General features: G+C 43.1%; 3 protein-coding genes across 5 annotated transcripts; 1 reads left to right on the forward strand and 2 right to left on the reverse strand.

The window, feature by feature from the left end:
• Positions 1–4,200: 4,200 nt before the first annotated feature.
• On the reverse strand, positions 4,201–12,008 carry LOC137224107 (uncharacterized). Of its 3 annotated transcripts, XR_010943251.1 has the most exons (4): positions 11,878–12,008; positions 9,922–10,164; positions 7,141–8,466; positions 4,201–5,883 (listed from the first exon to the last, which is right to left on the reverse strand). XR_010943251.1 is itself a non-coding variant. In XM_067737103.1 (3 exons), the coding sequence occupies exons 2-3, from the start codon at positions 10,086–10,088 to the stop codon at positions 8,876–8,878; spliced, it is 894 nt and encodes a 297-aa protein (XP_067593204.1). In that variant the 5' UTR covers positions 10,089–10,164; positions 11,878–12,002; the 3' UTR covers positions 8,486–8,875. The 3 variants fall into 3 exon arrangements, 1 of the variants encoding a protein (XP_067593204.1); XR_010943250.1 differs by lacking the exon at positions 4,201–5,883 and having other exon boundaries at positions 7,043–8,466; XM_067737103.1 differs by lacking the exons at positions 4,201–5,883; positions 7,141–8,466 and adding an exon at positions 8,486–9,602 and having other exon boundaries at positions 11,878–12,002.
• On the forward strand, positions 11,901–32,658 carry CTSO (cathepsin O). Its single transcript, XM_067737102.1, has 8 exons — positions 11,901–12,029; positions 18,481–18,589; positions 19,159–19,298; positions 22,361–22,528; positions 23,845–23,966; positions 28,320–28,483; positions 29,051–29,143; positions 31,242–32,658. Exons 1-8 carry the CDS (start codon positions 11,922–11,924, stop codon positions 31,274–31,276), a joined length of 939 nt encoding a protein of 312 aa, XP_067593203.1. The 5' UTR covers positions 11,901–11,921; the 3' UTR covers positions 31,277–32,658.
• A 2,571-nt stretch (positions 32,659–35,229) lies between these two features.
• TDO2 (tryptophan 2,3-dioxygenase) lies at positions 35,230–55,516 on the reverse strand. Its single transcript, XM_067737101.1, has 12 exons — positions 55,404–55,516; positions 55,072–55,177; positions 53,641–53,731; positions 51,621–51,691; positions 50,486–50,613; positions 48,796–48,982; positions 47,459–47,566; positions 40,330–40,441; positions 39,664–39,721; positions 38,205–38,284; positions 37,542–37,632; positions 35,230–35,810 (listed from the first exon to the last, which is right to left on the reverse strand). The coding sequence occupies exons 1-12, from the start codon at positions 55,436–55,438 to the stop codon at positions 35,657–35,659; spliced, it is 1,221 nt and encodes a 406-aa protein (XP_067593202.1). The 5' UTR covers positions 55,439–55,516; the 3' UTR covers positions 35,230–35,656.
• Positions 55,517–71,367: the final 15,851 nt, after the last annotated feature.

Genomic DNA, 71,367 nt, shown 5'->3' on the forward strand with positions numbered 1-71,367 from the left:
AATCTCCTGGAACTAGTAAGTGATCATAGCAAGGTTGCAAGATATAAGGTTAATATAGTAAAATCAGTCTCTTTTCTATATAGCAGCAATGAACAAGTGGAACATGAAATTGAAAACATAATATCATTTACATTAGTACCCCCCAAAGTAAAATACTTAGGAACAAATTCAATGAAATATGTACAAAATTTGTATGAGGAAAACTACAAAACTCTGATGAAAGATATCAAAAAAGAACTAAATAAATGGGAAGATATTCCATGTTCATGGATGGAAAGACCTAATATTGTCACGATGTCAGTTCTTCCCAATTTGATCTGTGAATTCAACAGAACCCCAATCAAAGTCCCAGCAAGTTATTTTGTGTATATTGACAAAGTGATTCTAAAGTTTATATGGAGAAGCAAAAGACTCAGAAGAGCCACCTTGATTATTAAAGGAGAAAAGTCAGAAGACCAACACTACCCAACTTCAAGGCTTAATATAAAGTTACAGTAATCAAGACATTGGGGTTTAATGGAACAAAATAGAAACCTCAGAAATAGATCCATATAAATACAGCCAACTGATCTCTGATGAATAAGCAAAGGCAATACAATGGAGCAAAGACCATCTCTGCAACCAATGGTGCTGGAACAGCTGGACGGCCACATAAAATAACGAATCTAGACACAGTCCTTATACCTTTCACAAAATAGATAGACACCTGAATGTAAAAAACAAACTATAAAATTCCTAAAATATACTCAACAATAAGCGTATAAACAACCCAGATAGAAAATGGGCCAAAGGTCTTAACAGACCCCTCACCAAAGAAGATATATAGATGGCAAGTAACATAAAAAATGGCCGAAATCCCAAACACTGACATCAGTAAATGCTGTCAAGGATGTAGAGCAACAGAAACTCTTATACACTAATGGTGGGAATGCACAATGGTACAGACACTTTGAAAGACAGTTTGACAATTTCTTATGAAACTAAATATGCTCTTACCATAGGATATAGCAATGGCCCTTTCTAGTATTTATTCAAATGAAATTGAAAACTTATGTTCACAAAAAACCTGCACATGGATGTTTATAGAAGCTTTAGAGACAATTGCCAAAACTTGGAAGCAGCCAAGAAGTCCTTCAGTAGGTGAATAGACTGTGGTATACCCAACCAATGGAATATTATTTAGCACTAAAAAGAAATGAGCTATTAGGCCATGAAAGGATATGGAGGAAATGTAAATGCATATTACGAAGAGAAATTTAAGCCAATTTGAAAAGGCTACATACTGTATGGTTCCAACTATATGACATTCTGGAAAAGGTAAAACTATGGAGAACGTGAAATGATTGGTGATTGCCAGGGGTCAGCTGTCTGGAGGGATGAATAGGAGCACAGAGGATGTTTAGGGCAGTAAAACTACGCTGTATGGGGCTTCCCTGGTGGCGCAGTGGTTGAGAGTCCACCTGCCGTTGCAGGGGACACGGGTTCGTGCCCCGGTCTGGGAAGATCTCACATGCCACGGAGTGGCTGGGCCCGTGAGCCACGGCCACTGAGCCTGCGCGTCCGGAGCCTGTGCTCCGCGACGGGAGAGGTCACAACAGTGAGAGGCCCGCGTATCGCAAAAAAACAAACAAACAAAAAACTACTCTGTATGATTCTATAATGGTGGATATATATAATTATACATTCATCAAAACCCATAGAATATTCAATACCAAGAGTGAACCCCAGTGGAGAAGAGTGATGAGCTAATGTAGGCCATTGATTGTGACAGATGTACCATCTGGTGGGGACGTTGATGGTGGGAGAGGTCGTACACGTGTAGGGACAAGATGTATACGGAAATTCACTGTTCTCGTTGTTCAATCTTGCTGCAAACCTAAAATTGCTCTAAAAGTCAAGTTTATTAATTTGTAAAAATGAGTGATCAATAAAAATCATTTAAACCAAGTAATCCTTCAAAACAATGAAACTGAATCTTTCTGCAGCTAACTGCCCCTGTAGTTCAGCTGTGAGTAGTTTTCTTTTTTGTATGCTTCCTGGGTTATAGATTTCTTTTGCGATTGTTGAGTGTAAGGCTAGATTATAGTCAGGATGAGTCAGCCTCATTTATGCAAAATCCACCTGAAGACTGTTTTGTGTGTGTATGTGTGTGTGTGTGTGTGTGTGTGTCCCTCCCTGTGAGTCTTGCTTTTCTTACATCTCCTGTTTGGGATAATGTGATTTTTGCATAGACAATAGAAGTTAAAAGGCATGTAATCATTTCAGGCTCCATCTAACTCCAGGAAATGGAGAGGTATTAAAAAGGTTGTACATTAGTACTAATGACGTCCTGAGAATAAAGGATACTAGAATTATTTTCTTAGACCATGCAAAGGACACAGTTCTGCTATTTAAAATGATTGCGTGAGAGAGAAAGGGAGTTTTAGGGTCCTGCAAAATATTATTGTCTTGTGAAATGTATTGTTTATACCTACAAGTCCCAGATATTTCTGAAATACTTAAGACCATGGAATAATCTAAGTCTATGAGGAGACAACTGCTACTGTTTTGCTACAAGCAGTTAATAATGGTTCTAAGGTAAACCCATTAGCTGTCACCACAGCGCATGCCGTGCAGCAGAGCTAGTGCTATCCTCTGCTCGCATTCATTCAAATGTCGGCAGAATAGAAATGGATTGAGGTTTCTATGGAAACCACTCATGGTTTCAGGCATTTCTTGGGGCATTTTGTTCCATTAATTGTTTGGAGAAGGGAGGTATACATCAGGGCTTTTCATTAATGACATTTTCCCTCACGGTTAGAAGCTGGTGGGTGGAGTTACCACCTTGCCTTTTGTTTTACCGCAGTCTTAGCAGCTCCTGTGGCAGCTTCCCCTCCGGCTGAGAAAATGGAATGAGCTACTTCTAAAGCTTAACAAATCCTGCCCATCAGCAGTGGCTGTTCAGACAGCATTTCTTCTCTTCGGCCTTAAAGGAAATTTGAAATTCTCATACCTAGAAATTTATGTAACTTATTTTCTCACTCAGGATTTATGTAGCTCCTATGAAATGTAAACAATGCAAAAAGTCAAGACAACTTCAATGCCTTTGTGAACCCAATTAGCAATAACAATAACAGAAGGGAATGCTTGTGGGGAGGGGGGATTTGGGGGCATTCATGAAAATTTCAGTGTGAAATCCAAGACCAAAGAAAATAAAATATTTCAGTCCAGACACTAGTTAATTAATTGCCTGGAGGAATAAGATCCCTCCCATAATATAGAGAGAAAAATTAAAAAGAAAAAAACCAGCTCTTCAACGACTCAAGTGCATAATGAGTGTCACGCTTTCCTGTAATCATACCAGAACACGAGAAGCTCGTAGTGGACTAAAGAAGGTATTATTAATAAAGAAAAGCCAACACTAAATAAATAAGAAGAAGAAACAACCACAGAGGTTCCTTGGAGTAACTGAGGGCGGTCCGACAGCTCAATTTACATCTCATCGCAACCACTGACTACTTAGGATCTTAACTAATTTCCTTAGTCACCATACAAGCCAGTGACCTCATTTCTGGAGTGAAGGTGAGAATTCCTACCTTGCGGAGGTATTGTGAGGATCAGAGGTCATGGATAAGGTTCCTTCTCATATCAGTATAGTCATTATCTGAGACCCTGCAGTCATGAGGTTGTATAGGGATGCAAAATTCCACATATCATGCAAAACATCACTAAACTACTCTCTTATAAAATTAATATCCATTCAAATATTATCCCTAGTTTAACATGAGCAGTTTCCTCGGCTTATGTTTCCGATTATTTGACTATCATTAGCTGATTAAAGTTTACAATGTCTCTTGCAATTATAGTGTTCCTTGATAAGGAGTTAATAATGCATCTCTTAAGAAGATGCAGAATTTCATAAAGCATATAAAGATGGGGATGAAGAAGTGAAGAGGCTGCAGGGCAGAGACTAGAGCCGGGCGCCCCCGACTCAGATGGGCCAGTTATCAGATACACAACATTGAGCAAGTACCTCTACTTTTCTGTGTCTCAGGTTCCCACGTGCACAATGGAAAAATTACAACCCCGTCTCCTACAAGGATTTGTTATGAGGATTGAATAAAGGTAATATTTGCAAAGTACTTAGAACAATGCTTAGAAAATCTTAAGCACGGGTGTTCATTAAAGTAAAAATAAAAACAAACAAAATAACTCCATAGCAAAGTCATTTTATTTATTTTTTTAATTGGAGTTTAGCTGATTTACAATGTGGGGTTCATTTCTACTGTACAGAAAGTGACTCAGTTATACAAGTATATACGTTCTTTTTAATATTTCTTTTTTATCAAGATAAATATTTTTTTTCTTTTCCATGACGGTTGATTACAGGATATTGAATATAGTTCCCTGTGCTCTACAGTAGGAACTTGTTATTTATCCATCCTATATACAATAGTTTGTATCTGTTAATCCCAAACTCCCAATCCATCCCTCCCTCACCCCCTCCCCCTTGGCAACCACAAGTCTGTTTTCAATATTTGTGAGCCTGTTTCTCTTTTGTAGATAAATTCATTTGTGTCATATTTTAGATTCCACATGTAAGTGATATCATGTGGTATTTGTCTTTCTCTGTCCGACTTACTTCACTTAGTATGACAATCTCTAGGTCCATCTGTGTTGCTGCAAATGGCATTATTTCATTCCTTTTTATGGCTGAGTAATATTCTATTGTATATATGTACCACATCTTGTTTATCCATTCATCTGTCGATGGACACTTAGGTTGCTTCTGTGTCTTGGCTATTATGAATAATGCTGCGTTAGCAAAGTCATTTTAAAATAAAGTAAAATGATTATAAACTGAAGAAAACCCAGAAGCTTTATGACAAGATAGAAACAATAACAAATAATGATCTGAATACCACAGAGGTTGAGAAGCATTTGTGAAAACAGTGGAAACGCTGGATTGTTCTCACGCACACACAAATGACCGCGTGCGCTGCTAGTGTTGACGTGAGGCTGTGGGATCTTGTTTCCCAGACGCACCAATGGGTCCAGCTCCTGGTGTTCACAGCCTGTGTCATCCCCTCCACCCACCCTAGACCAGGCTTGGTCTGTGTAACTCAGGGCAGAAGGGTGCTGTGCAACTTCAAGGTTAGGTCATGGGAGACACTGTGGCCTCACCCCGGTCCTTCCCTGGCCTGTTCTCCCCACCCCTGGAATGGCTCACTCTTGAGGAAGACAGCTTGCAGGCCCCGTGGAGCCCTTGGGGGGCCCCAGGGGGTAGGGACCGGAGGCCTTCATCCAGAAGCCTGAGGACCTCTGAGGACCCCTGCCAACAGCCATGTGAGCTTGAAATCGAATCCCCCGACCCCGTGAGACCTCCAGATGACCACAGCTGCTTTCAACAGCTTGTCTGTGTCAGCTGAACAAAAGGCACAAACTAAACGTTGAGAATTATTGTTACTTGGCACACATTCTGAGGACCTAAGCCCGGGACGCAGCCTCTCAGATGGCTCGGAGGGACTGTTTCAAAGAGGCAAGGGGGGAGCCAGGATATAGAGGAGTTTTTGCTACAAAGACCAGGTAGTCGGAACATCAAAAGATTACTGTTAAGTAAAGAAAACCAGACATCTCAAGTTAAGGAAGTTAGAGCTTTTCGGTGTGTGGAAAGATGCAAAATCTGGGCTCACTGAAATTGTTCCTTTGATGCCCACCTCAGCTCTCTGGGGCAAGTCTCCCCATCACTGCAAGGTGGCTGCGGTGGCTGAGGGCTAGATGGCGGGCATCCTGTTTCCATCCTGAGTCCCTCAGGGCTCACCATCCAGGCGGCTGGAACGTGAGGGCTCGACGGCTGCAACATCCTTTGTTTACTGATATGGCGGCAACCGCTTTCACTGACACCTGCAACCCCACGAGAGAGCCTGAGTCAGAATCACCCAGCTAGTTCGCTCCTAGACGCCTGCCCCACAGACACTGTGTGAGATCATAAAGGTTAGTACTTTAAGCTACTCAGTTTGGGGGTTATTGTTATGTAGCAACAGACAGCCAACACAGAAGCAAAGGAAGCCCAGTGTGCTATTCTGCCAATTTAATGAGAAGAATTACACCTCCCACATAGATGAAATTGATGGTGTTTATTCTAAAAATTAGCAGGAACGTGCAACCTTCAATTTTCAAGATAAAAGCTTTTTCAAATCCCTTTCTAATAAGTACTTAATAAGTAATTTTGATTCCCCTTTAACCTGCAGAGAAGTACACAGTCTGAGCGCTGCTTCTGCACTCCCCGCGTTCTCTCCTCTCCACCGCACGGACGTCTTCGATGCTTCTGGACCGTGCCAGGCACACTCCCACCTCAAGGCCTCGGCACTATTCTTTCCATCTTAGTTTCTTTCTCCCAGACACTTGAGCATCTCACTTCACCTTCTTCAGGTCTGCTCAGATGTCTCTTCCCCAGAGAGTTTCCCCCCAAGCACCTTACTGAAAATCACAGCCCCACCACTCACTCCTGACCCTCTGTATCCTGTTTTATTGCCTTGTAACACTTATACTAACTTGTGTGTATCCTTCCTCCCTGGAGGCCAGCTCCACGAGGGTGGGGATTTTTGCCTCTTCAGTCACTTACTTACTGACAGATCCTCATTAACCAGAATGTCTGGCACTTAATAGGTGCTCAATACACAATTGTTGACGTGCGCTTAGGAAATAAATTTAGTTTAAATGGTTTTTTTACTGAACCAGTTTTCCTGGGGTAAGGTGGCTGCCTGTATTTAAATGTTCTGACTCAGTAGGTTGTCAATAAACAGTAGCTATGATCTGAATGCAAACTTCTGCTAAAATATATATATATATATATTTTAGCAGAAGTTTGCATTGCAAACATATATATATATGTTTGCTATATATATATTGCAATCATATATATGAGCTTGAGTGACTTACAGGAGAGGGCTGGTTGCAGAAGAACAGCCGGAGTTGATATGAACATTGACCTGTGAGCTCGCTGTTTAAATTAAACCTTTACCCCCTACATTCCGAGAGCAATCGTCTCATCATACGTGCATAGAAAAAACTTTCATGTCTTTATTCCTAATACCCAGAACAGGTGTACATTATCTTTATTATCAATTTTCCATCAGAGAATAGGACGACTCACCGTACCTAGGCAAAAACGAAAGACGTACGCCAGATGGTGGTTCTAAAAAGTCTAAGAGGGCTGACCTTGACATCAATTCCGAAGACTCCTGGAAGCCTTGTTTAGAAAAGGTTAGAGTAGAAAGGCCTAGTAAGCCGCCTGTGTGGGCATGTGGCATGGGGAACCACACAGGACCCTGTGCTCAGAGAGACTCAGCCCTTGTCGCCATCCTGAAATTCTTAATAACGTGTGAATAGGGGGCCTCCATTCTCAGTTTACACGGGAAGATGCAAATCACATAGCTGCCCTGAGGCCAGAGAGGACAATATTACTCACTGATACTCACTGTCCGAGGAAATGAGCAGAGATGCAATGACCAGAAAGGAATATGAATTTTCTCTGAGGGAGACACCTCAGTCCTTTTTCATTTCCCTGCTGAGTGAGGGGAGTGCAGAAACAGCAGCAGGCTTGGTGTACTGCTTGCCATTCTAAGTGTGGCCCCTGCTACCAGCAGCAACAGCCCTGGGAGATGGTTAGAAAAGCATAATCAGAACCCACTCCAGAACTACTGCACAGGAATTTGCACTCACTGTGCACTTTAAATTGGAGAAACAAATCTGTGTTCTTCTGAAAGACAATGGACATTAGAAGTGGCCTGGTCTCCTTGTTACCAAACTCGGGTTCAGTTGCTCACCACTCAAAAGCCAATAATTTGAGAGGCAAGTGTGAATAGAAAGGAAAGGTGCTTCAATCAGAAAGGGCGGCAATCTGGGGAGAAGGTGGACTCATGTCCTAACATCAATGCCCAAGATTCTGCTCAGCCAGGACAGTGTTTAAAGGGGAAAATGGGGGGAAGAATCTCAGTGAATCATGGAGGCAGGAGAGCGTGCAGGCTGGCTGACTCCTTCTTCAGATGTTATCTCCTCTGCCTAATCTGCCTGCAGGATTGTTAAGGGGCCTTGGGGGTAGAGAGATAGCCATTCTTTACTTGCTGAATTCTTCATTCTTCCTTTTTTTTTTTTTTTTTGAAGGTGTTGGGGGTAGAAGTTTAGTACTTTATTTATTTATTTTTGCTGTGTTGGGTCTTCGTTTCTGTGCGGGGGCTTTCTCTAGTTGTGGCAAGTGGGGGCCAGTCTTCATTGCGTTGCGCGGGCCTCTCACTATCGCGGCCTCTCTTGTTGCGGAGCACAGGCTCCAGACGCGCAGGCTCAGTAGTTGTGGCTCACGGGCCTAGTTGCTCCGCGGCATGTGGGATCCTCCCAGACCAGGGCTCGAACCCGTGTCCCCTGCATTAGCAGGCAGATTCTCAACCACTGCGCCACCAGGGAAGCCCCATTCTTCCTTCTTTTTATCTAGGAAACAAATCAACAGGTTAGCAAGGCATGGTGTGCATTCAGGAGCCCGTAAGCCAGAAGTTAGGTTAAACTGCCTAGTGGTCTCATTCCTACAATTATTCTTTTAAGGTTAGAGGGGGACAGAAGTGTATAAATAGGAAAAAGGGGCAAAAGAGCTGCTTTCATCCTTAAAGTGGCCCCCCCTTCACCAGAAAATCCTTAACCTGAGATGCTGCTGGAATGGGATGTTAACTTATTTGAACACTACTTCTGCTCCTTTGGTCCATTCTCTAGGATTAGGTTAATATGAAGTGAAATGATCTGAAAAAATTAAAAACAAGGAGAAGAAAACACGAAGAACTGGGTGACTATGAACTAAGCTGAGCAGGTGGAAAGCAGTGCAACGATAACCAAAGGAGGGGAAAAGCTACTTAAAAGTAAAATAAATAGCTAATACTGAGTGCTTAAGACATGCCAGACACGTACAAAGTGACTTTGTGCGATGATATACTTTATTTAAACCTGGCCACACGGCCGGATGTGAGGCTCCTGGGCACAGGGCCTGCCCCGAGCTCAGCCCCGGCCAGCCTAGGGTCTCCCGGGTGCCACCAGCCCTGGAGGACAGAGCCATTGCTGAGCCTGCCAGGAGCCCAGCCTCGGGGTTAGCGGCTGGGCCCAGACCCTGGCCCTGGCGATGGTGAGGCTCAGCATGCCGAGCAGGCGGCCGGAGCGCGGCTCCCTGTGCCCAGGCCACCCGGGGCCAGGACTGTGCCTTGGCCTGGGGCCCGGCGTAGGGGGGCCGAGGGCAGGAGAGCTCGTCTGTCTGACTCTGCCCTGGAGCTTGGTCACCAGGGTCCTGGTTCAGAGCTCCCTTCACCTGGCTGCCTGAGGGCCCCAGCTCCCGGCCCCAGAGGTGGACAGACGCCTTGGGGGAGAGGCGCCGGTCCCGACGAGCCACATCGGGCAGCGCGATCTTTATCAGTGCCTGGCCGTGTAGACGGGCGGGGGCTGCTGGCCGGTGGAGGGGCAGCAGGGTTCCGTGCCCACTGCCGGTAGTTCTGGGTGGTGTAGCGCGGGCGCTGGGCGCTGACAGGTATAGCACGTAGTCAGACGTGCGCCACAGCGGCTCCTCTCCGAATGGTGCCTGTGGATCGCTGCGGGGCCAGGACCTGGGTCACCGGCTGGCCCCGCCTCTTGGCCCCGGGCGGTCTCACCCCAGCCCCTGGGTCGCGTGCCCTGGCCCAGGATCACCGTACTCCTTGTCCCATGGGTCTGTCTTCCCACAGCACGCTCCCTACCGCGCGCGGGGGCCCCTGTACTGCGCGGGGATGATGCCGTCTACCAGGCAGTCGTCTCCCGGAGCCGCTGGGTGTAGGCTGCGGGGTAGGGGTCAGGGGTCATCTCTGCACCTCTGGGCCTCACCCTCCCCTCGAGGAGGGCCTGGTGTCGGGGCGGGCGGGGCCGGGCACTCACCCGAGGGCATGCTGTGCACTCCCGGGGAGTGTGGCATCCGCGCTTGTGGACATAAGCCTCGAGGTATGGGCTGTCCAGAGCGCCTGAGGGAGCGTGTTCCAGGCTTCTCGGGGGTCCAAGCTGGTCAGGCCCGTGTACCACTGTGGACCGGCAGCATCGCGTCCCATGGGTGTGTACTTCCAGCGCAGCGCCTGCTTTATGGCCGGCGTCCGGCGGGGCCCCTCCTGGGACAGGTAGTCATTGCTGAGGGCGGGGGTGGAAGAAGAGAGACTGAGTTTTCAGCCCCCCTGCCCTCCCCGGGCCTCTTCATCCCCTTCGCCAGCGCTGAGGGTGCAGAAGCCTGGCCCGAGGTGCGGGGGGCCTCGTCTGTCCTTCAGTACTGGACACCCTCCCACCCAGGCTGGCAGAGGGTGGGAGGCTGACCCCTTGTAGCCCCTCCTCTCTGCCACATCCTCTCCAACCCCCAGGACCTCCTAAACATTTCATCTTTTCTTGCCTCTACTAAGTCCTTTGCCCAGCCTCCCAGGTCTGCAGGCCCTTTCCTCCAGGAAGCCCCCCTGGCCTGGAGATGCACCAGGAGGACGTGGTCTCAGCTGTGGCTGAGTGAATGGCACAGGTTTCACCGTCATTGGTCTGGCCTGGGAGCCGTGGGCTGGGGACACAGGGAAAGTGTGTGGGGAGCCCAGGTTCCCAGGGAGACCTTCAGGGAGCTCTTGCACCATCACCACCTGCCCAGTCATCGGGGCCAGCTGGGAGTGAAGACAAGCTCACATTTAAAGGAGAAACTATGCAGCTACACAGGAGTGCCTGTTCCGGGGGCCTCTGTTGCCAGAGGCCGTCCCAGGATGAGAGCATCAGGAGGGCTTCCCCAAGGAGGAGGTGGCAGTGATGTGAAGAGGGACCCGCTTGTGCAAAGGCCCTGGGGCATCAGGGATGGTGTAAGGAACAGAGTCTGACAGAGCAAAGAGGGAAATGGAAATAAATATGCTAATGATGGCAAAAATCTAACCTCAACCAGGTACCATTAAAACTAAAGCTATCCTTCCGGAACACCCTCGCAGCACCACTGCCCAAGAGACAGACATGGGCACATGCTGTGCTTTGACTTGGTGAGCTCCCTCCGGGGAGATGCCCTAGGGAATGAGGACGTGGCCCCAAGATGGTCCTAGCAGGGATGCTGATAAAACGTTCTCCCCTGGTGGGCTCAACCCTGGTGGTTCCGGGACACAGGTTTCAGGAAGTGGCCGCAGGCTGGGTTTGCCGCTTGCAGGGAGGGGAGTTTGGGGACCATCTGGGGAGCCCCACTCTTCTGAACTACAAAATGAGCCGAAACCACAAAATGCACCTAGCTTGTAAAAAGGAATTAAAAGTCTAAAATAAGACACACACACACACACACACAATTTGACCACAAACTTAAGAATTAAACGCTACGTTTCTTTCTGTGCAAATGAAGAAACTGGCTTCCAAAGTTTGAAACGGCCATAATGTAATAAACCGAAACATTGTGTACTATTTTCACAACTGTACGTTTTGATATGTATTTAATAAACATCTGCTGAATGAATGTCTCCGTGCAAATTCGCAGACATTATTTCGGAATCAGGTTCCCAATGTCAGAGCCCACCACAGAAGAAACAGGATGAAGGTGAAATTAAACTCCGCGGCTGCCTGCATCTTTCCATCCGAGACAGAAGGAGGAGGCAGAAGGGGCTTGAGGCAGCAAGTGCGGTCACGCGACAGCGCGTACTGTCACTCCCGTGCGAAGCCCACCCTCAGGCTCTCTTCTAGCAGGCGCGGGGCGACACCGGAACACGGGGTCCCGGGCGGGCGCTCCGCCGAGCACAGCGCGAAGCCGCGCTTCGCGGCCGCCGGACGCCCACTTCCGGGCGGCGGGGAAGAAGGGGCGTAACCGTCTCAGCCCCGCGCCCCGCCCGCGGCCCCCAATCCCCGTACCTGCCGGCTGCGGGAGCCCGCGACCGGAAGAGGGAGCGCGCGCGATGGAGCTGCGGCGCCTCTGGCTGCTTTGCTGCTGCTGCTGCTGCGGCTGCTGTCCCGGTGCCGCCCCGGCCCCGCCGAGCGGCCGCAACCCGCCCGCCGCCTTCCGGGTACCGCGCTCCCCGGGGGCCCTTCCCGCCTGCCTGTCCCGGAAGGGGGAGGGGGACCTGAGCTCACCCCCGGGTCCCCTGGGCTTCCTGTCCCGGGGACGGGGGAGGAGGCCCTGAGCTCACCCCCGGGGTCCCCTGGGCTTCCTGTCCCGGGGATGGGGGAGGGGGACCTGAGCGCACCCCCGGGTCCCCTGGGCTTCCTGTCCCGGGGAGGGGGAGGGGACCTGAGCTCACCCCCGGGGTCCCCTGGGCTTCCTGTCCCGGGGACGGGGGAGGGGGACCTGAGCGCACCCCCGGGTCCCCTGGGCTTCCTGTCCCGGGGACGGGGGAGGGGGACTTGAGCGCACCCCTGCGTTCCCCTGGGCTTCCTGTCCCGGGACAGTGGGGCCACCGGAGCGCCACCCCCGGGGTCGCCTGCGCGCAGTTCGGTGACGCGCCTGCGTTCCAGAGCTGGCGTGACGCGCGCGAGCCGTGCTGACCCACAGAGGGGTCCTCCAAGAAAGATGTGCAGCTGCGGGTGACCACTGGCTACGTCCAAGGTGGTCCTGATTGGAAGGCGCACCCCCTTTTGGAGCCCCCGGGCGTCCTCGCCGCCTTCCCAAACTGCATTTCAAGGATGGGAACCAGAAGTAGGCGGAGAAACCTGCCCATCTTCCGGAGGGGGCGCTGGCCACCTCCTTCTGAAGTCGGAATTTTATCCGCACAGAGCCAACCTTCAGCAAGCTCAGGGAATCCTGCCGGTTTATGATTTAACTGAACGCGGGCCCCTTGGACTAGCGCACACCCTGCAAGTTCCGCTGACTTGGTGGAGACCGATTTAGAGAAGTGGGAAGCATTTCATTTCCTTTTCAGATTATTCTGAAAAGGCTTGGTAATCTCAGATGCACGCCAGCATTAAAACTCAGGAACACACCAGTTAGCTCCGTATAAATAAGGTTTTTCCTGAAACCAAGCTGCAAGAGGTAATGATTTAGAGTTGTCCTCACTGTGTTCTATTCAATATGTATCTAGTGCTGGGAGCCGTGGGCTGGGGACACAGGGAAAGTGTGTGGGGTCATGAGAGGTCATTATCATTTTTTAAGTTATCAAAGAAAATTCCTTCTTAAGCAAAAGCAAGTATGAAATCAGTAATCCTGCTGCTTAGTGGAATTGCATTTCTTATTTTCCTGGTATTTTCTTGAGCTTTCCATGGGATTCTGTAGCTGCTCTCTGCTCCTTCTCCTCGTCTCCCTGGACCTCCAGTGTTTAGGAAGTACCAGCCTTGCCTGATTCTGCGCATTCTTGTTTTTTGCCCAGACCAAGATGTGTATTTTTATCACCAATTTATTTCTCTAGCTTTCAAAACCAGAAGCACCGGTATAATCGCTTAAGATCAAAGTTTTTGTCCTATATTCCATTCCTGCCCTGAGCTTGGAGGCATATGGTGGTGAACTAACACCTTAGGGGAAAAAAACCAATCCCACCCATACCGCTAATGTATTCATTGACTGAAGAAATAAAAGCACTGCCATACTTCTCAAAAATAAAAAAAATTGAGGATTGAAGTCACAAGGAGGCCAGAGTAATGAATATGTATTTTAAACCTATGTTATTTATATAATTTATAAATATATATGTATTCACTCATACTGTATAGTTACTCATACTAGAAACCATACCCAGGAGATGATGTCTAGAAAATACAGCTCCTCTCGGGTTCTGCAAGGGTGCATGCCAGGAGATAGACAGTTGTAAGCAGACAAGGGCAGAGTGAGGAAGATTCTCAGTAAGTTTAAAAACCTTGAGCTGAGAAAGCCTGAAAGATGTTCAAAGCAATTGCTCCCAGTGGGAGTTTAGTTCTTGAGATAGGGGCCCGGAAGGGAGAGCAACGAGGGCTTCTGTCCACACTTGCTGGAAACTGTGTTTGAACCTAAACAGCTGTTTGGACCTTGGGCAGAGCTGGACGTGAGCAGATAGAAAGGGCCTTGCTTGCTGGGTACCCACAAGCATTGGGAAGCACCCCTCTGGCCCGGCAAGATGGATTAAAATGTGTTGTAACTGACACTCAGTATAACTCTGCAAAGCTTTATCTCTTTAAAATTATGTCAGGGCTTCCCTGGTGGCGCAGTGGTTGAGAGTCCGCCTGCCGATGCAGGGCACACGGGTTCGTGCCCCGGTCCGGGAAGATCCCACATGCCGCGGAGCAGCTGGGCCCGTGAGCCATGGCCGCTGAGCCTGCGCGTCCGGAGCCTGTGCTCCGCAACGGGAGAGGCCACAGCAGTGAGAGGCCCGCGCACCGCAAAAAAATAAAAGTTAAAAATAAAATAAAATTATGTCTCATTAGGAATTGGTTGAGATTCTCTGTTTACCCATCGGGGTAAATTATGTACAAATTCTAGAAAATTCCCTGGCTCCATAATCTTAAAACGAAAAAAAAAGTTTAAAAATTAAAATAGAGTTATAAAGTGCTCTGTGTCGTGCTAGAGAGAATGGAGAGGTTTTAGGGTGAAAAGTGGACAAATGTTGAACCAGCAGCTGTAGTCTTTGGATCTTGGTATCTTAGTTAGGGAGAGCAAAGAGGTGTCCTCTTGTTTGCAAATGCATTGATGACTGGCTAGTGGCTGCCCAAAACCCAGTGGAAAGGTGTTCAGGGAACTGCTGACGCAGCTAGAGAAAGGATCTGATTGATTAGTAATGTTTTCACCATCATGGGTTCATGGTGAAAGGTTTTGTCATCCCTGCCTTACGGGGTTTCCTAAGTTCCCCGGGAATATTCCTTGAGCGGAAGTCAGGTGGCACCTGTGATACTTGTACACAAACCGACACCTGTTATTGTTGGGTGAAGACCAGGCTCCTCCTGGGATGATTATGGGATGCCTCACAGGATAAGTGACTGGAGAAGGGGGGGACAGCAGCTGCCCCTCTGCCCTTTCACTCCTTAGAAGCTTCTGGTGTTCAGGAAGCCCCTGCCGTTGGGTTCAGCCTGTTCTTTGTGCTACAGCCCAGGTGTGGACTGACATTTGCTGAGGCTCCCTGTCTGACCACAGAACAGCTGGTCTTCTGACCCCCGTGGGAGACCACAGACCCAATAAGGGAACCAATAAAAGTTGTATGTTCTCACCTCAGAAGAGTATTTGTATGCCAATGCACATGTGATTTTGCTTAAAATTTCAGAAACTCCACCTTAAAAATTCTTGCCTCGATGATTACATGCTCTGTTTTTAAAAAATAAAATTGTGTGTACTTTGAGGCATGTTTGTTTATGTATAAATAGAAGGTCATTTTACAATGAATGATCCTAATGAATGAACCACAGATGTTTGCTGTAAACAGCCCCTGAAGATCTGGATTATTTCCTCCAAATAAACTTTATCCAGAATGCTTTAAACCACAATTTCTGTCTAACAGAAACGTTAAGAGGTGAAATTGATGTAAGACACTGTGGTTCGGGTGGCAATTTCCAATGGCTCTAGCTTCACGCATACACTGCCAAAATGAAAATGTACCAGAAACTGGAGATCTTGGGTCAGAATTGATTCAGTCTTTCGTTCATCTGTCCATCCGTTTATCCAGTACTTTAACATCTACCATGTATAACAAGATAGTCTAGGTTTTCTGACTAATTCAGTAGGAATAAGACACAAATGGATTCTGTTCGAAGTTGGCCTCTGATTGAAATAGGCGCTTCATAGATTCTTTCCATCAGGTTGAAGAAGTTTCTTTTCATTCACTGCTGAGAGTTTCTATCGTGAAAGGATTATGAATTGTTAAGTGCTTTTTCTGCGTCTATTGAAAATACCATATAGTTTTCCTTCCTCTTTCATTCCATTAATATGGTGTATTATGTTGATTGATTTTCAGATGTTAAACCAACATAGTCTTTTTTAATGGCCCTCACTTGGTCATGATGTATTGTCTTTCTTATAAATTGTTGAATTTGATTTGCTAATATTTTCTTAAGGATTTTACATCTGTAGTCATGAGGGCTATTGGTGTGTATTTCTCTTTCTTTGAGATGTTTTTGTCTGGTTTTGGGATCAGGGTTATACTGGCCTTATAAAATCAGTTGCAAAGAGTTCCCCTCGCCTTTGTTTTCTCAAAGAATGTGCGTACAGTTGGTATTGGTATTTCTTTTTTAATTACATAGAATTCACCAATGAAGCCATCTTGGCCTGGAGTTTTCTTTGTGGAGTCATTTTCAGTTAGGAATTTAATGCCTTTACTTGATAAAAAGCTGTTCAAGTTTTCTGTTTCTCTTGTATCCAGATTTAGTAATGTGTGTCTTCCAAAGAGTTTGTCCGTTTCATGTAGGTTGTCAAACTTATTGGCCTCAAGTGGTCAGAATATGATTCTTCTAGTGCCTGAAGCGTCTGTAGCGGCCCTTGTTTCATTCCTGATATTGGTGATTTGTGTGTCTTCTCTTTCTTTTCTCTATCCCAGGAGTCAGGACTGAGAGAGGAAGTCGGGGAGGGTCAGGGAGAGTGTCTGCAGCATCTCTGAGCTGAGAGAAGGGGTGAGGGCAGGGTACCCTAGACGCCCCGCAGGCCAGGGGAGGGTAGGAGGCCATGGGGACACACAAATCCCAAACCAGTCTTCAGTGGAGGCCCTTCCCCAGTAGGCCGGCCGAGTGCTGAGTCATGGCCTGGGTGCAGCCTGTGAGCACCAGGGCCTCCCTCCCTGCAGTCCTGGCAGTTCAGATTCAGGGGGTAAGCTCCCTGTGGATGGTCTGTGAGGCCCATCCTCCTGGCTGCAGCGGGCTTTCCTGTACATCCGTAAAGGTCCTACCTTCTCAGGCCTTCGCTCATCCCTCCAGCTCGCAACAGTGGCCAGTAGATGCTTACAGGACGAGGAAGCCGCTGGACTCCGCGGCAGTTTGCAGTCGCTGGCTTAGATTTGTCACGCGGCCTCTACTCACTTGCTTTGCATTTCTGTTCTGTTGATGGATTTTTACGTCTCCTTCCCAAATTATATTCGGAGGCTTGCTTCATCGAGATTATCTTTAAATATCTAAACCTCAGTAACTGTTGATTGATTAACAGTCCCTCCAGGCATATGCTCCATAAGGAAAAAATAAGATTACGATGAGTCCCAGGAATAATTTGCTTGAAAACAAACAGCTTATGCCATTTGCAGCAACATGGATGGGCCTAGAGATGATCATACTAGGTGAAGTAAGTCAGAGAGAGAAAGACAAATACCGTGTGATATCGCTTGTATGTGGAATCTAAAAAACTGATGCAAATGAACTTACTTACAAAACAGAAACAGGCCCACAGACAAAACAAACTATGGTCACCAAAGGGGAAAGGGGCGCAAGGGATAAATTAGGAGTTTGGGATAAACATATACACACTACTGTGTATAAAATAGATAACCAACAAGGACCTACTGTATAGCACAGAGAACTATACTCAATATCTTTTAATAACCTATAATGGGAAAGAATCTGAAAACGAATACATATGTAAAAAAAAAAAAAGCAGCTTAGCACTATCAAGGGCATGACGTATATAAAATGTAGTTATGCATATATTCAACAACAAATATTAATTAAGCATCTGTTGTGTGCCAGGTGTGTGCTCAGTGAGGGGAACCCAGTAGCGAATAAGACAGACCAGCCTGGCCCTCATTTTGCTTATAGGTTTATGGGACAGACACGCAATAAACACGTAAGTGCACAAGCAAGTACAGAATAGCTAGAGCTGGAAACTTACCAAATGGTGGGGTCTCCTGAAGTTCTATTTATCCCACACAGCTGGTTAGAAGTAGGAAATGGAGGCGTGCTCATACAAAAGACAAGCCTAAGATTATTATCACAAAACTCAAAGCTGAGGAATCTGTAACAATGGTCCGATTTTCCCTTTGGAAAGACAAGCCAGGCGATCTTCCTGGGACAGTTCCAGGCTTGCATCTCTTTCCCAAAGCCTTTTACCCAAAATGAAACAGAGACCTCTATAAAGCTCAAGGAGAATCGGATTTATAGATTCATTAGTTACTTACTCCTTTTTTCGTGCTTCATTAGTTGTGCTGGGAAATACGGAGATAAAGAAGACAGTGTTCCCAGATCCATAGCTGTTGGATCAAATGAATGCTCTTTGGCGACAACTCCCACTAGTGTCTAGTGTTTATTTGCAATTTATTTTATGTTTTCCACTATGTTAAATAAACATCTATTTAGTGCTTTCAACACGCTTAGTAAAGAGGAATTATAAATGGTTACCCATTTATATGAATTCCTGGGACATTCCTTTCCCAGCTTCAAAAATTACTCCTGAAATCAGATAATATTTTTAATACAAAACATTTATAAAAGTAATCTGATTATCTTAGATGACCTTCCATCGTGATCTGCAGGAAATAAATCAAGCTTTAACTTTTGCATCTGAAAGCTATCTCCAAGTAAGTTATACGCAGCGTGCTCTGGAAAGTTAACATGGGTGATATAAATGAGTGTGTTTTTTTTTCCTTTTAGGAAAGTCTTAATAGACATCGATACTTGAATTCTGTATTTCCTGGTGAAAACTCCACTGCCGTCTATGGAATAAATCAGTTTTCTTATTTGTTCCCTGAAGAGTTTAAAGGTACGGTGCGATGGGGCTACTAGTTGATTAGTTTCCCGACTTTAACTTGTTTCCTTAACTTTTGAGAATTGTTCAATTGTGAAGCTAGTAAATTGAGTAATACTTAATATTCATTAAATGCTTAATAAATGTCAAGCACGTACCTGGTGCTGACAGTTAGAAAAGTAAATTCATGTTCACTCTCTTCTAGTTATTGCTTAAGAACTAAATACCGTAAATACAGACATTTCCACGTGGCTCTGAGGGCTAATACCTCATCTCTCCTCCAGTTTTCTGTGCTCTTTCTATTCAAGACACCCATGGTTCCATGGCTTGTGATCAAACAAATGATGTCAATTATACTCATCTTTTTTTGACCTGCTTCTATCAAACACGTCATTTTATGTGAAAGCCCCGGCCCTATTGGAGGGATTCTCATCTTTGTAGTTTTCGGCTAATCCATTTCATGTATGGAAAAGCACAAAAGGCAGACTTTATCAGAAACTCCACTGTTGCTGTTGAAACGTCCCTCCAAAAGGAATCCCTATAATATAATGTTGGTTGCCTTTTCTTTTCATGTGTATCCTCAGCTATTTATTTACGAAGCAGACCTTCCAGTTTTCCCCGGTTTTTGGCGGACGCGCACACATCCATCTCCAACGTGTCTTTGCCATTAAGATTTGACTGGAGGGACAAGCACGTCGTCACCCCAGTGAGGAACCAGCAGACAGTACGTTTGTTTTCTTTTCCTTTTTGATCAGTGTCTGAGTCACTCTTGAGGTCAAGTTCGATCACGCTTGTAAAGGAGCCGTCACTGCTGTAGGTGGAAGGACACCCCAATCATCAAAAAATGGAGAACCCCTGGTGGGGGAGACGGATGTCAGGCCGGGCTCTCACTCTGGCAGTGAGCTCTGTGGGCGCCCCTCCCTGGCTGCCTAGCCCCCTTATCACGGTCCCCAGGCCTGTGCAGAACAGCGGGTGGAAGGCTGGAGGAGGTGAACTTGACCACTGACGCTTGAGCCGTTCAAAAGGGAAACGACGTGGGCTTCCCTGGTGGTGCAGTGGTTGAGAGTCCGCCTGCCAATGCAGGGAACATGGGTTCGTGCCCCGGTCCGGGAAGATCCCACATGCCGCGGAGCAGCTGGGTCCGTGAGCCATGGCCGCTGAGCCTGCGCGTCCGGAGCCTGTGCTCCGCAACGGGAGAGGCCACAACAGTGAGAGGCCTGCGTACCGCAAAAAAAAGGGAAATGACGTGACATCAGGCACTGGCCCCCCTCCGTGTGCCCTGGCCTCTTGGGTTCATCCCCTGAACTCCCTCAGAAACCCTACCTCCATCCCCACCCCTACGGGATCGCACACTTTGTACCTGTGATCCTTAAAAGTGCAGTCAGTTCTGCTGGAATGTGACATAAACGTTCCTAGAAATCACCAACTGTGTAAAATCAGGCAGTGAAAATGAGAAGGAGTATAGAGGAAATGAGGTTAGGACTCAGCGCTAAAAACTTCGTGACACACTAAAAAAAGGCAGGGAAGCAGTAAAAGTGGCAGTGCCGTTTTACATGTGTTAAATGATAAAGAAGTGTGTAAGTCCTGCAGTAAATGCAACCATTTACCACCCTGTGATATCACTTACATGTGGAATCTAAAATATGACACAAATGAGCTTATCTATGAAACAGAAACAGACTCACAGACATAGAGAGCAGACTGGTGGCTGCCAAGGGGGAGGGGGTGGGGGAGGGATGGAGTGGGAGTTTGGGGTCAGCAGATGCAGACTAGTATATATATAGAATGGATAAACAACAAGATCCTACTGTACAGCACAGGGAACTATATTCAATGTCCTGTGATAAACCATCACTGAAAAGAAAATGAAAAAGTATACATATGTATAACTGAGTCATTTGCTGCACAGCAGAAATTAACACACCATTGTAAATCAACTGTACTCAATAAAAACAAGTTTAAAAAATGCAGCCATTTACCTTGCAGAAGTCCTGAGTGTGCCTGTGAAGATCACCTGGAATCAGAGGGAAAGCGGGACCCCAGGTGTGGGTAGGCACGCTCATTCACGAGGCGAGCCATCTCCCCGGCAGACGTTGGAGGGCAGATGCGCTTGCCCCGCACCCCCGCTGGGCACAGGGATGCCCACTGACCTGGGAAAGTTGGTCCCTAACCCCAGGGATGCCCCAGTTTGTCTGCAGTAGAAACCTCAATGGGTCACTGAGTCTCCTCTCCTAAGACCACCGCTTTGGACCCAGCAGTTCCCCGGTCACCATCTAGTTAGGATGATCCTTTCTGCTTTCTCAGATTCTGTATTTATTGTTCTGTAATCATCTGCTTTATTTTTGGATTCGTAATGAAGGGTGATGTAGTCTGAAACCCAGTCCATCCAGGGTGTGCTTACGTTGTATTCAAGGCAAACTTTTAATTAGGAATCTTCTTACTAAAGGAAAGATGTTTTGGAGCAGGGACTGTCCCCCTGGGGCAGTGGTAGGTGGGTAACCTCAGGTGACCTGCGTTTACAGTTCTCAAGGGGTGGGCACCCTGCTGGAATGTCCCCTAGTGAATGCGGTACCCTGCTCCAGGCACTGAAGCTGGAGGTGTAAATAAGGCCACTTTGAGGCCATTAGATCGCTCAGAGCTTCCCTCCACGAACACCACCAGCTGTGCGTCCTTTCTTCGCCTGCAGTACCTGGTCCCGGGATTAAGACAGTTCCGCCCAGTTTCAAATCCCACTCTCTGCCTTTCCTGCAGTTCTTCCTTGTATGAAATTCTTGATCCTTTCCTTCCACCTCCTCCCTTTCTTGTAGGACCAGCCCTTTAATTCTTTTGCTCTAGTTTGTCCAGTGAGGGGAAGTTAAGAGTCCCACACTCAGGAAGATCGTCGGCCAGTATCTCAAGGAGGAACGAGCAGTAGAGGTCTCCATCATTGGGACATTTCCTGTGTTCATAACTGTGATGGGCTGAAGAGTCATTCAGCCAGTTCCTGAGTCCGTCCGTGAAAGGGACCAACGTAGGCATCCTCACCCCTGCTCACCTCATCCCTGCCTTCTAGCCGGAGCGGGGGTGGTGGATGGCCAAGCAGAGGGATGGAAGAACGGGCTGGGCATCGGTACACACCTTAGATGCAAGCCACCTGTTCAGTGAACTGGCTCGATTTTTTTTTTAATGTATTTTACTGAAGTATAGTTCATTTACAATGTTGTGTTAATTTCTGCTGTACAGCAAAGTAACTTACATATATATATATATATATATATATATATATATATATTCTTTTTCATATGCTTTTCCATGATGGTTTATCACAGCATGTTGAATATAGTTCCCTGTGCTGTACAGGAGGACCTTGTTGTTTATCCATCCTATACATACTAGTTTGCGTCTGCTAATCCCAAACTCCCACTCCATCCCTCCCCCATCCCCTCCCCCTTGGCAGCCACAAGTCTGCTCTCTCTGTCTGTGCAGACTCATTTTTTTAAAAAGACCATCAGTTCAAGTGTGTTCCCAGTCTCTAAAATTCACTTGTATTCTGCATCGTCTAACCTGCAATAGTGATACTACCAATTTACCTTTAATGAATAACTAGATTTTGATGCTTCCAAGAGAATTTTGGGTTTCGTTTCCTTTTTTCAACTAGAAAGTCGACGGGATTGGCGTTTATATCCCGTGGGCCTGGGCCTCCAGACTGCTCACTTGATTTGATCATCTGAGATATCAGAGATGTTGGCAGACTTGATTTGCACGTTATTTGATAGTAAGTACTGTTCCTGTTTCTGTCCCTGGCAGTGCGGCGGATGCTGGGCCTTCACCGTGGTAGGAGCAGTGGAGTCCGCGTGCGCCATAAAAGGGCAGCCTCTGGAGGCACTGAGTGTCCAGCAGGTCATAGACTGTTCATACAGCAACTACGGCTGCAACGGAGGGTCCCCGCTCAACGCTTTGAACTGGCTCAATAAGGTGACTAGGTCCACAGCCTTTTAAGCTGCTTGTTTAATGCACATTCAGAATTCACAGACAGTCTACTCTCATTTACTAAATAATGTTTTCAGGGTCGGCAATGTAGCTAACCAGAGCTTGAATTAATCAGAAGACTTCCCAGTGTGACCATATCCGGAAACAGAGTCTTCAGGAGGCTCTGGAGGTTAAATGAGGCCATAAGGTTGGACCCTGACCCGATCGGACTGTGACCTTGGACTTCCAGTGTCCAGAACCGTGTGAAAATCAATTTCAGTTTTTTAAGCCAAAAAAGAAAAAAAGAATTGCTTCTGGGCAGGTCAGCCATCAATAGTGAAACCAAAGTATGAAAAACCTTACCTGCAGTCGGTGTTCAGAAAAATATTTATGTTTATTTCCTCACATTACTTAACAGATGCTTTTTTTTTTGCAGATGTGTGTCACATGACTCAAAGCTGAGTGCGTATTCATTTCCGTAGAATTTCCGAGTGTTCAGGTTTACAGGGGATGAGCGGTCAGCTGATTGGGTGCTCTCTGTAGGCGCAGGGCTGAGCCCACGTTGCGCGTCAGTAGCTGGCATGGGGCTGCGCCCTGTCTCTCCCCCTCCAGAGGCTTCCCCAGCACTAAACACCCTCTGACGCTGTCCTAGGTCCAGCAGCAGTGGCGTGAAGCCAGCGATGAGGTGTTGTGAAAGCTTGTCACGACAGCGCTCCCCAAGCTCCAGGGCCCCCCTCTTACTCATTTGCTGTGTTTTGAGTCACCGCACACTGGACACTGATGCTCTGTACATGTTATGGGCAGCAGTGGGTAGAGCGTGTGCCTGTGCTCGCATAAGCCCCGCTCTCCGAAAGGGAGGGTTCGGTCCCGAAAACTGTACGGGTGTGTGGCATTTGCCAAGTGAATGGCAGCAAGAGAAGTGGATGGAAGGATGCTTGTGAGCACAACGCAGGACCACTGCCCTGCCTGAGCCTCAAAGGCTTGGCCACCCAGAGCCAGAGCCGTGGAAGGAGAGCGGTTTACACGCCTGTACCCTCGGGAGAAGGAGAGCCAGACTTTATCATCAGATCACCGGAGGTCCCGGGAAACGGAACACAGGAAACACAGGAGCCAAAGACAAAGAAAGACACTGAGTTTAAGTACCTAGGGTGTCCTTATAAAACACCTAAAGCGTTCATTTAAGATTTTCATAACTCAAAGAATACCCACACGATGAAGGTGTGGCCCAGGCTAATCTTATGTTGACACATGGTAATAAGTTCTGTTTGATTTCTGACACAACCCCGTGACAGAGATAACTTTGGGCGTGCATTTTCTTTTAGATGCAAGTGAAGCTGGTGAGAGATTCAGAATACCCGTTTAAAGCCCAGAACGGTCTGTGCCGTTACTTTTCTGACTCACATTCTGGATTTTCAATCAAAGGTTATTCTGCCTATGACTTCCGGTAAGTGTCTCCCTCTGTTGTGGTTCCCTCTGTATCTCTTAATTTATTATCTATTGATTATTTGGAATGAATAAGTTGATTGACAGCATCACTGCCTACTCTTGTTTTACAATGGCCTTTTTACTGAAAATTGGTAATCAACGTGGAGGTCTATGTACGTTGTTTCTTAAATACAATCTGCTTTCTCCCACGTCATTACAAATAGAAACAACACACTTAAATTAACACGTTTCAATCCAGTTTAAAGTATAATTGACACTCACCACCTCTTACCAAGTGTAAGTGCCACGCTTCCCTTTAACGTATTTCAGTCTTACTCATGGATCAATGCAAGATTGCTCGGTGTAGACTCCAGCTAACGTCAAGCCGTCTACTTACCAAGAAGCATTTTTGAACGCACTCTGTGTTCCTTGCGTTTCTCAAGTGATCAGCTGTAAGAAAAACATGAAGTGCGGTTTTCATGTGAGAGGCAAGAAGGCAGAGCACGTGAAGAGCAGGTGACGTAGCACATCTGTAGGCGCGATGGGGAGGCCGGAGAAGAGGACTTGTGTTGGGACTGGAAGGGTACAGTGACTTTGGACAGATTCAGGAGAAAATAATCATTTAAAAATTCTTTAAAAACTCAGAGCCGGCTAGAGAACCATTATGACCATTTGATTTCGTGCAAAACAGGTGCTTAGGGATGAGGAGAGCCACGCAGCTCCTGGCTTCATTTTTTAAAAATATGAAGGGAGCTTGTCACAGTGTTTCGAAACAGAGAAAACAGAAGGATTAAAATCAGTTCAGCGAAGGTGACAGATTGCCCTACTACTTAGTAAATATAAAAGGATCTCTGGGTGCACGTGGAGTCTCCCCATGGGATCTCAAAGAAATCACGGGCGAATCTGGATCCTTGAGCAAAATGGAACCCTACGACGCCAGCATCCTTGCATCCGAGGATGGCCAACCATCCCCGGCTCCCGTCTGCGGGAGGGGCTCTCACCAGGCGGCCTCAGGGCCCGAGGGAGGATGCACAGAACCCACGATAAACGGGCAGGGTCGCTGAGCACATCGGCCCCCACCTCCCTTGAGGGTGAAGCTCACGCACTTTCTAAACAAGCAAGTGCGTCTCTAAGCTGTCAGCTCCTGGAGAGTCTAAGGGAAGTGTCTGCACATGAAGGAACTGCATCTTCAACGTGTCATTAGAAAGGACTCAGGGCATCCCTTGTCACGAGTAGCAGACTGAAAAAGTTAGGAAGAAACAAAAGAATAATAGGCACTAGTCTGAGTCAGAGAGAGAGGGAGAGGGAGAGAATGCAAAGGTGACTGCTTGGGGTCCGAAGCAGGATTCCTCCAGCCCTTGGATTAGAAGGCAGAGGACCTTGTGAAATCCCTCACGTTACAGCGAACGGTTAACTCTGAGAACACAGCGCCAAGCTCACTGCGTTAGACTCTGCAAGAAGAGCTTCCTTTGATTTATCCATTTATTCAAGTATTTACTGAACCCTGTTTTAGGTTCTGGGGATTTGGCAGTGAACAAAACAGACAAAAATTCTGTCCTCAGGACTATATTTTAGTGATAGAGACAAGAAATAAATGAAAGAAATAAACATATGCCTGGTCTGTTAGATGAAATAGCTTTAAAGAGAACAAAGCAGCCATGGGGTGAAGAGGAGACACGGGAGGGGTGCACAGTCTCGGGACGGGAGCCCAGGGAGAGGGTCCCTGAGGAGGTGGCCTTTGAGTGAAGACGTAACCCTGCAGATACCTGGGGAAACAGTGCTCCCAGCAGAAGGAACTGTACATGCAAAGGCCCTGAGGCAGACAAGGGTCTGGCATAGTTAAAGAGCAGTAAGGACGCCAGTGTGACCGCCACGGAGAGAAGAGCAAGATGGGCAAGTGATGAGGTGACAGGTCGTCAGTGATAACCTGAGCAGTGTTACGAGAATGGCCTTAGACCTGGTGGAGACTAAAGCCCCACAGGGTATACGGAGGGATGTTTCTGAGTTTGTACAGAAGAGCATCACAGGGGACTCCGGGATTTTTGCCCTGAAAGACTGAAAGGATGGAGTTGCCATGAATAGAGCTGGGAGAGTCTACGACAGAACAGAGAACATCAGATTTGTAGGAAGTGACCCCAGGAAGCGCCGGGAGGGGACTAGGGCATGAGACAGAGTGGGGAGAGCCGTGTGTCCTTGGGACGCAAATTAGGTCTGAGGGTAACTCGGCCCTCAGTCTTACTGGGGGCCTCTGGGATGCAGGGCAGGATGTGTGTGTCAGGGACGATGTCCCGCCGCAGTTGGCGCACATCACCTCCCAGGATTCAGTAGCTGAGGGCTCAGCGGAGGTAGCAGTGGGACATGGGCTTGCTTTCCAGGATCTTGAGGGGAGAAGGGCTTCAGGCAAGAGCTGCAGGGTCTCCTAGTGGGACCCTGGCTGCCTGGCCACACCGCAGGGTAAGGGCCGGAGGGTGTGGGAAGGTCCCCAGGCATCTGCTGTGACCCGGCGCTGGGCAAGCCCCTGCCCTGGAATGTTACCGCTTCCATAGGAGGACCTGAGCCGCAGGGCCCGGTTAGGGCTCATGTCAGGCCAACTCTGAAGCTCATGCTTTTTCCCCGACCTCTATTTGTACAGTCATGCTCTCTTAGTTTTTGAGTAGTCTCAGACAACATCAGCCCAGGGCACAGCTACCAGCCAAACACTTCATAAAATCTTGTGGTGACTCTAAAAAGATCTAAAAGAAAAAACCACACTGAGTCATAAAAGCAAAATGATCGTTCGTACTCAGGCTGCGTTCTGCATTTTTGCTCGTCACACCTCAGGAGAAGCATCTCAGGAGTCAAACTAGGATATGAGCATCACTATTTAAATAAACGGAAGGGACAAACATCACATGATATCACTTAGATGTGGGTTCTAATAAAGCATACAAAGGAACTTATTTACAAAACAGGAACACTCACAGACACAGAAAACAAATTCATGGTTACCAGGGGACAGGTGGCAGGGGGATAAATTAGGAGTTTGGGATTAACATGCACACAATACTGTATATAAAATAGATAACCAACAATGACCTACTGTAGAGCACAGGGAACTCTACTCAGTATTCTGTAATAACCTAAAAGGGAAAAGAATCTGAAAAAGAGTGGATACTTGTATAGGTATAACTGAACCACTTTGCTGTACACCTGAAACTAACACAACGTGTATCAACTACGCTCCAATATAAAATAAAAATTTTTTTAATAAAATTAAATATTTATGGGTGAAACAAACAAAAAGGGAAAGAACCTACTACATATAACAAGAGACTGAAACACTAGGAAGCAGTATACCACACTGAATTCTAGGGAGGTTGAGGTGCAAACCTACACACTCACCCAGGGTCTGCAACAGGTAAGACTCGCCTTAATCACCAAATCTGGATGACAGTAAAGATTAGGAGAATTCTCTGAAGACTGCGAGATTTGTATCTTACTGATGTGTAAAATTGTTAGTAAGCTCATGCAACAAGGTTTGATAATTTGATAGTCGTTCCATATTGGGCTAAAAATGGAAATAAAGATACTGTTCGGAGCATATTTTCACTTGTTTCCAGCCCACACTGCTCTGAAAGACAAGTGACCGCAGTTCTGGGGCTAAATGGAGCCTTTCCCTGCTGGTCTAGACCGTGGCGTGCACGCCTATTTCCTATTTTCCAACAGCTGTGAAACCTCCCTCGTCCTGCCTCGAGCAGAGATGATAACTAAATCGTTTCCATCAGCCCACAGGGCTCATTGCCCTCCACGTTCTGGACAGCTTCTGTCCCCCCCGCCCTTCTCCTTTCCTCACACCATCCCTGTAAGGTGTCGTTGATGTTCTGTATTTACTGTATAGCTTTTGTTACCTTTAAAAGGTGGCGGGACTCCCCTGGCGGTCCAGTGGTTAGGACTCCGCTTCCACTGCAGGGGGCACGGGTTCAATCCCTGGTCCAGGAAGATCCCGTGGGCCGCACGGTGCAGCAAAATAAATAAATAAATAAAATGGAAAAAATAAAAGGTGGAGGCGGACTTCCCTGGTGGCGCAGTGGTTGAGAGTCCGCCTGCCGATGCAGGGGACACGGGTTCGTGCCCTGGTCCGGGAGGATCCCACATGCCGCGGAGCGGCTGGGCCCGTGAGCCATGGCCGCTGAGCCTGCGCGTCCGGGGCCTGGTGTCCCACAGCCCTCCTGGACGGCCAGTCTTCCAGACTTCTTTTAGCTTCCATCGATTAGGGCTTGATAATTGCAACCAAACCTACTCCTACCCATATACAGATTAAATAGATCACTTTTATAAAGTATTTGTACCTGAAAAACTAAACTTCTTAACCAAACATCTCCTCTCTTGGTAGTGACCAAGAAGACGAAATGGCAAAAGCACTGTTTACCTTGGGCCCTCTGATAGTGGTAGTAGATGCCGTGAGCTGGCAAGATTACCTGGGAGGCATCATACAGCATCATTGCTCTAGCGGAGAAGCAAATCACGCCGTTCTGGTAACCGGCTTTGATAAAACAGGTGAGTGCTGGTGAGATGCGACCAATTGCTTTGCAGCTTGAACTCCAGCTTGACAAGTGATTGCCATCCTTTAAGACGCTGAAACCTAGTCCTATTACGTCTAAGTCCTCATGAGCTTTACAACTTTTCACTAAACTTCCAGGTATACACGCCCTGCGGGTCCCACTGTCAATCTGGTAGATGCCTCGTTGAAATGACACTAAATTCCTGATCTAAATAATGGGCATTCTCCATCTGGAATGTTTAGGGTAACTGCTGGGAAAGAGAAGTACTTATACTTATCTAAGGATCCTTTTTTTTCTTTCTTTTCCTTTTTCTAAGTCTCTGGAAAACGATGTGTGTTTTCATTTTCTGCAGAAACTGCATTAAGTGAAATGAATTCAAACACATTTTCCATTGATGGGCGTGTGACACTAGTACTGATCAAGTTTACTTGGCTGGTTTGTTAGCAGTTCATTACATTTTTTATCTTTTTCTTAGAACCACTGTACTTTTCAATAACTGAACTTTAAATAAACATTCTTTCACCACAAATATGTTCTCCAGGGTTTGTTTCATGTTTTTTAGGAAGTACCCCGTACTGGATCGTGAGGAACTCCTGGGGAACTTCCTGGGGCATAGACGGCTGTGTCCACATAAAAATGGGAGGAAACATTTGTGGTGAGTCGTGAGTTGATATTCAAAACTCCAGGCTAAATGTCAAGGGAGAGACTGTGAATAGATTAAAATTATAGCCCATCCAGTCCATAGTGTGCGTCCAGGATACTTAGATCACTTTTACAGTAAGAATTGTCATCCTTTAACTAATTGATAAAAATACAACAGTGTTTTTTAAAAAAGACACTACTGTACACATTCATGTTTTTAAAAGGAAGAGGGACTATAGTAAAAACCAGTGTAATGAGCAAAACATTGTAAGACATGGTGAAAATTTACCAAAGTTAACTACTTCCAAAACCAGAAAAAACTCCACTTAGGAGGCTGAGCTTTTCCAGAAATGTCTCCAATTCCAAATTTACTTTTTATAATTGTATTACTTTCCATTATTTTATGTATTATAATACCTTCTCTAGGATCATCAAGAATCACTTTTTCTTTGTATCAAAATGGGTGAAAATCTGAATATTAGGGTTGTTTCTGATTTAATATGCCCCTTGTCACTTAGAAAATTCTAGCAAAAAATTCTACTCACTGGAATTGAGAGGCTTAAAAGAATGCCAAACATGCCCTTTTGTTGAATAACACTTTTTATTAATTAACAACAAACCAAATTAAGATAGCTATTTAAGTATGTTAAACGTATTCTAAAATCCATATTCAAATTCTGTTCTAAAATTTTTGATCTAGAAAATCAGCATATTTTCTGAATCAAGTTGGACCCAAACTATGCTGTGTGTACAACTTTTTAAAAATTGTAGAACACCCCAGGTTGTGATATTTATGATAAAAGAGAGTTATGGATGGGCTTCCCTGGTGGCACAGTGGTTGAGAGTCCGCCTGCCGATGCAGGGCACACGGGTTCATGCCCCGGTCCGGGAGGATCCCCCATGCCGCGGAGCGGCTGGGCCCGTGAGCCATGGCCGCTGAGCCTGCGCGTCCGGAGCCTGTGCTCCGCAACGGGAGAGGCCACAACAGTGAGAGGCCTGTGTACCGAAAAAAAAAAAGAGAGAGTTATGGAAAACTTTGAGAGCTTATATTTTGATTCAGTCTAGCGACGACAGCTCAGTCGTTCCACAGAGCCGCATCCGTGTACTTTAGTAAATGCCCTGTTCAGTCACCCCAGTAAACAATTTTTCATAAATTATTTATTAACGAGAGTCAGCCTCACAGAAGCTTTTCATCCAGAGCGCGAGCACCCCGCCAGGCCTCTGCGTTCAGCTTCACTGGGGCTCTGCAGATATAGGGCCGCTGCCACTCCTGGAAGCCCTGCTGCCCCCACAGTTCATCCCCAGCTGCGGAGTGAGGGGCCTGCATCTGGGCCGAGGGGCGGCTGCTTTCACAGCGCTGGCAGGGTTGCTGCCAGGACGTGATCCGGATGCTGGTTCAGCATCACTGCATCCCCACCTTTTCCCAGCCCCCAGCTACAAAGGGTGAGTCGGGATCAGCTTTGCCCTGTACCCGTTTCCCAGTTTGTCTCCAAGGCCTGCCTTGTTCGTCATTATACAGGAATCCAGATCCTTTCTGAAAGGGAGTATTTCCTAAAAGTTACATCCCTGGGATGGTCACATTACTCTCACGACCAGCTGCGGAAGGCGGGTAGCATTCCGTGGCCCCAAGAGATTTCAAAGGCGCAGCTAATCACAGAGGAATCCAGTCTTCAAATAGGATGTTTGATCACTTCCACCACGACATTCTGATCTGCGTCCGCAGAGCACGCTGGTGATTTATTGAAATGTTGTTGAAGTTCAAGTCTTAGAATTTAAATTTTCAAATTGTGTTTAAAATAATCCTATAAATTTTCGTATTGCCTCTAAGCAATATGTATGAGTGCCATACAGATTTCAGATACATTCACCTGTTTAGTTCATAAATCGTTTGGGGATTTTTAACAGTTTCTTGAAATAAAAATATTAGGTATCTCTTCTAATATCTGCGTGTGAGGTTGCCGTGTCGCTATGGACAGGTAGCTATCACCAGTGAGTGATTTTCTTAGTAGATATTAACTCTTTCCGAACCCAAATGAAAATTGTTTTAATTTGCTATTTAAAAGGCATATAAGGAGGAAATAGAGTAGTACTGATCGTTTCCTTTTTCTCAGGTATCGCAGAATCTGTTTCTGCTGTATTCGTGTGATACGTTCGCCAGATCAAGGGACAGATACAAAACCGAAGGCTCGTGATGAGATGTGATACTTCATTCTTGGCATTTTCATCTTTAGGCTTTTGCAACTACCCACAAAAGACAGGCTCTAGGGCCTGGTCCTGCTGAAACTATTGATAAGTTGTAGAATATTCTCTTCTTAGAGAGAGATGGACAAGGTCAGAAGGAAGAAAACCAGCACCATGGCCTGGGAGGAAGTCTGTGGGACAGTTTCCTACTGGGAGGACGGTCAGATTAGGAGGTATTTTAGGTCTCTTCACTCTGAAAAGGCTATTGTCTGGTTTGTTTGATCATTGTTTCTGTTTGCCGTTTCTTTATTTTTAATGACGTATTTCCAATCGGATTAAAGAGGTGATAAGAATCCCTTTTCCTTTATGGGATAAAATCACCAGCCCAAGCTGTCCTGCGTACAGGAATAGCCAGCCTAGAACTAGGTGTGCCCCTCCCAGCTGTATTCCCAGCCCTCCAGGATGGAATTTCAAAGGAATGTTGAAGGGCCAGTTGCTCTTCCCCAGCACATGGTGCCGACCCGTGACCTGCGCAGATCACGTAGAAAGAAGCAAAGAGACAAAGTTACTTTTTAAGGCAGACAGTTAGCCTGATTGAAACTAAATGACCAATATGGCAACCAAGTGATAGGAAAATCTCAAGTAGCCTTGCCTGGAAGACAAATTATTTGGGGGTTTCACGGCCCGGAGGGTTCCAGTACGTTTTATTTCCTCCTTTGTTCTTGCGGATTGAGGAGCGGTGTGTCTTCTCACATTTTCTCACTCTTTCCCTCACTCTTGGCCGTGAAACTTCTAAATCCTCCTGGTGGTGCGGCTTCCCTGGCGAAAGAAGTCTCGTTGTTTACTTTCCGTTTCAATTTAGGGCCGTTTATTTGGCTCCAGTTGTCTCTAAGCCTTGATCAGCATCAGGACCTCACCTGTCTGTCCGCCCATCATTCGGACGCACCACCTCTTTCAAAGTTCAAGCTCATTAATCTGGGGTATCAGCCAAAATGTGTTTCCCAGCCTCTGTTGTCCCAGTTTTCTGCTTATTTTTCCCAGACTCCATCCTAACTACTTTTTCGTGCGTCCCTTTGGCTTTCCACGTGGTCCCTGGTCCTCGAGGTCCAACTCCTCTTTCGCAGGGTCATTATTCTTGGTCGTGTAAGAACCTCAGAGCATGAAAGCTGCTCTTCTGATTGAATACAAGTACAATCGTACTGTGTGAGTTAAATGACAAAGTTGTATCAAGTACTACGTATGTAAGTATCTCCTCTCTCAAATTCTCGGTTGCGGTCCAGTGTAGACTATCTTAAAAGCGTAATTGTAGAGGTGGCAATAACCACTGAAAAAAATTGAGACATCCCATTTTTCCTCTCACGGTTGGCCTTTATTTATCACTCTCCTTATTAGAAGAAAATCAAAAACAAGACACTATTTCTTTTCCCTACACCAACAAGAAGCAATTTCAAAAGAGTATGTGTTGACTCAGGTTTAGAAATGACAAGTTGATATTCTGTTTGACTAATATTCTAAATACCCAGCTATGCCACAAAGGACTTGTGTCTTGATTGTTCCAGTTCGCGTTCATGTACTAATTCCTGTAACGTGTGAACGCTTTTCTGATACTCTTTTACAAAGATCAATATCCTTCTGAATTACAAAGTGATGAATACCTCTCGGCTCTTCTGGATTTTGATAACATTTTTAATAAAATGACCTGTATCTGACTCTGGGTTAAGAAGACTCTGTCCATGTGTATGGCTTACATTTTGTGAACACAGTGTTAATGCGGTTCACATTCACACAGGAGTTTTCTCAGCTCCAAACCCATATGTTTAATTTTTGGTTTTCTCCATAGACATCTTAACTTCCATGTCTACAAACTATCTCCTTCCCCCCCTCAAAACAACAAAACAAAACAACAGAACGAAAAACCTAAAAAACAACAACAAACGCCCACACCTCCTGGAGTCTCTGTTTCGGGTGACAGCATTAGTATCATGTAATAACCCAATCAGTAAAATTGAGGGAAATCTTAGATGTTCCATCAGGTCAGCCACACCTGAGGACCAGCACCTAATCACCCACCTGCTCTCCGTTTCCTTCCTCCATCCTTCACTCGCTGCATGTTCTTTAGCATCTCTGACCCCCACTGCTCAGGAGTCGACCCACCAGACCCCTTGTCCCTCAGTCTGGGGCTTCTCGAGTACGGCCCCCAGACCAGGAGCCACCCGAGGACTTGGAAACTGTTTCGTCAGCCCCCCGGGTGTTTGTGATGGACGGATTGATGATGCATCTGCTCTGTGTCCCCGGGGTTTACATTTCTAAAAGACACCATTTTCATGTTATCCCTCTGTTTTAGCCCATTCAGGGGCTCCCGGTGCCTAAAAGATAACATATCAACTTTTCTAAATGAGCTTTTCCCAAAGAGGCCCCTTCCTGCCTTCTCAGCCTCACCATCTGCTGTTCCACTTGGGCGTGCGCTGTGCTCCCACGCTGACCAGCTGCTGGACGTTCGCCCGTGAGGCCGAGAGGAGAGCAATGAAATCTTCACATAATAATTAGGAGTCATAATGAAAAACCAAGATGTTCCTGGATGTGATTTCACTGGGATCTCAGAGTAAATACTAAATTAGCCCTACAGGGATTCATGATTCATTTAAGAATTATTGAAAGTGGGTCGTAGGCACTAGAAGCAAGTTTAAATGGGGCAAGGGTACTAACTGGCATTATGAGTGGTTTCGACATTTACGTAAGAATTAGTGATACATCATTTGAAAAAAACTACACCTATTTAACCTAGTCACACCAAGAAACAGAGATAAAAATAACTAAATCAGATCATTCATTTAGTCTATTAAAAGAATGTGCCTTGACATATAGCATTTATTCCAGGATTCCAAGGCATCTTGATGGACGGAATATCCAGTAACATATTTCTTCATTACTTCCTGAGAAAAAGCCAAGATTATAAGTATTTTATCCCAATACATAGAGAGGAAACTGGGGATTAAACTGGTGGTTTGGACCAAAGTAGGTAATTAATAGATGCATTTGATCTCAAACTTGCTGACTTATTTCAAAGGGAGTGTCATTGGCCTCGCTACTTGTCTCTGGATTTTTCAGCTTAACCACCATCTGGTACCATGTACCTGTCCCTGCACGCGCGGACACACACACACACACACACACACACACACACACACACATACACACACACACGCCATGGAGGCAAGAGCAAGTATATGTAAGTAATGTAGAGACAAACTAGACAATGTGATCCTTATAAGAAAATTGTAATTGAGACCAAAGAATAGTTCACTTCCATCAAGAACCTACTGCTTGCCGCAGATGAGCACCCTCGGTCAAGGTGGCTGCGCATTCCAGAGTTCTTTGATAATATTTTTACTCCCCTCATAACAGGAATTTCACTAGGTATTGACAGACTGAGCTAGAAAAAGAAGAAAGGAACTCCTGTTGATCTAAACTCTTGATCTAACCCATTTTATGCCAAACGAACCGGGTCATTGCTTCCTCTGTTCACCTCTCCTTTCCTCTGGAAAGAACACTCCCCGCTACCTCAATTCTGCGGTGCGCTAGGGTGGGCTCTGGCTGCCAGACACGTGCCTTGGGGCTGGGGGGAGTCCAGAGGTGCAGGAAGAGGGACACAGCCTGAGGATGGAGCCGGTGCCCACAGGGCAGAGCGAGGCCAGCGCCGACAGAGAAGAAGAGGTGAGACAGAGGTCCTCCAAGGTTTGGGGAATGGCGTTCTCCAGGAACTGGATCCATCCCGGTGCCTCCAGGCTCCCCAAGCCTCTCTCACTTCTGGGAGCTACGGGAGAAACTGCCCAATAAACCCCCTGCCGGTAAGTTTCCGATAGATTTCTGTCCTTGGTCACCAAGAGTCCTAACAAATACAATGTTTCCAAAACAGTATATGTCAAAAGACTAAAGTTTATTTACAAAACTTTTTGACTGAACACATCTTTGTACAGAATGACACATTTTATTGCATAAAATATTTGAAATAGCTGAAGTTTACAAGCTTATAAGGTATGAAACTGAGAAAATTATTACATTAAATGGTTACATTAAGGTAAACACAGGGACATTGTCTCTAATACGAAAACACTGGGTACAATGTTATAATGTAACTGAATTTCTTACTGTTGAGTCTGATATCATCACAAACATGAGGTAATAAAATTATTTTTAGGATTGAATCAGTGCTACAGTGCTATATATGCTATATATATGTATAAACATATATTACATTAGGAGTCTGCATAGTCATGAAAATTCATAGACAATAAAGACCACAGACTGAGAAATCAATGTTCTTCATAAATTTCTGCAGATGATTTCAATCTGATTCATCACTGCTGAAGTAAGAGCTGTCACAATATTCAGCTGTATAAAGGAACTTATGGATAACTGGGTTCATCTTCGGTATCCAGTGTCGGGGAACCAGATATGTTGAGAGATTAAATAAATCTACAAACACCTTGTACCTGTCACTGGAGAAGCACATATATACAGATGTTTTAGACTTACTGACATGAAAGATTTTTAAATTTCTCAAATAATGATATTTTGCCGTAAATAATTAGTATTCATTATTATATGTTCCATGTTGTGTATATCAAAGAGTATTAGTATTAAGATTGCTTCCTTTTTATTCCACATCCAAGGTTCATGCCCATAAAACCATATTACGTGTTTCGGTGATCCGGACCAGGCTGGTCCACATTAAAACCTAGAGCTTTATTATTGTCATGCTACCTTCATAAAGATAAGGGTGTGTCCTAGTTTCTGACTTTTAAAGGACAGGATGCAAAATTATAAATTGAAAGCATACAGAATTCCTAGTTGTTCATCAGAAAATATTTCCCACCCATTAAGTTGTTGCCGGATAAGTGACATGAGTGCATTAATAAATTGAAATGCCATCTTAGATTTATAATAAATGTCTATGAGAGTGATTTTCACATTTAAAATTGCCATGTGTTTGTTAGTCAACTATTTTAACTTGCAGTTTTATAGCAGAAGAACATTTGTCTTTGAAGTCAAATTTGGGTTCAAATTTTGCTCTTTCACTTGCAACTCATGTGACCCTGGGCAAGTTGTCTAAAGCTCAGTGTTTTGGTTTCTAACTCTGTAAGATAAAAACTACAATCCCATCCTCTAACCAGGCCTTTGTGAAGATTTAATGAGAAAATGACACACCAGGAAGGCTGTTTTTGTTCACTGTTCCCACCACCCCTGATGGCTGTGCTCGTTTCGTACGATCATTTACAGTTTCATGCTGCTTACAGAATTTACTCCCAGGAAAAGAGAAAATGTGTAATGACTGTGAAAATTCAAACCAATAACTTTTGTGACTCATTCAGCCTAGCGTTTATTCCTGGGGAAACTGAAAATCTCTACAAATGATGAAAATAGAAACACTGTGTTTTATAACTTAGTCCATCAGGTAGTAAGAGTAGGGATGAAAATAGTGAATTATAAAGAATTTTGGAGTCACTTTGCTGTACAGCAGGAATTAACACAACATTGGAAATCAACTATACTGCAATAAAATTTTAAAAAAAGAATTTTGAAGACTAAATCTAATTTATTCTCAATTCTCCTTTCCCACGGGGCTCTGTAAGTTTCCCAGTTTTCAGATGTGTCTGTCTATCTGTATATCCATCTGTCTATAATACTGTGAATACTAAATAAAGTAAGAACATGAATGTCCTAGAAATCTCTCTAGCATGTTTGAAGGGCTCAGTAAATGTTGCTTTCTTTCCTTGTAAACAATGTAAAAAGGCAGCCTCTGGAGCACATGGGAGTAGTTTTTATCCTATACAAGAGAGTCATCTCAGCAAACAAGAACCTATTTTCAGCTGTGTCATTCATCTGGCCAGGAGGACTTTGGCAGAATCAATGATACCCATTTTAGTCTAGCCCAGACCTGAGCCAGAATAAGTTGAAAACGCTTCTTGGGTTACCTGGTTCCTGCCCTCCCAGGTCATGCAGACATCGGTACCCGCCCCCTCGCACCCCAGGATGCAATGATGAATTTCCAGAACTAAGGATGTTTTCAGTGACCTCCAAAGGCGGAGGAGTCCCTTAATCTAAGGATACATGGGTTGCCGGCAGTCCAGACAGGAGGGAGTATAAGTGACTTTTCCTGGATAAGGCGCATCTCCGTGGGGAAAAAGGCGCTGGTGGGTCCCCGAGATGAGGAGGGATGCCCGGCTTACCTCACTGTGGAGCGCAGGTACTGGTACCCCGAGGACCCGCCGGTGCCCGCCTTGCTGCCCAGCATCCTGTGCACCACGCACACATGGTTGTCTAGACAGACAGAGGCGTTAGCTCCACGTGCGCCAAGGACAAGGGGTCGGTAACGATTATCACCTCCCCTTATCCCTCAGCCGTGTGGAAGGCTCAGGTGTGAGCAGATGAGGGTGCGGGGCGGTTGCCCGGCGCCCTGCCTGGTCCAGGCTGCGCGGGGCGTCCGTCCATCCTTACGCACGCTCAGCCCTCGGACGCCGTGGGCGGAGGCCCTGCGACTTACATGAGCCCTCGCTACTCGTGTCCTCATGGGGCCCTTCCTCCATGAACTTGAACTATTGAAATTATATTTTCAAGTTGTACTGACGCCAAGAGGAGTGCATTGCTATTACAAGCGAAATCTGCTTCGACCCTAAGCCAGCTTGTTTCTTCTGTTTATCAAACACAGCGTCTTCCTGGGCCCACAGAGGAGCCGTGAGCACTGGGCACTGCACCTGCCGCGCCCTGGATGGGTCGGCCCTGAGAGCCGCTGCTCGGCTGCTTTTACGACGGAGCCCCACCCCGACCCACAGCTATGGGGAAGGGGAGGGTGCCAGGGAGGGAGCAGCTCTGGGGGGTCCGGGGGGACTTACATCTCCACTTGGTCATGAGCGAGTCCATGTCCATGAGGGAGGTCAGCAGCTGGAAAGGGACCTGGAACCTGGGCTCTTCCCTGGGGCAGAAAAAGAATAATAATAATAATAGTAAATAATAGTAATAATAATAATAAAAAGTGTTCGGGCAAGTCCAGTGTGTCAGGAAGAACACACGTTCTACCATCTGTTGGGCCTGAAACAAACATCCCCTTTGCCTCTTAGGAGCTGTGACAGCTCTGATCTCTCTCCCAGGCTTAGTTTCCTCATCTCATAAAAGGGCTTAACACCACTCATGTTTCAGAATGTGTGTAAGAGTCTAGAACATTCCTCGATAGACGTGAAGTGACCCGCCAGAGTCGCACCTCACACCCCTTCTCATTAAAGGCAGACACGGACACCATCTCGGATTTTCTAGCCAATAACAGTCAGAAACTTCTTCCAGGCAAAGATGTTAAAACGTGAAAACAAAGACTGCTTGTTACAGCTCCCTCTGATGTATTTGTTTCCTTTTTCATCTAATCCCCCAGCTCTCTCAGTGCATTTTCTGCCGAGGATACATAAGCCTGAATAGCATATGCTTACTAACATTTGAGGAAAACAGAAGGGTTTTTTATGCTGCCATTCTGAAAAATAGATGGGACAGGATTAAAAAATAAACCCAAGTAAGTAAGACATGCAGTAAACACAGATTTTTTAATTTTTTTTTTTTTTTTTTTTTTGCTTTTTACTAGTGTGCTATCTATTGCTCTGACACATTTAATCTATGAAACACAAAGATGGGCCGTTCACCCACGTGGCTAGGAGGACAGGACGTGGATGCCCCAGACACTGTGGATGGTGGAGACAGACTTGAAATTGCTGAACAAGCAGAACAACAGTTTATAAGGTGTTTTCACTTCATTTTTTTCATCTTACAAAACAGGAATAACAACATCATTAAGTGACAGAACCCATCTCATGGCTGAGTTTCTAAGACAGATTAAACTTTGGGTCCCTAGGACACTTAATGTACCTACACTCTGCAGAATTTAATGAAAAGGATATCGATTAATTTGTGTGTGTTTTATGTTGTTTTACCCACCACAGGTATAAAATTGGACTCTTACTATTTAAAATAAAGAAAAACCTCATGAAACTTCACGATTATTTTCTAAGCTTCCCCCCCGCCAAATCTAAATGATTTTTTTAAAACTATGATTGCAATGTATAAGCTTTATACTGGATTTATTATCTGTATCCACTCCTCCATTTTTACTTCTAATTCACCTCTTTTGAGAATTCCCTGGCGGTCCAGTGGTTAGGACTCAGTGCTTTCACTACCAGGGGTACAGGTTCCATCCCTGGTCGGGGAACTAAGATCCCACAAGCCGTGCGGCACAGCCAAAGAAAACCAAAAATAAATAACTAAAACAATCATGCTGTATGCCTTAATTCTCCTCTTTTAATTTGCTTTTACCTGTAAAAGTATATCATCAAGGCCCCCTGAAGTGCTTTGTATGATAGCCGTCTCTCTCCTGCAAGACACATAGCAAGTTTTAATTTAATAGGTAATTTAAGGCACTCATGTTCACTTGGCAATCATCACCTTAATTGTGTCACATGTTTTTAGAAAAGAATGTGAATGTTCGTTTAAATATTTTATCCCTTAGCTTGAATTTGGAAAACTATCATTTAAAACATTATTTTAATATTAGATTTTAAAAGACAAATTTAAATATATATATATATATATATATATATATATACACACACATATTTTAAATTCTCAAAACCTTTAAATAGGCAGGGTTAGAAATCAAGCAATAAACAGCCACATACAAAAGGACTTGACCTTTTTTCTTTTCCAAAATACTAAGTTCCTGTATCATTTATGAATACCTTATTGGAAATACTTCAAATAAATTATAGAATTATAAAATAAGGTTTATTAAATATATTTTAAGTCACTTAAAAAAAAGAGAAACCTGGTATAGAAAATACTTAACTTCACAACAAATGAAAAATTCCTTGTGCCTATGAGTGGAAATATCAGTGTGCATTTCTTCCCCCCAAGTAAGGTTTGACTTTTTGATCTCATGGTCTTACGTTCCAGAGGAAGGATCCTCGGAATAGAAATGCCTACCTTTACTAAGGAGATGCTCATGGCGTTTCTCATCAAATAAGGATAGTAACACCTCTTTCTGCTTCTGAAATTCAGCCTTTTGTTCCTCCTTTTCCTCTGACTCTTCCTTGGCCTTTGGGGAAAATATTGCATTAATATTCCCAAGAGAGAAGAGATCCTTATTTTAGAAAACTTTGCTTGTGAGAAAAAACTAGCTGGGTGCAGAAAGGGTGTACTTAGGATATGTACTATATCATCTAATACTGCAGCTTGGAAATTATGGCTTATGAGACAGGACCTTCCTCACACCACTGGTTCTATACATTTGTTTAAGTTTAAATGATTTGTTAAATCCAAATACTTTCTTCATAAATATCAAGAAAACTGGACTCAGATGGGCAAAGCTGGAGGTAACTACAAATGGTCAATGATGGTCTAATTTTAGACAGCAATTATTTAATACAGGCAGTAAAGTAATTCCACTTAGGAAAAATTAAGAATTCCTAGTCAGAGATACTACTAATTCTACTGAAATTCTATCTTCAGTGCAGTATTCTAGAAATACAATTCCTTAGATAGTTTCCACTGTTATATATTTTTTTATTTGACATCTATTGATTTGTTTAAGGAAATTCTTATTTTCCTGCTTACAACACATGTGCTACTTACAACTCAATTACTTGGGCTGGAGCAAAAATCCGTTTCCCCAATTGTCTTCAATTCATCAGAACAACCACACCGTGTGGTAAGAATGTGTGTGCACACTATAGCCAATTGATTATTGATTTATTCAGTAAATAAGGCTAATGTGATAGAGATAAAAATCATGAGCAAAATTGAGTCCCTTGATCTCTATCTCATGGGACTGAAACACTGAAAACTTAAGTTAAATTACAACCATAGGCAGTGGTGTTATGGAACAGTGTTGTCCATAATAACTTATAGTAGCAGAGAGGTTGGGTAAGAACAACCCACGGAAGTTGTCCTTGAACGAAGACATTCAAATTGTAGGGGTCCCAGAAGAAGAAGAGAAAAAGAAAGGGACTGAGGAAATATCTGAAGAGATTACAGCTAAAAAACTTCCCTAATACGCCACCAATCAAGTCCAGGAAGCACAGAGAGTCCCATACAGGATAAATCCAAGGAGAAATACGCCAAGACACATATTAATCAAACTATCAAAAATTAAATACAAAAAAATATTTAAAGCAGCAGGGAAAAGCAACAAATAACATACAAGGGAATCTCCGTAATGTTAACAGCTGATCTTTCAACAGACAATCTGCAAGCCAGAAGGGTGTGGCAGGACATCTTTAAAGTGATGAAAGGGAAAAACCTACAACAAAGATTACTCTACCCAGCAAGGATCCCTCATTCAGATTTGATGGAGAAATTAAAACCTTTATAGACAAGCAAAAGCTAAGAAATTCAGCACCACCAAACCAGCTTTACAACAAATGCTAAAGGAATTTCTCTAGGCAGGAACACAAGAGAAGGAAAAGACCTACAAAAACAAACCCAAAACCATTAAGAAAATGGTAATAGGAAAATACATATTGATAATTATCTTAAATGTAAATGGATTAAATGCTTCAACCAAAAGACATAGATTGGCTGAATGGATACAAAAACAAGACCCATATATATGCTGTCTACAAGAAACCCACTCCAGACATAGGGACACATACAGACTGAAAGTGAGGTGATGGAAAATGATATTCTATGCAAATGGAAATCAAAAGAAAGCTGGAGTAGCAATTCTCATATCATACAAAATAGACTTTAAAATAAAGACAATTACAAGAGACAAAGAAGGACACTAAGTAATGATCAAGGGATCAATCCAAGAAGAAGATAGGACAATTGTAAATATTTATGCACCCAACATAGGAGCACCTCAACACATAAGGCAAATGCTAACAGCCATAAAAGGGGAAATCAATAGTAACACAACCATAGTAGGGGACTTTAACACCCCACTTTCACCAATGGACAGATCATCCAAAATGAAAATAAATAAGGAAACACAAGCTTTAAATGACATGTTAAACAACCTGGACTTAATTGGTATTTATAGGACATTCCATCCAAAAACAACAGAATACACTCTCATCTCAAGTGCTCATGGAACATTGTCCAGGATAGATCATATCTTGGGTCACAAATCAAGCCTTGGTAAATTTAAGAAAATTGAAATCATATCAAGTATCTTTTCCGACCACAACGCTATGAGATTAGATATCAAGTACAGGAAAAAAAATACAAACACATGGAGGCTAAACAATACACTACTAAATAACCAAGAGATCACTGAGGAAATCAAAAAATACCTAGAAACAAATGACAATGAAAACACAATGACCCAAAACCTATGGGATGCAGCAAAAGCAGTTCTAATTTTGTTGTGGTCATCCATTTACAGTGCTTGGTGTCAGTTTATTTATCTCTTGTAAAAATAAAATGCAGTGAGTGTGTGTGAAAAAAAAAGTAGTTCTAAGAAGCAAGGTTATAGCAATACAATCCTACCTCAAGAAACAAGAAACATCTCAAGTAAACAACCTAATCTTATCCTAAAGAAATTAGAGAAAGAAGAACAAAACAAACCCAAAGTTAGCAGAAGGAAAGAAATCATAAAGATCAGATCAGAAATAAATGAAAAAGAAATGAAGGAAATGATAGCAAAGATCAATAAAACTAAAAGCTGGCTCTTTGAGAAGATAAACAAAATTGATAAACCATTAGCCAGACTCATCAAGAAAAAAAGGGAGAAGACTCAAATCAATAGAATTAGAAATGTAAAAGGAGAAGTAACAACTGACACTGAAGAAAATACAAAGGATCATCAGAAAAGACACAAGCAAGTATATGCCAATAAAATGGACAATTTCTGGAAGAAATGGACAAATTCTTAGAAAACCACAACCTTTCGAAACTGAACCAGGAACAAATAGAAAATATAAACAGACCAATCACAAGCACTGAAATTGAAACTGTGATTAAAAATCTCCCAACAAGCAAAAGTCCAGGACCAGATGGCTTCACAGGCAAATTCTATCAAATATTTAGAGAAGAGCTAACACCTATCCCTCTCAAACTCTTCCAAAATATAGCAAAGGGAGGAACACTCCCACACTCATTCTACAAGGCCACCATCAACCTGATACCAAAACAAGACAAAGATGTCCCCAAAAAAGAAAACTACAGGTCAATATCACTGATGAACATAGATGCAAAAATCGCCAACAAAATACTAGCAAACAAATCCAACAGCACATAAAAGGATCATACACCATGACCAAGTAGGGTTTATCCCAGGAATGCAAGGATTCTTCAATATACGCAAATTAATCAATGTGATATATATTAACAAATTGAAGGAGAAAAACCATATGATCATCTCAATAGATGCAGAAAAAGCTTTTGACAAAATTCAACACCGATTTATGATAAAAACCCTCCAGAAAGCAGGCATAGAGGGAACTTACCTCCTCATAATAAAGACTATATATGAGAAACCCACAGCCAACATCATTCTCAATGGTGAAAAACTGAAACCATTTCCACTAACATCAGGAACAAGACAAGGTTGCCCACTCCCACCCCTATTATTCAACATAGTTTTGGAAGTTGTAGCCACACCAATCAGAGAAGAAAAAGGAATCCAAATTGGGAAATAAGAAGTAAAACTTCTTCACTGTTCACAGTGACATGATACTATACATAGAGAATCCTAAAGATGCTATCAGAAAACTACCAGAGCTAATCAATGTACTTGGTAAAGTAGCAGGATACAAAATTAACGCACAGAAATCTCTTGCATTCCTATACACTAATGATGAAAAATCTGAAAGAAAAATTAAGAAAATACTCCCATTTACTATTGCAACAAAAAGAATAAAATACCTAGGAATAAACCTACCTAAGGAGACAAAAGACCTGTATGCAGAAAACTATAAGACACTGATGAAGGAAATTAAAGATGATACTGACATATGGCAAGATATACCATGTTCTTGGATTGGAAGAATCAACATTGTGAAAATGACTATACTACCCAAAGCAATCTACAGATTCAATGCAATCCCTATCAAACTACAAATGGTATTTTTCACAGAACTATAACAAAAACTTTCACAATTTGGATGGAAACACACAAGACCCCAAATAGCCAAAGCAATCTTGAGAAAGAAAAATCGAGCTGGAGGAATCAGGCTCCTAGACTTCAGACTTTACTACAAAGCTACAGTCTTCAAGACAGTATGATACTGGCACAAAAACAAAAATATAGATCAATGGATCAGGATAGAAATCCCAGAGATAAACCCACGTACATATGGTCACTTTATCTTTGATAAAGGAGGCAAGAATATACAATGGAGAAAAGACAGCCTCTTCAACAAGTGGTGTTGGGAAAACTGGACAGCTACCTGTAAAAGAATGATATTAGAGCACTCCCTAACACCATACACAAAAATAAACTCCAAATGGATTAGAGACCCAAATGTAAAGCCAGACACTTTAAAACTCTTAGAGGAAAACACAGGCAGAACACTCTATGACATAAATCACAGCAAGATCCTTTTTAACCCACCTCCTAAAGAAATGGAAATAAAAACAAAAATAAACAAATGAGACCTAATGAAACTTAAAAGCTTTTGCACAGCAAAGGAAACCATATACAAGACGAAAAGACAACCCTCAGAATGGGAGAAAATATTTGCAAATGAAGCAATCGGCAAAGGATTAATCTCCAAAATATACAAGCAGCTCATGCAGCTCAATATCAAAAAAATAAAAAAACCAATCCAAAAATGAGCAGAAGACCTAAATAGACATTTCTCCAAAGAAGATATACAGATTGCCAACAAACACATGAAAGGATGCTCAACATCACTAATCATTAGAGAAATGTAAATCAAAACTACAGTGAGGTATCACCTCACATCAGTCAAATGGCCATCATCGAAAATCTACAAACAATAAATGCTGGAGAGGGTGTGGAGAAAAGGGGACCCTCTTGCACTGTTGGTGGGAATGTAAATTGATACAACCACTATGGAGAATAGTATGGAGTTTCCTTAAAAAGCTGAAAATAGAATTACCATATGTCCCAGCAATCCCACTACTGGGCATATACCCTGAAAAAACCATAATTCAAAAAGAGTCATGTACCACAATGTTCACTGCAGCTCTATTTACAATAGCCAGGACATGGAAGCAACCTAAGTGTCCATTGACAGATGAATGGATAAAGATGTGGCACATATGTACAATGGAATATTACTCAGCCATAAAAACAAACGAAATTGAATTATTTGTAGTGAGGTGGATGCACCTAGAGTCTGTCATACAGAGTGAAGTAAGTCAGAAAGAGAAAAAGAAATACCATATGCTAACCCATATACATGGACTCTATGAAAAAAATGGTTCTGAGGAACCTAGGGGCAGGACAGGGATAAAGAGGCAGAGGTAGAGAATGGACTTGAGGACACAGGGAGGGGGAAGGGTAAACTGGGACGAAATGAGAGAGTGGCATGGACATATATACACTACCAAATGTAAAATAGATAGCTAGTGGGAAGCAACTGCGTAGCACAGGGAGACCAGCTCGGTGCTTTGTGACCACCTAGAGTGGTTTGATAGGGAGGGTGGGAGGGAGACACAAGAGGGAGGGGATATGGGGACATATGTATACATATAACTGATTCACTTTGTTATACAGCAGAAACTAACACAACAATGTAAAGCAATTATCCTCCAATAAAGATGTTAAAAAAATAAAAAAGATAAAAAATAAAATAGAATTCGCCTTCCAATGCAGGGCATGTGGGTTCGATTCCTGGTCAGGGAACTAAGATCCCACATGCCGCGGGGCAACAGCCCGTGCACCACAACTACTGACTGAGCCCATGCACTTTGGAGCCCGCAAGCCACAACTAGAGAGAAGCCCGTGCACCTCAAGGAAGAGGCCCCACCCTGCAACAAAAGATCCCGCCCCAACTAAGACCTGAAGCAGCCAAATAAATATTTTTTTAAAAAGCAAGAAAAAAAGAAATTTAAAGAGTTAGCTAAGCTAAACAGTTGAGGATTACTCGTGTCTTAGCAGATGCTGAAGCAGTGGGTATAAACGAGTTCACTGGTGGAAGAGGACAGAGACGGAATGCAAGGGCTCTGAGCCCTTGTGAAAAGGAGAGAGAGAAACAAGGGCCAGCACACTAGATGAAGACACAATGTTAATGCCAAAACCATGGGGGAAAATGTTCAAGAAAGTGTAAGTAGTCATTAGTAGTAAAGCCAGTAGGAAGTGAAGTAAAATGGAGATAAAAGTGGTCATTGGATTTAGGTACCTGTGACCATTTGTGAATGACGGACAGGAAGGCAGACTGAACCGGGGCGAGAATTAGATGGAGAAAAAGAAATAACCATGCTGACTGCTGTTCTAAATACTCTGCGAATATGAACCTCATGTAATGTTCACAGTAATCCTATGAGGTAGATACTCATATTTTCTATTTTGCCAGTGAAGGGAGTGAAGCAAAGAGAGGTTAGGTAGCAGGAGGGGTTCAATGGCACAGGGTCGCCAAGCAGGGACGGGGGACTTGACCCATGACTGTGGCATCAGGTCCCTGCTTTAAACACCTCGTGACACAGCCTCTCAAGGTGTAGAATTGAAACAACTCTTTCAAGAAATTTGGTCATGAAGAAAGGGTATGGGGCCCATAACGTGAGGGAAATTGAGGAATCTACAATATATATTTTTTTAACTGAGAGAAACTTGACATTGTCTGAGAGCCAATAAGAAGAACTCAGCAGACATATCAGAGTGAAGGAAAGTTATATGGCTTAGTGTATTGGATCACTGGTCCTTTGTGAGCCCACTTCTGTCTAGAACTGGTCATAACATGATATTTTCAATATAAATGAGAAAGGTCTATTAGTCTCATCTATTCAAAGTCTTGCTTACAATCAACTTCTTCATTTAATTTTTATTGCACATCAGTAAAATTAAATCAATCATGTCATATATTCCAAGCAGATGCATTTGTAAAAGAATATGAGGAAAATGAAAGATTAATAGAAAATGGTTAAAATGAAATTCCCAGTACTTCTCCTGTAGCAGACTTATGTTTACTTATGGCTTCACAAATACCTGAATTCTTGTGAATTCTTCTTCCAGGCCTTTGACAATGTTGTTTTCAAACTTTCTCCAGAAGTTAAATCCATGTGGCTCTAAACCTGGGGTTCTTTCCAGCCATGCCTGAAATAAATATTTTTCAAGTAAATACATTGTAAAATTTAAAATATGTAAAATGCTTTGTAACAAACATTTATGAACTTGAAATAGAAAATTTTCATGGTTTTGAGAAACATACATCCTAAGTTTTTTTGTGTGTAAATATTTCTCTTTCCCTTCAATTTCTTTATTTATAAAATAGCAATATTTTATTCTCCTAATCTTAAAAGAAATCACATTAAAGATATTTACTTTTTATTAAGAAATATATTATTACAGAAATCCCAATTTTTTTCTATAAATCTATGAACATATCTATACATTCTTTTAATGAGGGCTTCTGGTTTATTCTCAAAATAGTTTATGTCTTAGGGGCTGAAGGAATCATGACATGTATAAGATATGATTTCTTCTAAACGCAGGGACATTGTACACTTAGCAACTTTGAAGTCAACTGACTGCTCAATTATTTTAAGATGTCACAGGATTTTTAATCTAGAAATAAAACCGAATCTGTGCATCTCTGTGGGTTCTCACTTAGCCTATTTTTGGTTTTGAAATTAGCTTTCTGATTCTTTCTCTATCTTTATAAGCCATTAAATAGCATTATCTATAATTTATTAACCTAAATCTACACTTACAATGCCCAGGGGATTAGTGAGCAGAGTATAATTCACTAAAATAAAAATTTAATTTGCAAAGGAAAAGACTTTGTCAAGGAACTCAAGACTATACAATCCTTATTTAATAATTTACTTATGCAAGAACAAATTAATAATTCCTCAAGGTCATTTACAGACCCACAGAGAAGTAAGATATGAAGGGAAAGAATTCTGAAGGATAGAATCTTAGTGACTTAGTTTAATTAAGAAACACAACTTGTGGAACTTCTCAATTATGGAATATTTTAAAGAAATAAAGCTCATTCAATAAATAACCACACCCAATTTAAAAATCAGCTAATCCAATGTTGCTTAGCAGGAATATTTAAAAGGATTGTTATAATAAGATAAGGAGGTTATTAAATATTAACATACCATTGATTATATAAATCTCTCTGAAGTTCTCAAGAGAGCTTTTAATATTTTAATTAGTGGAATTTACCAGCTAAAGTATTTCTATACATTCATTCTTCTCTTATTTACAATGAACGCGACCCAACTTTGATATGAATTTTAAAATCCGGGTGTCGCAGAAGCTCAAGTAACCAGGTGTGCTGAGCTAGGCGTTCCCAGTGGCCTTTGCACACACACCTCCACCAGCTGCAGGAGGGTCCTTTCCTGCTCGGACTTCAGTAGTAGCTCGTTGTCTTCTCCCCTGAAGTTATCACGGTAGTGTCTTCTGTTGTAAGGGACCCTCAAGCTCTGAAGAACCCCTATCTTGTTTTCTAACAGTCGGAACTGCAGACTCTGGAAGCCTGATGCCGGGGATAAGTACTCTCTGTGAGAACAGGTGGGGGAGGGCAGAAGAGGAGGAAGGAGATTGTTGTCATGGCCAATCGCCGCAAGGGTCTCTTCTGTTGGGAAAGGTGGTCAGCGTGACTCTCCCAGGCATCACCACACACAGACACACAACTGCCTAGCGTTGGACCCAGGACTTGGACTTCACCAAAATCAGGACAACGAGGTCCTAGCCATCATTGTCACTGCCAGTTGATGTTTGTATAGTCTGTGAAAGGTCATATGTGTATGTATGTGTGTGTTTATCTATGTGTGTGTGTTTACATGTAAATTTATACGTACACATGCAGACACGTACATGCATGTGTGTATACTAAGCTTTTCCTAAGATAAAGACAGGTGAACACTGAGCAATATTTTTCATTAAATAGAGCTAAAAGTTTCTTTATAAGTATTATTCAAGGGAATTCCCTGGCAGTCCAGCGGTTAGGGCTTGGCACTTTTACTGCGGTGACCCAGGGACAATCTCTGGTGGGGGAAATCCCGCAAGCCATGCAGCCAAAAATACATATATTATTCCATTTCTGTTTAAAGTTCAATTCATTAATCTCACTACCTAGTATTATTATGAGCACTGGTAAGACCCTACAAGTAAAATGAATGGGATGTTGCCTAGCACAAAATAGGGCATCACAAAGTGTGAGTACTCCCACCCCACATAACTCTCACATCCTTACAAATTTCCTTCATCTAACTGGTACTAAAACTTCAAGTTGTTAAATATACTACAAAGGAATTCTACCACTTTTCATTTGATCGTCAAATATGTAGAAGACACTGTCTGTTCCATCAGTAAATGCACCTGACGCTCTTAGGAAGATTTCTTCTCAAATTTTGGTTATGAGAAAAGATTTCATAAATAGATAGATAGATATCTTCCTGGATATGTACCTCTAAAATTTATAGTTCAACTGTTCAATAGTCTGTAATAACCTAAATGGGAAAAGAACTTGAAAAAGAATAGATACGTGTATATGTATAACTGAATCATTTAGCTGTACACCTGAAACTAACACACTTGAGTATAGCTGTTAATCGACTGTACTCCAATATAAAATAAAAATTTTAAAGTATTAAAAAATAAAATTTATAGTTTAATCTATAACGTATGCTGACATGTTTCTTTATATATCACTCCTCTTTCTCTTTTATTTTTAGTTTTTAATCATTTAACTTTAGTTATGTGTATTATATCAGCCTTTTTTGCCATTTTGGTAAGTTGTCTAAAATCCTTTTGGGATAAAAATTGGGCACACATGATGAATTGAAATTCACGGATCGTGCTGTGTTCCTATGTAAGAGGAAAGGGATGAAGTATTTTCAGTAGCTGCTTAAATGCTTGTGGTGATGATTCCCGAGTGTTCCCAGTGACAAAGTGTCAGCAGGACAGGCTTCTTACGTCACACAACACAGCACACACATTCTCTCCAGCCCATCAGAATGGGAGGGTAACCCCTGCGTGTTGACAAAGCCGCGTGCACACCTGAAGTCGTTGAAGTCCAAGGCTGTCATGGTCTCCAGGACGGAAAACTGCTGGACCAAGAGCTTGAGTATCACCCCCACTCGGTGCATTCGGGTCACCACCTTCAGCATGTTCCTCTCATCCCTGACCTGGGGGTTAGGAGATGAACAGAGTCCTCAGGCGTCAGTTCCGGAAGACACTAAATAGAGTGTAAATAACGATGTGTTCCTGTCAATGCCGTCTCTACTCTAAGAAGGGACCTTGGCACTAAAATGCGCCTTAGGTCAACACTGAACTCATAGCAACTCTGATGCGTACAAGGAACGCCTGCAACCTCAAAATCATTTTTTTCTTTAAAAATAGAAAACTATATGGAAGCAAGTTTTAGGTAAATTCTGGACCACAACTCCCACCGATTCCTTAGCAAATGCCTCTGTTAGTTTTGCTTTAAGGAATAAAGTCCAGGGGAACATGGGGACCCGTGCGTGCAGGTTAAGCAGACCCCTGGGTCCGTGGGCTCCGTCCTGAGGCGGGAGTTGCCGATGAGACGGATGGGGTTTGCGTTCACAGGTACGAGAAGGGCACTGTCTGAGGATGGATGTTCTCTCCTCCCAGCCCCCTTGGCGCAGGGACTCCGAGCTGGGGGACCCAAGGCTGGGTCCTGTGTCCTCCAAGGGCGGAGGAAGGTGTGGGCAGGATGCGGGCTGGGAGGGAGGCTGCGGGAGCTTCGCGGGGCGCCCCTCTCTGCCCTCCCCCGCATCCCCTCCCACTTTCCCCTCCTCTTTCTCTCCGTCTCCTTTCCTCACCATTGCTCCTGTCTTCCCATGCAGACGTTCAGTAGAAATACAATTCTGGTACATACTGATGAACGAATCGGCATTAGCTGTCCTGGCAATCCACCGTCGTTCGTCATAACTTTTTTTTAAGGGAAAAATATGGAGTTCTAAGCAAGGGGCTTGAAACTAAAATCGGAAAGGAACCTTGAAGCAAGGTGATGACGAGGCTGGGAAGATGTGACTAAACTCTTCTCCGCTACAAACTTTTTTCCCCCGTTAAGTTATAATTCCACCATTTGGTGTTAAACTTTTCCCATTAATAACACTTTCTACTTTCTCCAAGAAAAATATGAAAACAATATTGTGACATGGCAACTCACGTGGCCATGCTGAAAGATCTCGCGAACAGAATCCAGTTCCCAGAGGATCTGCTTAAACCAGAGTTCATAAGCTGCGAGGGGAAAATCATTGTCAGTTGGAAAGTGATGGGAGCATTTTGACCATAATTATATGAAAGACTCGGTTAACACACTGAAAGAGAAATCAAAATGGAACTTAAAATTCAGTAAAGGCCAAAATAGCCCCATTTTATGCTACAAACAAATATTAGTGATAAAGTTGTAACAGCCTCCTTTTATTGAGTGCTTGAATATGCCAGGCGTGTTATCCATATGCTTTACGTTATTTTCCAAACGACTTCTCTCAACAAAATATTGTTAATGTCCTTGAGGATACAGCTCATAATCTAAATCTAACTTCCCGTGTGGAAGCTGGAGGTGTGTGGAGAAGTGGAAGTGATACTAAACTTCTATAGAGTGAGACCCTAATACACATTAACCTAATGAGTATGACAACGTATTTGTTTCTAGGGACTTGGACTCTATGGGGAGGACAAGCTATGAACAGGCTGAAACTCTGTCATACTCATCTATTTCCCTCAGTTCCTAGCACAGTGTTTGGCGTAAGATAAATGCTGGGTGATTATTATATAAATAGATGAATTAAACAGCCAGCATAGTCACTAAAGGAGCGTGGAAACCAATCACCTTAGTGATCGCTGGTGTCTTCTGTTTGGGCACAGGCTGTGCTTCTGTACTAATGAAGGGGATCAAATTGTACCTTTAAATTACATTTAAGGAGACTTTCAGAAATCTATTTTCCATATGTGGACAAAAAGAGCAAACCAAATATATTTTTGGATCAGTTTGTGAGTCACGTTTTCAGGTTTAACTTGGTGTAGCTGGTCCCATGACCCACTGACCACGTGTTCTGATGGAAGGAAAGTCTCCGCATCAGATGATAGGTGCTACCATTCGCTGTGTGCTGACTGTGTGCTCTACCTTGAGCTCAGTGCTTAGTGCACGTTACTCATGTCATCCTCACAACAACTCTATGCATGAGAGGAAACAATCATTCTTTCCATTGTATAGGTGGGGAAATGGCGAGAATTACTGGTCAAGAAACCTGACCGAGGTTACATCTTTAATGGTAGAGATGGGATTCGAAACAAATTTCTGATTCCCAACGTGTGCTGCCCTGCGGTGATTCCTCCCCTGCTGATTTTGCCTTCGAGCCACTGATAAAAATGGCAACATAAAAAAACAGGAGAAGTAACACATTAGCCCCATTATTTTCCATTTTTAATTCTGTTTAACTCAAAGGAGACGATCATATTAGCCAGTCCGTGAAGAAAACACTCATTTGAGGAAAAGGCACAAAGAATTGATAGGACAAGGAAACATCTAGAAACGCAGCACCGACCCGCATGAGTCACTGGGCTCTGGTCAGCCAGATGGCAGTATTATGACACCAACAATCTTAGAGGAAATCTAAACGTTTGGGGGTCACATACCTCTGAAAGACATGTTTGTGAAATTTTGCACAAAATTTCAAAGAGTTCAGGGACTTCCTAAACTTCCAAAGTCAAGGACTCTACGTTAAAAACCACTACCCAGAAGCAGAAGTATGGAGAGTAGGAACACACATTTTAGACAAAATTCACATTCCCGTTTAGTACCAGCTCTCCGTAGGATATGTAAAGTTACAGTAAATGTGAGGGATCTGTTTCTTGAAAATAGTCTCCTAACGTTCCAAGTGGAAAAAAAAGTGACCTCTTAGCTTGCAAATTCTTTGTGAATTCCAAGAGATAGAAAGCCCCCTTGGGTTTAGGACAGAGTCCTAACGGATCCAACAAGCACCGAGGTAGCAGAAAGAAGACTGTTATAAATCGCGGAAGGAGGTCCTATGAGAACTTTTCTGGCAGCGAAGTATTCGCGAGCATCCTAACAACGGTGATGTCTTAGTCCTCCACCGTCTTACAGGTAAAAGTGTGGTATCTTTCCTCATTACTGATGGAAAATTCCTATGAATAGCTACTGTCCAACCTTGTGTGCAACTTACCTTGATGAGTTATGATGAAAAGATGCTCATCATGGATTTTATTTCCTTTTATTTCACTTTGAAGTTCCTGCGCATTCAAAACTTTTTCCAACTTTAAACAAAAAAATAGAAACACTGATTTTGTAGAAACTTCCAGTTACAAGATGAATACGTTATGTGGATCTAACGTATGGCATAGTGATTATAGTTAATGACAATGCATTACATACTAGATCTTAAGTGCTCTCACCGCAAAAAAAAGAAAGGGCTATTATGTGACATGATGCATGTTAATGCTCTGGTGGTAATCACTTTGCCATATATAAGTGTATCAAATCAACGTGCGTGCACCTTAAACTTATGCAATGTTATATGTTAATTATATCTTGATAAAGCTGGAAAAAAGATTACAAAGAAAGACTGATTTTGAAATCGCAAAACTAGATTTTTACCAACTTTAATAAATAGAATACAATACTGAAAAAAGTCCCCCAAATCCCAAATGCTCAGGAACCAATCTACTTTCTTTTAAACAATTAATGTGTCTTCATAAAGAATGAGTTGAATTCATGAGTTTTATTCTTTTCAGAAGAAAGTATATTTGGTAGGAATCTATCGTAACAAATGCTGTTACCCTCACTGAGAAATCATGTCCCTTCCATCTCTTGCCCCATCTCTTGACCCTCATATCCCTTCCATCTATAAAAGCTTCATAGCTTGCTTAGTCTACTGTGTGTCCGCTACTCTTTTATTCTCCTAAAGAGTTGATTCTAAGACCTTAACGTTGCCTGTCAGCTCATCCTTAGAAACCCACCAACAAGGGCATCAAGGGCTCTAATCACTTCACATCTTAAAAACAATCTCCAGGGACATCCTTGGCAGTCCAGCGGTTAAGAGTCCACGCTTCCACCTCGGGGGCATGGGTTCAATCCCTGGTCGAGGAACTAAGATCCCACATGCCGCGTGGCATGGCCAAAAAAAAAAAAAAAAGATAAAAATAATCTCCAAATGCCTCTTTGTAACATCTTTCTTTCATCTAAACATATGCCTTCAACATTTCTAGTTTACGATAAAGAATTTAAAAGAGAAAATGTTCTGGCTACATTTGCAGTTATCTAGGCTGGGATTCAGTAACCAGGTCTCAGGTATACAAGTTGTGCAACGCCTGCCAGTTATCTGCGCTTTATCTCATCCCATGTGTCCTCGGCCTGGGTTCTGCTTTCTCTGCTTTCATTGTATTTCTGTCAGGCAGATGAATCTTCACATATGAGTCTCTTGGCGTGTTCTAACAAAACTTGAAAAAGCATACGTGTGTATGAAAAGAGATATCTTTAGGTCCAGAAAACTATTTGGCGACTGAGAAGACAAAGAAACAAACAAAAACCCCAACATGAAAATGTCACCTAGCGCTTAGCAATGAAAGCTCCTCCTTGTGAGGACTCTGCCACTTACTTGCAGGTAGTTCCCATAGATAAGTCCCCCTTTACTGGCTCTATTCACACCCATTTGTGATTTGTCTTCTTCACTGCCTTGTACAGAGAGGTTTTTAAAAGCATATCTGCAGATGAAAAAGTGAGAAGAAAAAAATAGAGCTTGAAAAAGAACTCTAACTAATAAAAGGACTGATGAGAATTCCCTTATTGCTAACTTTTCAAAGTAGATTATTAAACAAGGGAAGAAGGGTGACAGTGTTCACCCTTGCTTTTGAAATTCCGAAATTAGTGTTCATCCTTGACATTCCTAAGAGCTTACCCATACTTAGGATAGAGTATTTACATACTCACCCAAAGCTGCTTCCTAAACATGGGCACCCACTCATGGTGAAGACGTGCTGTCACAGGAGCCCTGAGCTTTGCCTCTGGCGGGGTGATGTCTTTGCCCCCCAGATGTTCCACAGCTGCCTTTTATGGACCCTGCCCACCCTGCCCAGCCAATCAGCCCCTCTGTGTCTCTTACCAAGGCTCTTGTTTCAGCTGGAACAGAAGCTGAACTTTGGTAAACGTTAGCGTGGATTTGTGTTTGGGACAGTTTGTTTGCTAGAAGTGTGAGTGTTCTGCCTAACAATATTGGACTTGTCAACTTCTGCTTTCACATCCACAGTAGCAAGGAGCAAATAACTCGGTAAGAGGCAAAGGGAACAACCCAAAGATTTAACTATTCTGTTCCAAGAGCACATTTTCATAGTGTTTCAGTGTATAAGAGGGTAAGCTTGTACACTGTATGAGAAAAACAAATATTTATTCTCTCAGTCTCACATTTGAATATTCTTACAACTCCTCAGCTACAAACGGACCTCGAATGTCTCTGGGGAAAGAAATTCGTTATGTAACAGACGCAGGATTCATGCTTAAACCCCGTTTCCAGCCCCTCTTCATAGCTCTTCTGGCCTGAATGTCATCTAATGATTAGCAGCAGTTAGGCTGCTGTATTGAATTGGAACTTAAATGCACATTATTAATTTACTGGTCACCTGTCACACCCTGATTACCAGGCAGTGGCAGTCATCCCACTTTGTCTGCAGACAGTTTTTATTTTTATTTCTTTTTTCCTTTTTTTTTTCCAGGATACAACATACAATGAGCTTGGTCAGGTGGACGTACATGTTTAATAAAATGGTGACGGTGACATTGCTTTGAGAACACAAAGTTAGCATTGCCGCCTCCAGACTCTCACGTTGCCAAATCACGTGTTATGATGCAGTGCAGACAATTTCCAAACGATAATAACGTGCCCAGGGTTCCAAGCAATGTCTGTGAGAAAGTATTCTTCCTAGAAAACATTATTTACTGGACTAACTTCTAAACCGTTGCTTTGAGGCCCCTGGAGCCAGGGCAGAAGCTCCATCCCCCTCCCTACCCGCCGCTGAGAGGCACGAAAAAACACACAGACAGACAGCTTTTCCTATTTCTCTCACCGTCTAAAGGGATGGATTTATGTCATCAGAAGTCAGAAGCTTCATTTCTAGTCTTGGCTGACTAATTTGCGATATGGGAAAATTCACTTAATGCCTGTACACATCAACTTCTTCATCCAAAGCAATGAATGTATTAAAGTTGATTGTAATTTCGAAGGTCTTCATCCACATGAAAATTCTGATTTTATGACTATAATAAATTGTAGCACCAATGCAGTTTTACAGAAGTATAAACAGCATGAAAATGTTATAAGAGCTGGGAAATCATCTAAACCACATCCTAGATCCCTGTACTCCACTGGGGTGTTTACAGATACCTCAGGCCATTGCTTATTCCCTGGACTGGGGGTTGTCAGCAGGAAAGGTAGCAATTGTTCCTGGTGTGCTGGCCCAGAGTGTCTGGAAGCAGAAAATATCTAATAGCTCCTCCTTCTCTACGTGGTTATTCAGCTAAGTGTGTGTTTACAAAGAATACAGCTAAATAATTTATTCTACTCTCTTTAAGCCTTTCAGCTGAGAAATGATCTTCACTTACTGGTCCCCATGCTAGTGAAAGAAATAAGGAAATGATGTTGTTTTCACTATAAATTAGAAAAGTTAGATATTTTAGAAGCAAAAAAATTTTCTGTCTTTTTTTTTTTTAAACAACATTCCACTTAGATCTCCTAAGCAGTGTCAATTCAAGTGGCTTATCTGAGCAACACAAGAGCTGATTATTCAAAGATTTGAATTCAGTGCACCAGAGAAATCCTAAATTAACCTAAGAAAAGCTTGTTTCCTTCAGCCAGGACAGTAGCTACAATGACAGCGCTCAAACACATGTATTGTCATTCTTTTCTTTCTTTTTTTGGCTGTGTTGGGTCTTCGTTGCTGCGTGCGGGCATGCGGGCTTTCTCTGGTTGCAGCGAGCGGGGATTACTCTTCCTTGTGGTGCGCAGGCTTCTCATTGCGGTGGCTTCTCTTTGTTTCAGAGCACGGGCTTCAGTAGTTGTGGCACGCAGGCTCAGTAGTTGTGGCGCACGGGCTTAGTTGCTCCGCAGCATGTGGGATCTTCCCGGACCAGGGCGCGAACCCATGTCCCCTGCATTGACAGGCGGATTCTTAACCACTGCACCACCAGGGAAGCCCTCATTCATTTTTGCAATAGAAAGTATTATGAGATTTAGGACTAGTTATATTCTGGTCAGCATCTTGCCAACACTTAAATGTTGCCACTTGAAAACCAATTTGTCAACCTGATGCTTACCCCATACTGAAAACGTTTTCTTCGTGATCAGGTTTAAAACTTCTATAACCAATGTAGTACTTACTGCTCCCAACATAGCTTATGTACTGGATATTTTATACAGACCTTCTAGAAATATACTTTAACGCAAAGAAATCTCACGGTAAGAACCTCAGACATTAGAGCAGGTGAAAAGAGGAGACCATATGGCTACAGGCAATGCTTTGTGGTAATCTCTTCTAAACTCTTCATGGGTCCTCAAGCACATAACTCTGTGTACCCATGGGTTACAGAGAGAAAATGCTAGAGGCAAAGCTGCCTGATGTCCATGCTTAGAAGACAAGAATCATGCCCAATCCTGGGCCGAACGAAACCCTCCAAACCATCCAACCTGTAGAAGTAAAAATACTGAAAACGTGGGAGACAAAATAACATTTTTTTCTCAGATATGTCCTAAAAGAATATTAAAGGAATATCAAAAATAACTTGACTGTCAAAATAAAAACCCATGTCTCTGGTTCTTTTCTTGGCCTAAGATTAGGGGGTAGAGAGTGAGCCCGTGAGATGGAGCGAAGGGAAGAATTAGCAAGAGCTGGTGTTGGGCGTAATTCAGAAAGTGAGGGGAATTTACTTTATTCCTTCAGCCACACAGCATTGGTTTCAAGCAAAAGGCCACCTGTAATCTGCTGAGGAGTGGTCCATTTCCTTCTTTCACATAACCCTCAAATCTTAGAACTGCCACAATCCCCACTCTACTCTCCAGCCCAACTGTTCCCATTTTTCTTACTCAACAGTTAGAGATGGTGGCAGACATGGAAACACAAAGCCAGGAGGGGACTTCTCATGGATAAATGCCCCAGCATCCTGTTTTTCAGAAGATGATTCTGAAAACACCCCACACCCTTCTGGGACCATCCAAGCGGAATCCCCACTTGTCTACAGCCTTGACCTCCATAAGGAATCCTGATTTTGGTTTTTCCTCCCTCCCTGCCTGTCTCATCACCTCACCTCCTCCTGGGACCAGTTCCCAAAGAAACTCCCTCTGCTCAAGCCCTTGCTCTGCTTTGGAGAAAACCAAAGCAATATGCAGATCTCTTATTCATCATTTAGGAATGAAATAGTTACCTTTGTTTTTCAAAATCTTTTTCCTTTCCAAGCAAAGAAAGTTCTGTAAACATAGCAGCCATTCAGCAATCCATTTTCATTCATTTACTTGGTATGGTGAATTGCCTTTTGTTGTATGAAGTAGCCTTTCTTTGTTGCTTTGTTGTTGTTGATGTTTTGTTTGATTCCCATAGATGGGCATCTCAAGAGAATTAAAACCCCTTACCTGGGTGCTTCCCTGGTGGTCTAGTGGTTAAGACTCTGCACTTCCAGTGCAGGGGGTGTGGTTTTAATCCCTGGTCAGGGAACTAAGAGCCTACATGCCCTGCGGAGTGGCCAAAAAATTAAAAATTTTTAAATTTAAAAAAAAAACTTTACCTGGAATTTAAACTTAGTTATAAAAGTAGGAGCTTTGCAAAGTCTTTTGGTAAAACTCTGCAACAGCCATCAACACGTAATATTTGCTCAGTTGTAACTATTATGGCAGACCCCTAAGAAGCAGAAAAGAAACTCTTAGGACACGAATTTCAAGGGAAGGGGTACTCAGGTTGCGAATTATGGCTCAATTAAGGGACTATTTCCTTCCTCTGTGTGGATTTAGGATGACTAGCGTCATCAAGAAACAATGCAGAAGGCTGTAATTAAGAAAAGAGATTTGGGGGGCCTTAAGAATCACAATTTGGGAGACATAGATTCAGGTAAAACCAAAAAAGTGTTCTGGGGAAGAGAAAGAGTCAGGAAGACAGAAAGCCACAAGATTGTTAAAGCTGCCTGGTGAGAGCTGTGATGGGCTCCAGCTTGAGCCAGGAAACATTTGCCTTCAAGGATCATGAGTTGTTTTAGGGCAGGGATCTTCTAAGAAGACAGACCGTCATGAGTTATTTCAGGGTAACAGTCTGAGAAGTATCTCGAGTTTCTGGCAGACATTCTGGATGTCTTCTTTGGACAGTAAGTGGTCAAAAGGTCAGATTCCATCCAGGCTAATGTGTGCAGGTCACACTTCCTTACTGGCCTCCTGGCTCTATTTTGGAGAGCTCTCTTAACAATACCAACTCCATTTTTATTTTCCCTCCTTTGATTGAGATCTTCCGTTAGAAGCACTGATGGTGAACCATTTGGTTCTTTGGCAACAGTATCAACTCCCTTGCTTCCGGGAAGGCTCGTTCTCAGAAAGCATGCCCCACTGAGGGGTGAAGAGGTGGCTGTGTGAGAGGTACGCCCTTTGAGAGTTTATGGCCCCATAGGAGCAGCACGAAGCCATCCAGGAAGCAAGTCTTCGAAATAGGCATGTATCTTCATCGGGAGGGGTCTTAGAGGAGTGGTTAATCATCTCAAGACCTCAAGCTACCATTATTCCTGTGGAAGGTATCGTAGCACAACAGCAAAAGATACAAAGCATAAACTGTTTAAAACAGCAAAGAGAGAACAAATCAGAAGCATGATTAGAATCACTAGTTGCGATCCGGATCGCAATGAGGCCCCGAGTCCAGAGCGGAGCCAGCTGATTCTAGATGTCAGGGTCAAAGCATGTTTTGCAAGGTCTCTGATGCTGTCATCAGGTGTTTAGGTAAACTTTCTGAGTGGCTCAGATACAAAAGGTACAAAGATTGTCTATACAGACATGATGTTATGGTGATTTCTCTGAGGTTTATATCAAGTTGTCCAATTTTAGTTCCCATGACTTTGGAAAAAGGGCAGTTTTAGTTCTCGGTGATTCCAAGTTTTCAAAAAATGGGAGAGGCACTGAAAATGTTAGTTTGGAGAATTATAGCCAGATATTGGAGGACACCAGAAGAATTCAGGATCTAGTCCAGTTTACAGATAAATAACAAAACCTCACAGACAACTGAGTACTGGAACCTAATATCCACAAAGGTGTATTACTGAAACATAATTTTTCTCTCTCAGAACACCCTCATTTCTACCAAAGAGAGTCAAATTAAGACTAACTTGTTTGCAAAATGTCTGGTTTCAGAAAACTTGATCTGATTATTTATATACATGTAACAACAATAACGATTGACCATACGGGCTTTTTAAAACAGGATTTGCTGGAACTTCTCATAAGAAATCTCAGATTGAAATTTTTTTTTTTTTGACCATGCCCCATGGCTTGCAGGATCTTAGTTCCCTGACCAGGGATGGAACCCAGGCCACAGCAGTGAAAGCACCAAGTCCTAACCACTGCACCACCAGGGAATCCCAGATTGAACTTTTAAAGACCTCTCAGGGCAAGGAAAGACAAGCAAAGGATGGCTATCAGACTTTGCCTGCAGTACCTACAGATATGGGTGAATTCTTCTCTTCTTGAGGTCCCCAAAATGTCTTGAGTTTTCTGCACCTTCCAGGAAGTTACCTTCCTTACTAAGCTGGTTATGCTGCTGGGAACCATGTAACCAAGGTACCAAGTGAATATTTCCAAGAGTCTTATTGGCTCTATAAAGTCAGTCTTAGTTCCTTAAAGCTCTCTGGTCACATCTGAGTCTGTTTCTCTCAAATATGACATTCCAGTCAAAGACTTGGTAATATAACACTTCCAATAGTGTCCTGTAATAAGGAGAACAGATTCTTCTTGATCTTATGCAAGTAACTATGTTGAAATAAAAATAAAAATACTAAGAGTTTCCGAATTCTGGAGGAATCGGGTAGGGAGAATAAGATAAATATTTCATCTTTGTTTACAAAGGTATACTTTACCAAATTGCTGCAAGTCATAGACAGCTTGAGAGAGGAGGTTTCTTTAAACCTGGAAGAGCAAAACATAAATGAACCAGCAAGGTTTAAAAAAAAAAGTCATAAATATTGTAATCATCCCCATCAGTTCATTCAGTCCCATGGAATAAATTCTTGACCTTTATCTTTTGTTAGCAGTTATATGAAGTCATCAGTTTCTTCATTAGAGTTTCATAAATTCTTTCCCAGTTCAATGGTATGATCTGAAAGTTCATTAGAAAACTGTACTCTAGATTAAGTGTCAGAGTCCTTTACTTGTCTGAAGATGAAACATGTTTGTAAAAGCATCAATGTAAAACAATAACTGTCTAGAAATGACAAAAAACTTAAAATGACATGGTTAAAGAGCTGAGTACAATGCAATTGACAAAGGAAATTAGGTTATTTCCTTTGTGGTATACAACATTTTAAGACAATAAATAGAATTTGCTGATAACATTTACCAGAAATATCCAATTTCTAGGAACTTCACAGTTTCTGAAACACTTATATGCCTATAAAGAAGTCTTAGCCTTTCTTGCCCATGTACTTTAACATATCAAATAAACTTAATTTTTTATAAGGAGAGAGAACAAATCTTTGAGATATTTCAGGGACCCTCTGAAACATATCTCAAAGTTAGTTCTAAGTAAAAAGAACAGAATTTGATTTGGAGAAGTTTGTCAAAAATATCAAAAAATTTTAAAACACTTGTTCAAATTGGATCAGGGGTCACTGTGAAACAATGTTTAGTTATCCATTTAACCAAGATAACAATTAAAGATGCCACAGGCAAATATAGATGGTTATATAGTTGTAAAAATCTTTGTTATTCCAGACAGATTGCATTAAAAGTAAAGAAAACCTTTGTTTACAATTTATCATTAAGACCAGAACAATAATCTAAGAAAACTCTGTCTTTTAACGGAGAGAAAATACCAAATTTTAATTTTTCACCAACTTACTTTTGTTATTAAAACTCATTTACTAAATTAAAGTTATTCTGATTTTATCCAGATTGGCCACTCATAAAATTCCTTTCTAAAGATTCCTTTTTTGGGCTTCCCTGGTGGCGCAGTGGTTAAGAATCCACCTGCCAATGCAGGGGACACGGGTTCGAGCCCTGGTTCAGGAAGATCCCATATGCCACGGAGCAACTAAGCCCGTGCGCCACAACTACTGAGCCTGCGCTCTAGACCCCGAGAGCCAGAACTACTGAGCCCATGTGCCACAACTACTGAAGCACGCGCGCCTAGAGCCCGGGCTCCACAGCAAGAGAAGCCACAGAAATGAGAAGCCCGTGCACCGCAACGACGAGTAGCCCCGCTCGCCGCAACTAGAGGAAGCCTGCACGCAGGCAACAATAAATAAATAAATGTAGAAAAATATATAGATTCCTTTTTTAAAAACATTTTACAACCTTCTAATTCCATTTTATTTGCCCCTTGTTTTCTTTCTCATTTACAAATAACCAGCTTTAGGACAAAATCACTTTTTTTCCCTTAACAAATGCTCTTCCATTCTTTATACCTTTTTTAAAAAGTTTCCTTTCATTCAAAGATGCTTTCCTTATAATTTTAGGAGTTTTAATTACATATATTAAGTAGAATTCTTAATACTTTGAAACCCTAAATTTTTTTTAGTAAAAATAAAGAACTAAACAATTGTGAATTGTATTAATGTTACGTGGCTTGGCATACTTATAAATACATTTTATAATTTTAAAAAGGATATGCTAATTTATAGCACAATCTTTTAATAAGGCACAAGATATACACATTTACTTATAGACCCAATAGTTTTAGTCTATCTGAAAAAGAGGTCAAAAGTAGGTAAACTTAGACTTGTTTAGCAATAAAGCTTTCAGTATTTTGACTTTTAGCAAACCTAGGTACAATAAAAGTATTATACTTAATGCTGATAGCTCTAACGACATGTCTGTATTAATTAAACCAGCCAACTTTCACAAGTTTTACACCAAATGTTAATTTAATACCAGATATTTCCCAGACCACATGAACCTGAAATTCATTTGGGCTAGTTTCTATTATATTTCTGAGAATTTATATAAGTACTTAATTTTCTTTAAGTCAATTAAATAGAACTCTTTACAAATTAATTTTGGTTATACCACCTAGAGGTAGAAAAAAATACTATATCTAAAATGTACATATCTCGACATACAAAGTGATAGACACAGACACAGACAGAGATCTCACAGTTTTCTTTTTAAAACTTTAGCCAGGGAATTCCAGTGGCGGTCCAGTGGTTAGGACTCAGTGCTTTCACTGCCGGGGCCCAGGTTCAATCCCTGGTCAGGGAACTAAGACCCAACAGGCCAAGTAGCACCACCAAAAACAAGCAAACTTTAGCCATAAATCAATTATAACACAAAAGTCACTAGTTTATAAATTACAGTTGGAATAAAGTAAATCAACTTGTTTAGATGGCTTTCATAATTTGTGGGGAAGACTTTTAAGATTTGTGTTTGTCCTTGACAAGCAATTTTAAGAAGGCGGTTTGGACAAGAGAGTTCCGTTAGTAGTTTGTGTTTAAAAAGACCCCTTTCCTCAGTCTTTTAAATAAATCTTCAGTCTTAGGATTGGTGATGATCTAAAAAAGGGTTCTTGAAGTACTGGTAGAACATTTACATTTCAAAGGCACAGGGAGAGAAATGCAAGCTCCTCCTAGGAAGACTTTTGAATAAATAGTATTTTCGCAATGATCATAATAATCATAGACAATGTCACCAGGCCATTGGATGCACTGTTGCCTTCCATGCGGGATCAATCTTAGTGTTATAAGAAATACGTTCAGAGAGAGGTGGGCAGCAGGGCGGAGAACACTGCAGTGGACATTCAGAGGAACAGGAAGAAGCAGGGGTGGGGTGGGGGGAGGAGGGAGACCTTCAGAAGCCTCAGAGGACGTTTTTCCAATTTGGAAATCCTTTGAAGTAATCGTGAGCTCGTTTCTGAGGGAAGCATTAGTGGATTCATTAGTGTGTTTGGGGCCCTCAAAATACCAATTGAAATGTGCTTCCCTATTTTGTCTTACATCCTTTTTTCTAACTGACTGGGCACATAGACTAACAAATAAGTTAGATAAACGAATAAATAAATTAGGTAAACCAATTCAGGGATTTCAAAGGAGCCACAATAGGTCAATTTAATTGTTAATCATCCCAGGTAATCACAGTCAGCAAAACAAATACTTGCAGGGCTGGGGTCCACAGTTCTCATACGAAAACCCAGCAGGAGTTCCAGAGGGATTGCTCGGGCAAACTGACCCTTAGAGAGTGAACTTTCCATATTTCAACAGTAATTACTCCTCAGACCAAACAGAAAACGACATCTTGAAAACAGAAGTCAACAACAGAGGACAAAGAAATAAATTAGAACCTCTACAAGGTGAGAGCCTTGAGTAGAAGAGCACCCACCAGCAAGTCCAGGGCCACGGAGGAGACACTGGAGCGCCGCGCACTCCCGCGGGGGCTTCCCTTGGATCCGAGGTTGCACCAGAGCTGGGGCTGGAGCAGCTGCCCTGTAGCCTATTCATCGGATGCCGTGAAAAGTCGACCCCAAAACAATGCAGAGGCTGCAGTTAAGAAAAGAATTTATTTGTGGTCTTAAGAACTGTAGCTTGGAAGACACAGATTCGGGTAAAACCAAGAGTGTCCTAAGGAAGAGAAAGAGTCAGGGGATTGTAAAGACAAAAAGCCACGAGGTTGTTGAAGTTACCTGGCGAGAATGGTGATGGACTCTTGATGTGGCTCAGAAAATACTTGTCCCTGAGGAATCGTGCGTCGTTTTTGGGTAGGGGTCCAAAAACACATGGACTGTGGCGAGTTATTTTAGGGTGAGCGTCTGGAAAGTGTCTCGAGTTTCTGGCAGATGTTCTGGACGCCTTCACTAGGGCGATAAGCGATAAGTGGTCAAAGGTCAGATTCCATCCGGGCTGAGACACACTGAGGCCACATTTCCCCAGTGGCCTCCGGGCTCCATGTTGGAACTCTCTTAGCAGTACAGACACAATGATGGTTTTCCTTCTACACTCGTTTCCAAGGGAAAAGGAAAACAAGAGAAACACTCGTGGGAGACGTGTTTGTGCAAGGCTGCTCTAGCCCACTGTGTGGAAATGGCTTTTGTCCACTATTGCTGGTGTTATTTGTCATGAAACTCCCACACACATTTTAATATTCATTCTTTCCCTAGGTCAAACGTGATATTTTGCCATTTAAAATATGTCCCCAGATTATGCTTTTCATTATATAAATTAATATAATTTTTTAGATAAATGTACTATTTATACAATGAGAAATCATTCAAAATTGTCTATATAGTATGAGTTGTACAAAACAAATTTTATGATATAATCTTCATGTATCATATAATTTTTAAGAGTACTAAGAACACATTTTATAATCAATTGGATAAAATAATGGAAAAGTTTAGGTATGTAGCCATAATATATGGTTTTAATCACATGAAATTGTTGCTTTTGTGAGTCAGAATAGTTGAATAGCAACTTCATATGGTTCATGTTATCACTATTCAGGTAATACTTAGTACTAAACATAGAAACATTATTAAAGGGGGTTTTGAGTCAGGAAAATTTGTGAAATGCTCAAATAGACAAGTCAATTCTTTGAAAAGGAAGAGGGAAGCCCATTCTGATGCTGCCAGGTTAAACATATCTTTAAATATTCAACAAAACCTGCATCATAACGTATTAGCAGAGAACCCAAGATTTCACCCTGTTACTGATTGTGCAATTTTCAGATATTATTTCCCATCGCTTCCAACCCAAACATCTCTTAATAAATCTGGAGCCCAGTGACTAAGTTCTGCGGTTTCCTGAGTCCTTCATTCTTAGCGCGCTCGCGCGACTCCCCCACTGAACTCTTACTGGTTCTTTAAAACGGCACTTCCTCCTCTTTGCTTCCATGCTTTCCGTGATAACCCCAGCGGAGCCCTGTATTCCCCTCCCCAGTGTTCAACAAGACTCTGTACTTAAATTCTTAGACTTACTATCTTTGATTTTGAACCTAGGGTTTTCGGCCTGATTTGCTCACTAGGCTGTATTTCCTCTAGGTAAGTTCTGTGTGTTCTCTCGCTTGCGTCTTCGGCCTGCAGCATCCGCCCAGGGAAACAAGGATGCAACGAACGTTCTACCAAGGTGAGCCTCCTCGTCCCATCACCCCTTGTTCAGCAGAGGCCAATCTAAACGCTTAGGTACTTAACAGAGAAGGAGCCTGTCGATAGTACTTAGAAACATGGGGACAAACATGGATAAACTTTGAAGAAAGTCAATGAGCTTTGCTTTAAACTTATGAATCTCAGGTACTGGGGATTGTATATTTATAGCAAATATTTGCACACAGGCGGGTAGGTAAGTCAACAGCGTGCTGAGCACCTGTCAATAAAAGTCGTTCCAGTGCAGTTCACTATCTTCTGTGCACTTTGAATTCTCATGAGTCCAAGATTAAATTGATCACTCCCAAATCATTGGCCAATATGTGTGAAGTGATTTGCACAAATGGATGGAGAAAACACGAAAAAGAGAAAGAGAAAATAAGTATGTAATTTTTGTAATGCCTATTACGTCCCAGACACTGCATTAGGGTTGTTTCACAGATTCATGCATTTTTGGTCCCCTGAGAACCGAGGCTGCATATGTTGGGAGATAACAGAGCCGTGTGTAAACCAGACTCTCATTCCGAAGTGCTGCCTTGTCATTCCCAGCTGGTAGACTTCAGTAATGCACTGGGAGACTATAGTTCCTGGCACAGAGTTCTTGAAACCTTGTAATTTCTCAAGTGATAAGAGTGCTGGGAGCATCTTTTGTTCCAATATTTGGCCTTTGACCCCAACTCCTGACACAGCTCCTGAAACCCTTGTCATTTGCTGGAGGACAGGAGTGTCTTTTGTTCTAAGGAGGCGTCTCTGGGTGGGGTCCTGGACAAGGGTGGGTCACTGGAAACGCTAAGCCACTGTTAGAAGCTGGGGATTTTCAGGCCCATCCCCTTTCTCTTGTGAAGGGAGAAGGGCGGGAAATGGGGTTACAGGTCCATCACGGCTGTGTGATGAACCTTCCACGCAATCCCAAGAGTCTGGCCTCCAACAGGGGCCCGGTGGGTGCACAGGTGGTGGGAGGGTGGCACTCAGTGGGCAGCAGTGCTCTGCACCCGTCCGCACACCATGCCCTGCAGCTCTCTCCATCTGGCTGTTCATCTGTACCTTTAATAAACTGATAAACACGAGGCAGTGGTTCTCTGAGTGCTGAAAGCCATCCTAGCAAGTAATCGGACCTGAGGACGGGGTCAGGGGAGACTCCAATTGGTAGCCAGATCGGACGGAGGCTGTGGGTGACCCGAGGAGCTACTGCTGCAGCTGACATCTGAGTGGCAGTCAGAGGCGGTGCTGTGGGGCTGGGGTACCTGACGCCGTCTCCAGGTAGAAGCCATTAGGAGCCGGTGAAATCGTAGGTGTCCCGCCTTCCTCCTTCCTCCTTTTGGGTGCGTTTTGTCCTTGCCCCCTCTCGTGACTTTTGTGGGGAGCTTTTGGTGGCCTCTGCACCGAGAGCACCTGTGCTTTGCGGCAGAGACCCCACCTGTGTGGGCCGTACCCCCAGCAGCCCTCGTCGGGGGGCAACGAGCCCGGGCCCTGGCTCCCCGTGCCCCCCACCGGCTGATCTGCTGCCCACCTCTCCCCGCTCTCGCCCCACGTCCAAGTGGGATTTTTAAGTCTGCGTTGGCCGAACAACAGTTATCAGTAATTCCAAAGGGAAAAAAAAGAGAATCGCTTGATGGGGTGAAAAACCTCCACACATCTGGTGACCAGAAGTAAAGTGCTCCGTGTGAGAGTAAAGGAGACACAACAGGTAAAAAGCGTTTTTTCTTTTTACAGCCCTTTACTCATTCTCCTCTTTATCAAGGACCAAGTCCCATGTTTTACATCTCTGTAAACCTAGGAATATCTTTAATTGTCTTATACAGCAAAGAAATCAATTGTTATGATAATGAGTTGCTGATTTGACTTTGATTTGAACTTTTATTTGCTTAAGTGACAGAATTGCAATAACCAGAATCTGACCCGTAAGTCAGGTTTATTAGTTCTCCAGGAAGTAAGGCATTTGTGACAGGATAAATCTCACTAGTTCCAAGGTTGCTTCAAGGCTTGGATCTGTTTAAACAGCCAAATTAAAAGAGATGCATCCAAACTTAATAGGATAAAATATCAATAGGACACCAAAGACTCATATCTCTCGTATAAAAAACCAAGTGCTTAGAATTTTCTATGTAGCATTTGTATTTCATAAGCTCCGGTATTTAAAATACAGCCTGGGTTTTAGAAGTTAAAATCGCTTAGTTCATCATCCGTCCAACCTTTTAAAACACTGACCCAAAATATAAACAGTCTTAAGTGTTAAACTATGTTATTATAAGGTTATTTAAATTTGCTCTAAAAACATTCATTCAGTCACAATATTGAGCACGTCGAGTACGTTACAAGCAGTGTTCTAGGCTCAAGGGTTCAAATGACGAGCGGCACAGAGAATATCCATCCTTTCATAAAGATAATACTCTTAGTAAGAGAAAAATGACAATAAAAATTAAGATGAATTAAGAAAAAAAGATGATGACTTTAGATCCCAATGAATAAAATAAAACAGGGTCATGAGACGGTCCAAGCAGGGCTGGGGAAGCTTGACTGACAAGGAAAGGGCCCTCGGAGAGGTGTCACCAGCGAGCCCAAGCCGTAGGAGGGAACCAGCCAGGCCCAGACCTGGGTGGACATAATATCAGAAGCTTGACTCCTGTAAAGGATTTAAACTCCAAAGCAAATGTATAAAAAGGTACCAGTAAAATTGTATATGCAGCAAATTTAAAGTCACAGATCTAAACTCATGTCTGTTGAAAGTGCGTGTGCTTGGCTCCAGTGTGACTGCTCACACTTGTTTCAAGGCAGGTCTTTCTGAGTGTTGTTTGCTGATGGTGACGGGGCCCAGTGATGCCTCCATCCTGCCAGCACTGCTGTCTGTCCCTACGATTGTGAACACCTTTCCCAGCACAGCAGAGGATAACATCGCGGCTGTGCCGGGTGTGAACAGGCAGACACCTCCGCAGCTCACCTGTATTCTCGTCTCACCTGCCCAGGACAGAAGTACGGGGTGCGGGTGATGACATGAATATAAACACAAGTGCACACATCCCCACATCACAGGTGACATGGAACCAGAGCCTTCGTCTGCCTGCATAGAAAGCACCTTCAAGGCTGGGGGCTGGGCAGACTCCTCACGAGCCCCACCTGTTGCAGTGGAACATTCTCGCCACGAGCATGTGCGCTGCAGTCAGCTGACATTCTGAAAGTAAATACAGCAAGTCCCCTACATACGAACCTTCCAGCTGTGAACTTTCAAAGATGCAAACGTGCGTTTGCACGTCCAGTCACGTAAGTTAGTTCACGTGTCTGGTGTACATTGTCATGTGCGTGCAGCCTCCACAAGGGGTTGTGCTTTTGTGTACTTTACTGTACAGGACTGTATAGGGCACAGTAATACAGTGTCTTTATTTCAAGCCCAGGATGTCTGGAAGCAAGCATAAAAACAGTGGCATACAGCCGACTGTGTTAGTTGGGTACGTAGGCTAACCTTGTTGGACTTATGGACGAATTGGACTTACGAACGCGCTCTCGGAATGGAAATCGTTCATATGTAGGGGACTTACTGTAATGCAAAACAATTGCAGTTTCCCTGTTGGTGGGAATGTAAATTGATACAGCCACTATGGAGAACAGTATGGAGGTTCCTTAAAAAACTAAAAATAGAATTACCATATGATCCAGCAATTCCACTACTGGGCATAGACCCTGAGAAAACCATAATTCAAAATGAGTCATGTACCACAATGTTCATTGCATCTCTATTTATAATAGCCAGGACATGGAAGCAACCTAAGTGTCCATCAACATATGAATGGATAAAGAAGATGTGGCACATATATACAATGGAATATTACTCAGCCATAAAAAGAAATGAAATTGAGTTGTTTGTAGTGAGGTGGATGGACCTAGAGTCTGTCATACAGAGTGAGGTTAAGTCAGAAAGAGAAAAACAAATACCGTATGCTAACACATACATATGGAATCTTAAAAAAAAGGTTCTGAAGAACCTAGGGGCAGGACAGGAATAAAGATGAAGATGTAGAGAATGGACTTGAGGACATGGGGAGGGGGAAGGGTAAGCTGGGACGAACTGAGAGAGTGGCATGGACATATATACACTACCAAACGTAAAATAGATAGCTAGTGGGAAGCAGCCGCATAGCACAGGGAGATCAGCTTGGTGCTTTGTGACCACCTAGAGGGGTGGGATAGGGAGGGTGGGAGGGAGACCCAAGAGGGAGGAGATATGGGATATATGTACACGTATAACTGATTCACTTTGTTATACAGAAGAAACTAACACAACAACATAAATCAATTATACTCCAGTAAAGATGTTAAAAAGAAAAAGACTATAGGCTGCACGTGACTTTGAAGATTGAAACAGCTGTAATATCTTTCTCTCTAAACATTGGAAGCGTCTGCTTTTAATTATAATTGTTGTGATTCTTCTAACAAAAAAAATAACTCGTACAAGTCATCCCTACTTGATAATGTGGGCTAATCTATAACAGTCATTGCTAACAAGTATTGAGCTCACCATGGAGCAGACACATTACCTCATTTAATTCACGGACAGCTTTATGAGAAGCCATTGTACTTGATCCGAAGGAGAATCCGAGGGACATTTT

Source organism: Pseudorca crassidens, chromosome 4 (genome assembly GCF_039906515.1).
Source record: "Pseudorca crassidens isolate mPseCra1 chromosome 4, mPseCra1.hap1, whole genome shotgun sequence".
NCBI lineage: Eukaryota > Metazoa > Chordata > Mammalia > Artiodactyla > Delphinidae > Pseudorca > Pseudorca crassidens.

What these genes read in the sequence shown, in the direction of transcription:
- LOC137224107 (XM_067737103.1), bottom strand. Translation starts at nt 10,088, where the DNA reads ATGGGACGCGATGCTGCCGGTCCACAGTGGTACACGGGCCTGACCAGC. An exon ending in AGTGCACAGCATGCCCTCGG is followed by an intron (nt 9,603 to 9,921) that starts GTGAGTGCCCGG and finishes CTGGCCCCGCAG; the next exon opens with CGATCCACAGGCACCATTCG.
- CTSO (XM_067737102.1), top strand. Translation starts at nt 11,922, where the DNA reads ATGGAGCTGCGGCGCCTCTGGCTGCTTTGCTGCTGCTGCTGCTGCGGC. An exon ending in CTTTGAACTGGCTCAATAAG is followed by an intron (nt 22,529 to 23,844) that starts GTGACTAGGTCC and finishes ATTTTCTTTTAG; the next exon opens with ATGCAAGTGAAGCTGGTGAG. An exon ending in TATTCTGCCTATGACTTCCG is followed by an intron (nt 23,967 to 28,319) that starts GTAAGTGTCTCC and finishes CTCTCTTGGTAG; the next exon opens with TGACCAAGAAGACGAAATGG.
- TDO2 (XM_067737101.1), bottom strand. Translation starts at nt 55,438, where the DNA reads ATGAGTGGGTGCCCATGTTTAGGAAGCAGCTTTGG. An exon ending in TGTTTAGGAAGCAGCTTTGG is followed by an intron (nt 55,178 to 55,403) that starts GTGAGTATGTAA and finishes TTTCATCTGCAG; the next exon opens with ATATGCTTTTAAAAACCTCT. An exon ending in TCTATGGGAACTACCTGCAA is followed by an intron (nt 53,732 to 55,071) that starts GTAAGTGGCAGA and finishes TTTTGTTTAAAG; the next exon opens with TTGGAAAAAGTTTTGAATGC.